This window comes from Triticum urartu, chromosome 4A, assembly GCF_056163025.1.
Source record: "Triticum urartu cultivar PI428250 chromosome 4A, HENAU_Tu73, whole genome shotgun sequence".
NCBI classification, from domain to species: Eukaryota; Viridiplantae; Streptophyta; class Magnoliopsida; order Poales; family Poaceae; genus Triticum; species Triticum urartu.
The window spans coordinates 105446920-105519008 of NC_141876.1; the positions used below are offsets into that span (position 1 = coordinate 105446920).

At 45.2% G+C, this 72089-nt stretch overlaps 3 protein-coding genes, 1 long non-coding RNA gene and 1 pseudogene across 5 annotated transcripts; 3 read left to right on the forward strand and 2 right to left on the reverse strand.

The window, feature by feature from the left end:
- Positions 1 to 23242: 23242 nt before the first annotated feature.
- LOC147974996 (protein FAR1-RELATED SEQUENCE 5-like) lies at positions 23243 to 24585 on the reverse strand (annotated as a pseudogene).
- Positions 24586 to 26353: 1768 nt separating this feature from the next.
- On the forward strand, positions 26354 to 35425 carry LOC125530609 (NagB/RpiA/CoA transferase-like superfamily protein). Its single transcript, XM_087517927.1, has 9 exons — positions 26354 to 26529; positions 26632 to 26687; positions 32382 to 32537; positions 32689 to 32788; positions 33576 to 33718; positions 33798 to 33903; positions 34261 to 34399; positions 34485 to 34753; positions 34858 to 35425. Exons 1-9 carry the CDS (start codon positions 26464 to 26466, stop codon positions 34924 to 34926), a joined length of 1104 nt encoding a protein of 367 aa, XP_087374053.1. The 5' UTR covers positions 26354 to 26463; the 3' UTR covers positions 34927 to 35425.
- On the forward strand, positions 26694 to 31366 carry LOC147974997 (uncharacterized). The gene is made up of 2 exons (XM_087519382.1): positions 26694 to 29457; positions 30660 to 31366. Exons 1-2 carry the CDS (start codon positions 28107 to 28109, stop codon positions 31364 to 31366), a joined length of 2058 nt encoding a protein of 685 aa, XP_087375508.1. The 5' UTR covers positions 26694 to 28106.
- A 746-nt stretch (positions 35426 to 36171) lies between the features above and the next one.
- Positions 36172 to 42435, forward strand: LOC147974998 (uncharacterized). The gene is made up of 2 exons (XR_015600462.1): positions 36172 to 41787; positions 41918 to 42435. It is a non-coding gene; the product is annotated as an uncharacterized LOC147974998 (long non-coding RNA).
- Positions 42436 to 42462: 27 nt separating this feature from the next.
- Positions 42463 to 57870, reverse strand: LOC125530610 (uncharacterized). 2 transcript variants are annotated; one of them, XM_087517925.1, is made up of 18 exons: positions 57634 to 57870; positions 55265 to 55448; positions 54712 to 54847; positions 54394 to 54545; positions 54031 to 54114; positions 53900 to 53962; positions 53119 to 53256; positions 52836 to 53045; positions 52447 to 52560; positions 50771 to 50820; positions 49579 to 49741; positions 49372 to 49494; positions 48849 to 48977; positions 48667 to 48765; positions 44367 to 44456; positions 44188 to 44272; positions 43462 to 43592; positions 42463 to 42913 (listed from the first exon to the last, which is right to left on the reverse strand). In XM_087517925.1, exons 2-18 carry the CDS (start codon positions 55400 to 55402, stop codon positions 42749 to 42751), a joined length of 2070 nt encoding a protein of 689 aa, XP_087374051.1. In that variant the 5' UTR covers positions 55403 to 55448; positions 57634 to 57870; the 3' UTR covers positions 42463 to 42748. The 2 variants fall into 2 exon arrangements, with proteins under 2 accessions (XP_087374051.1, XP_087374052.1); XM_087517926.1 differs by having other exon boundaries at positions 52836 to 52921; positions 53103 to 53256.
- Between the last annotated feature and the right edge of the window lie 14219 nt (positions 57871 to 72089).

Below are 72089 nucleotides of genomic sequence, written 5' to 3' on the forward strand. Positions count from 1 at the left end.
TTGCTTTGACAAGATGTGTCAATGAGGACTGCGCCTCGAAATGCGAAGCGAGAGGCTAAAAAATGGTTCAAAATAATAATAAGGCTAGAACATAACATCTCGTCAAAAAAGCTGTCAGTTTTGCCCTTGTGGTTCAGGGTTGTAACTATTATATAGAGCCGGATACAGTTCTTTTGTTCAACTGCTTTGGAGTATTCGGAGGAGGAACCCGCCTTGCAATGCCGAAGACAATTTGCACGCCGGACACATCGTCATTGAGGCCTGGTTCAGGGGGTCCTGCATTAGGGGGTCCCCGGGCGTCCGGGCTATGTGACATGGGCCGGACTGATGGGCCGTGAAGATACAAGATAGAAGGCCTTCCCCCTTGTCTGCATGGGACTCTCCTTTGCATGGATGGCAAGCTTGGCGTTCGGATGAGAAGATTCTTTTCTCTGTAAACCGACTCTGTACAACCCTAGGCCCCTCCGGTGTCTATATAAACCGGAGGGTTAGTCCATGGAGGCAATCATAATCATACAAGCTAGACATCTAGGGTTTAGTCATTACGATCTCGAGGTAGATCAACTCTTGTAACCCCTATACACATCAAAGTCAATCAAGCAGGAAGTAGGGTATTACCTCCATTAAGAGGGCCTGAACCTGGGTAAACATCGTGATGCGAAGCATCCTACGATCATCCACATGTACACTCGAGCATACGCCATTGGACACAAGGTGAACTCGCTCCTTTCTGAATCTTCCCTTTCCGCATGTAAGACATGGATGCTACTTCAAGCACGGACCTTGTGCATACTCAGGTACACCCGAGGATACCAAGGGGAGCACAAGGACCAAGGCCAAGTGTGTGCGGGAGCGAAGGAAGGAGAAGGAAGAATAGTCTGCTGCTACAGCAGCTGGACATTCGGCCATGACCCGGACATCCGGCCCAATGCCTGGAAATCTGGTTCCCTTCTATCCATAGAGCACCAGAGTCGGCCAAGTCATCCCGGACATCCGGCCCCAGGCCCGGACATCCGGCCCATCATGAGCCGCCGGACATCCGGCCCAGCACCTGGAAATCCAGCGCCCCATCACAGAAGCTGGACCCTGTCAGCCCGGACATCCGGCCCTAGTGCCCGGACATCCAGCGTCTCGGGAAGGCCCGGACATCCGCCCCCTGCCTGCGTGTAGCGCATCTGGGCCGAGGCCCATGTACCCCTTTGCCCCTTAGACTATATATACTCCCCCTCCACCTACGTTTTAGGGTTAGCATTCTGATAGCTCATATTAGAGATAGAGCCTCGCTCATCCACATCGGACCTACTCCATGAGAGAGACCGCGTCCCCTCTACGAAGAAGATCCACATTGGATTCAAGACCTCCTCACAGAGAAGAACCGGTTACATGTTGTATCGTCCTTTGTTGACTTTGGATCGTGTATCTCTCTTTGTGTTTCGAGGATCTAGCACATGTGTGATCGTTCTTGTTGGTTTGAGTGATTCTCTCATGTTTCCCCTCGTGTTTCTCCTCGTGTTCTTCGTGCCCTTTGCGGGATCTGCACCTTTCATGAAAGATCGGCCATATAGGGTTCCACCCTACATCATATTGGTATCAGAGCCACGTTGATCATGATTTTGGAGCCTCCCCTCTTTGTTTTCTATCCTAATTTTGTTGATTTCGTCCTAAATTCGAAAATCCTCAGCAAAAAATAGCCCCCAAATTTTTTTGTGATTTGTTGGTGTGATGATGTTTTGTTGATTTTGATCCATGGATTCGTTGTGTCTTGAGTAGATCTATCTTTCCCCCAATTTTCCCCACTTTCCATCCACGAAATCCATCAAATTTTGCCTCTGAAATCATCAATTTACGCCCCCAATTCGAAAATTTCCGCCCCAAACGAGATCTGGAATCGTCGGGCCGGACATCCGGGCCTCAGGCCGGACATCCGGGCCCCAAGCCGGACATCCAGCTCCTGGAGCGCATTTTCGTGCAAGTTTCTTGACATCAGGTCCCGGATATCTGGCCCCGACCCCGGATGTCCGGCCCCTGGGAATTCAGCATGTCCCGTTTCACCGTTTTGTCCATAACTAATTCATCCGGAGTCCGATTTTCGCGTTCTTTAGCTTGTTGAGAAGCTATTGACATCGCCCTTCCCACAAAAATAGTACCAAAACCATTTGACTCCATCAAATTTTTGGAACTTTGGCATCTTTGCCTAGGGCTTCCACCATATCTTCCGCAAAACCACCATAGCCTTCCGCAACCTAACCAATTTTGTTCCCCTTAGCATTAGTGGTTGTTTGAGTTGTGATTTGAGTCTCCTAAGGTGTTTAGGCTACTTAGGGATGGTTGCTTCTTAATCAACCACCACCACCACCATAACTTCTGCATAGCTTGACCACCATACACTTCCGCCACCCCAACTTAACCCAATTTTGTTTGTGTTGTGAGTTGTGTCTCCTAAGGTGTTTCGGCTACTTAGGGACCGTGCTTCCAACTCTGACACCGTGTATAGTCCACCACCTTACCCTCCATTTCCACATTGCGTCACAAAACTCATCATTGCATTTTCGCAATCCCTTTGAGCTTCCGCAACCACCACCACATCCCGCTACCACCATTTGACATTTGACATTTGAGATTTTGAGTTCGCGGTTTTACCGTTTCCTAAGGTGTTTCGGCTACTTAGGGACGAGTCTCCATCATCTTGGTATCTCCATCAAGATCACCGCCACTCATCATCACCGGGACGGTAACCTCCATATCATCTTGGTATCGTGGTATCCCTCCATTGTATATTCCCTTGTCATTGCATTGATAACCCCTAGCCCATTTCGCGTCACTTGCCTATCGAGACTAACCATTTGAGTATTGCCGGCAACGTTACTTGTGCACATTAGTGATCTACACCATCCATTGCATACATACATATCATATTGGTATCATATCATCCCTTGTGCCACAAGATTGTTCCCGTATATACACAATTGCTATCTTGGTTTGTGCATTTCGCATTGTGGCCATATAAAAAGAAAAAGAAAAATCTTTTAAGCAAAAGAGAAAGAGCAAAGAAGCTTGTAAGCAAGTGCCATAGCATCATACCATGTTGCATATAAGATTTTTATATCCGATCATCTTGGATCACACCACCGGAACATACATATATAGCATACTTGGGATAGAAAGTTGATACATTTTGCATCTTATAGGTTGTGCACAAGTGTCGTATCCGCCTATTGAGCAATCGTGCTAGCGTCTCTCTTGAGTTGTGCAACACGAGCGTTTTCCGTGGATTCCACATTTTGTGCTCATCCTTGGTTGCACGACCCCATTTATCTATCTATGTGTGAGTTTTCGTGTGCCATTCATTGCTATTGGTCTACTTGTTTCACTTGCGAATTTGTGAATCTCTTTCAACATTAGTGACTCTTGCTAACATTTTGCATCAAATTTTTGTGCCACTATCCTCATCGAGCTCCACCATAAGACTTATTTGTGTAGGTGTGAGAAACCGACAAGAATTGGTACCAATTATGCTATTTCCTTGTTACATCATTGAGTGATCATTGATCCATCTTCAACATCGGTCAAGGTACATTTGGTATAGTTCTTCTCCTTTCTCCACTCATATTTGCTCGAGTATTGTGATGGATAGGCAAGGCATTTCATCTCCGGTCTTCCACAACAATGACATCGTGAACAACTACATCACCAAAGCGTCAATCTTCGATCTAAAACGACAAATGCAAGGCACACAATCAAGATTGCGAGAGCGCATCGAGAACCTCTCCATCGACATTCGTCACTCCGAAGCAAGTAAAAGGGACTACATCGACAACAAGCTTTCCGCACAAAAGGAGGAGCAAGATGCAAGGATGGAGAAGATTCGGACCTTGTTGATCAACCGTTCTTCCCCTTCGTCATCCTCAAGGCGGCGAAGTTCAAGTCACAAGTCTTCGAAGCGCAAAAATGATGCAAGCGCAAGTCGTCCACGTCCACATCTCCATGGCGACCACCATCACGTTCGTGATCCACATCGTCATGAAGGACAAGTCACCTCCAAGCATCATGTGCACGATGACGATGAACGCCATCGAGCTCAAGCACGACAACGACACCATCATCATGAAGATGCTTTCCAAGCGCAAATTAACAAGTCCCAACAAGCCCTACTTCACGCCAAGGCCAACCTTCATGAGCATAAGTGAAGACCGCAAGACGAGCACCACCAAGACGGAGCTACGACTACAAAAACCACTTCGGCATCTTCGCCAAGTGCTATCAAGGCATCTTCGCCTTTGGACGTACAGCATCTTCGCCTACTTCCCATGAGTTCGCCTACATCGACATCATCAAGTACAATGCGACCACCTGCAAGCGAGGGCGACACTTCCATCTTCGGAAGCCCCCCAAGGAAGATGGCCGAGCATGGGACATTCCCTTCGGTCATGGAGACGAGCTACGATGTGCCACATCATATGGGCCTCCAACAACAAGACGGCGACAAGAAGGTCGAGCAAGGACCATCCCCTTCGACCACGGCGACGAGCATGAACCTCTTCAACAACATGAAGACGACACCCATATTGGACTCATACTCTGAGTCAAGCTATGAGACCGCACATGAGACCTTATCTTTGGTCTTAAAGGAGAGTGGTGATGTGCCATCTTCGGCCTTCATCCACGGCTACGACTACGACATGATTGAGCATGGAGACGTTTGCACCTACATCTCTCCGGCACCCACATATGAAGAGATGCCCTAATTGCCATGTGAGGAGAGCCACCATCCCATGAGTGAGATGAGTGACTCCACCATATATGACACTGAGTGCATTTCCTATGAGAGGATGAGTGTGACCACCACTACCCCCACACATGAGAGCATGCCACACATCCTATGTGAGATTGAGAGCCATTTGAGTGACTCCACCAACCATATGAGTGAGAGCATCCAACAGGGTGTGAGTGAGCCACAACACTTAGTGAGTGAGGTAGTTGACATGGCATGTGAGACCACTATGATTTCTAACGACCTAACCTCTACTCTGAGTGTGTTTTCTTCTTTGGTGCTAGGTCTCCTACATGACGACATGCCTATCCTCGACGAGTCCATACCTCCAATGGAGACAATGATGGCCATGGTGGAAGAAGATGCACCCCCACATGGTTCCATCAAGATGAAGATGACCACGACTTGGTCTTAGATACCTCACCTACAACACATGAGCGATGCTCCAAAGGTAACATAGGTGATGGTGCTTCCCTTGTCCCACTAGTGGACTATTTTATGAATGATTGCTTGCATGATGTTGACACACCTATTCCCATGCTTCATACTAGTGCGACTTCCTCATGTCATGACTTACCAATTTATGATGAATATGATGATGAGCATGTTGAGTTGCCTAGTTGTGATGCTATGCTCCATAGGATATCATGTGAAAATTCTATTGATCACGTCATGTTTGACAATCCTTTGAACTTGTCATATGCTATGAGTGAGATCTCCCATATTGTATCATTTCAATCTCAACATAGTAGCTATGCATGCCCCATTAAAATAAATCCCATTTGCACTTATGGCATAGATGACGAGATGATTGTCATTGGCTTTTGTTTTTCTTGTGATGATATTGACATGCTTCCTTTACATGATTTGCGCAATTCATCTCCTATACCATGCCATGATCACATTGTTCCAAATATGCATTGTTTTGAATGTTGTCAATATTCTCCGTGTGATGTTTCCATTAATACTAATGGGGAGACCCCCATAGTTTCCTCATACATATTAGGAGATTTTGATGCATTCCATACTTTGCATGATTCCCATAATTGCTTGCACCATATGCATTCGATGAATAACAATGCTCTACATATTTCCCATGATGCATTACACAATTTGAGTCTCCATTATGCTACACATAACAACAAACCTCTCATGATGGATGACATGTTTCTATATCACGCGTCTCATTTATTTGAGCATTGGATATTTCGTGCTAACCAACACAAGCACGTGCGCATCATGATGGATGATGTGTACATATACCACGCACCCACAATTTTCCCTTTGTCTTTGTTTTGTGTAGGTACTTGCGTATACTCGTCAACCTCTCAATCCCAAGAGTTGACGAAACAAGCTATTGAGAGAAAAGATGACTTGGGATCCCGTGGATTGTCCTTTCCACCGTTCCATTCACGCAATGACTACGCACATATCTTTTACTTGGCTCTCACACGGCTTTGGGCTATATATCGCTTGTTACATCATGCCCATTTTATCGTGTTCACTTTGCATGTTATGCCTCCTTACATGAGTTTTCCATGCAATTGTGACCCTTGCTTGCATTTACCCATGATTCACCATTCTAGTACTACTATGTGTATTTGCATGCTTGGTGGAGATCCTTGTTGCTATTGCCATGCTTACCATGTGCCTCATGCTATTGTTGCTTGTTGTGTTGGGAGAGTCATGATGTCTCATTGCTATTTACATATGGCCTCTCACCAATACATTGATGATATTTTGCTCATATCTTGCTTTCATGCTTGTGCTATGTCATGTGAATTATTCATGCACACTATTTGCACCCATGACATGCTTGACATGATCTCTTCTAGTACGTTGCATCTTCACACTACTAGCTTACTTGAATTAATCTCTATGATTGCTTGCTTTGTTGCATCACCCATGTTCCACTATTAGTCGCTTTCTTGGGTTGATGGCATTTATGTTCATGCCTCTCACATGATATATCTTTTTCATTGTCGCTTGCCTCCAATTGTTGCATCTATGCTTATTGATCGTGGAGACGTGGACATATTACTTGTGATGCATGCTTGTTTACTTGATCATATTGTCTTTGGTTGTAGTCGCATCTTATGCTTTCATACCATGCCACATCTTGTCCTTCCTTATGATAAGAATGATGAAAACACTTGTTGGGTATCTCACCATTCGAATGATAGGTGTTGCATTTGCACTAACCTCATTTGTTTTTCCGAGTGTTTGTCATGTTCTTTCATTTTGAAGGATTCACAAGGTGGCACCATCATGAAACACATTGGTCATGTGAAGGCGTACATGATGCATAACACCAACATTTTCGATATCCTCATAAAGGTGAACTCATTCCCTTTGAGCCATTCTCAAATACGCATACTGGATGGGTCATTCTTTAATTGTTGCCTCTTTCTTGTTGTCTACATGATACATCTATTGGATGGAGGACCTACATTGGATATGGACCCTATGAACCTTCAAGTTGAGGAGTGCCACGACATCGAGCTATGGTACAACATCACCCATAACAAATTTGCACCTTATGCATGGATTGACTCACATTATGATTGCCTTGTTGCATCTATTTCCATGTCATCCATGATATATGAGCTTGTGCACTTTCTTAGCAAATTTGTTGTGATCTTTCTTGATGGCATATATATATATACATCTTGATCATATTGCCCATCATCAATTGCATGATCACATACTCATATTGAGCATCCATTGCCATATTCATGCTATTGATAAATCGTCTCTCTATGACATCATTTTGCACCGTGCTTGCATTGATCACATTCACAATACATTTGTGTACACAATTAATGCTTTTGCTCCCATGAATGCTTTGCATACCATTCCATATCTTTTGGATAAGCTTCATGCACCTTATCATGATCAATCTTGTCGCACGGACTCTTTCTTATTTGATGGACACTTTGTGTGCACTAACCATTGTATTTCTGAGTGTCATTTGTGTTTGCTCCTGTTGCATGTATACCACCCCGGCGACACCTTGGAGTCCTTGGATTGCGCAATGTCTTCAACTCCGTCCAACTACAACTCCGTCCACAACAACCAATTCCATGGTGATGAGGATCACGATCCGAGGTCGGATCTTTCCCAAGGGAGGGGAGATGATGCGGAGCATCCTACGATCATCCCCATGTACACTCGAGCATACACCATTGGACACAAGGTGAATCGCTCCTTTCCGAATCTTCCCTTTCCGCATGTAAGACATGGATGCTACTTCAAGGGTGGACTTTGTGCATACTCAGGTACACCCGAGGAGACCAAGGAGAGCCCAAGGACCAAGGCCAAGTGTGCGCGGGAGCGAAGGGAGGAGAATGAAGAAGAGTCTGCTGCTACAGCAGCCGGACATCTGGCCATGACCCGGACATCCGGCCCAACGCCCGGAAATTCGGCTCCCTTCTATCCAGAGAGCACCAGAGTCGGCCAAGTCATCCCGGACATCCGGCCCATCACGAGCCGCCGGACATCTGGCCCAACGCCCGGAAATCCGGCGCCCCATCACAGAAGCTGGATCCTGCCAGCCCGGACATCCGGCCCCAGCGCTTGGACATCCGGCGTCTCGGGAAGGCCCGGACATCCGGCCCCCCTGCCTGCGTGCAGCGCATCTGGGCCGAGGCCCATGTACCCCTTCGCCCCTTAAACTATATATACTCCCCCTCCACCTACATTTTAGGGTTAGCGTTGTGATAGCTCATGTTAGAGATAGAGCCTCGCTCATCCACATTGGATCTACTCCACGAGAGAGACTCCGGCCCCTCTACGGAGAAGATCCACGTTGGATTTAAGACCTCCTCACGGAGAAGACCATCAAGACCTCCTCACGGAGAAGAACCGGTTACCTCTTGTATCGTCCTTTGTTGAATTTGGATCGTTTATCTCTCTTTGTGCTTCGAGGATCTAGCACATGTGTGATCGTTCTTGTTGGTTTGAGTGATTCTCTCGTGTTTCTCCTCGTGTTCTTCATGTTCTTCGCGGGATCCGCTCCTTGCGTGAAAGATCGGCCATATAGGGTTCCACCCTACATCACATCGTGTCCCTTGTCTCATGTTACCTTCGATCCTCAGACGCACAGTTCGGAACCCCCTACCCGAGATCGGCTGGTTTTGACACCGACACCTACCTCTCAGCAGTTTGCGAATATCATGACGAAGGGGTTGCCGATGTCGGTTTTCGAGAAGTTTCAGTCCAGTCTATGCGTCAGCGCCAATGCTTCGACTGCGAGGGTGTTGAGCGGCCTATATACATGTACTCTAATCTCCGTACGTCCATCTCAGTAGGGTTTAGTCTTGTATGTTTCATCTTATTGTCTTGTGATAGCCATGGTTAGATGGGATCAGGTAGGTGAGGAGGGGAAAAGGGGAAGAAGCCTTGGGGAAGAAGAAGATAAAAAAGGGGACAGGGAAATTAGAGTTCAATACATTTCTGTCGATGCCCAGATACAGAAAGTGATTGCGGTTTATAACCCACCGCACACCCACGACTCACACACACCAGCTACCCTCCAGCAATACCCCGAGCCCACTGGCCAGCTGCTACGCTTTGCCTCTCTTCAGCCACTTTCGCTGTCTGTTTCTGAATCCTTGCCCAGGCAGTCGCTCGTTGCTGTCAACGCTTGCACCATAGTGCTGACAGGTTCCCCCTGAAGATGCAGCTTGTCCCCAAGCCGCTGCATTCGGATATCGCATTCGGAGAGATTCGTAGTCCTCCCAGGTAGCTGATGTTGGCGGCAAGCCGGACCACTGTATCAGAACCTGCACATGTGCATGCTGCCCTTTCTTGACCATCCTTCTGTCCAGAATGAGCTCCGGTGATGTGTCTTTGGCTGAAATATCCCAGTCTGTTGGCAGGGTTGTGAAGACAGGGGTATGGTCTGGCACATGTTCCTTGAGCTGGGAGGCATGAAACACCAAATGAATTTGAGCCTATACTAGCAGTTCCAACTTGTAATCAACCAGACCAATCTGCTCTAGAATTTTGAAAGGCCCAAAGTACTTCATGGCCAGCTTGTGCCAAGGTCTGTTGGCCACAGAGTGTTGGGCATATGTCTACAGCTTCAGGTAGACTGAATCTCCCATCGTGAAAGTTAGTTCAGACCTATTTTGATTGGCATACTGTTTGATCCTTGTTTGCGCTCTTTGCAACTGTTCTTTCAACACCTCACAATGCCCCTGGTGCTCTTGCATCCATTGATTGACATCCAAGTTGCCTGAATGCAGACTTGTAGGAAAAGCTCCATATGAAGTGTCATGACCATAGAGAGCTTTATAGGGAGAACAACCTAGAGAAGTATGGTGATTTTTGTTGTACCAGAACTCGGCCATGGGCAACCAGGAGTGCCATGTAGTGGGTTTGTCATGAATAGCACACGTAAGTACATTTCCAAACACTGATTGACCCGTTCACTCTGGTCGTCCGTTTGAGGATGATAAGCTGTGGACATGAGCGGTGTATTGTTCCATCACTTGAATAATTCCTTCCAAAATGAACTTGTGAAGATCTTATCTCTGTCAGAGATAATCAATTGAGGAGGCCCATGGAGCCTGACCACATTTGTGAGAAAAGCTCTGGCCATAGATGAAGCAGTGAAAGGATGATTCAGAGCTATGAAGTGTGCATATTTCGTAAACATGTCCACCACTACCAAAATTGCATTATAGCCTTCTGACTTGGGCAAACCTTCGATAAAATCCATTTTTATGTCCACCCAGGGCTTGGATGGAACTGGCAAAGGCTGAATAAGCCCCGGGTACTTGCAATGCTCATGCTCTGCTTGCTGACAAGTTGCACATTGTTGAATAAAGCTAGCCATATCATGTTTCCAACCTTGCCAATAGAAAAGTTTCTTAACTCTTTGATAGGTTTCTTGTATGCCTGAGTGGCCTCCCACAGCACTTGCATGAAAAGAGGATATGATCCTGGTTTTCAAAGCAGCACTAACTCCTATCCAAATTTTTCCCTCCTTGGTGATAATGCCCTCTTTGAGGCAGTAATCATCCACATGTTCAAGCGAGATAGCTAGTTTCTGAAGTAATTGATGTGCTTCACAGTCCACAGTATAAGAATTATGTACTTATTGCAGCCACAGAGGGTGGGATTTTGCTACAATATGGTTAGATAGTAGATGCCCTACTCTGGTGAGAGCATCAGCTGCCCCATTGTCTACTCCCTTCTTATACCGGATTTTAAACTCTAATCCCAATAGCTTGTTCATTGCCTTTCTCTGTAAATCAGTAGTTAATACTTGATCATTGAGATGAGCCAAGCTTTGATGGTCTGTTTTGATGATAAACAAGGCCCTGCTCAAGTAGGTCCTCCACCTTTCCACTGCCATAATGACCGCCAAGAATTCCTTCTCATAGATAGACAAACTATTGATTTACCACACTCAGGGCCTTCTATAAAATGCTACAGGGTGACCCTCCTGACTGAGCACTGCCCCAATGCATGTAGCACAAGCATCAGTTTAGACAGTGAATTTCTTAGTGAATTCAGATAAGGCCAACACAGGTGTTTGCACCATTGCCTGCTTCAACATGTCAAAGTCACTTGTGCTCCAGCAGCCCAATGAAATACCTTTTGTTGTAGTAAATGAGTCAGGGGCCAAGCTAGAATTCCATGGCCTTCCACAAACTTTCTATAGTAACCTGTCAGCCCCAAGAAGCCCCTTAATTCAGTAAAATTTGTAGGAACTGGCCAGTCCACCATGGCATGTGTCTTAGCAGGGTCTGTGGCCACACCTTGGTCAGAAATAATATATGGCCTAGGTATTCCAATTATTTCTTAGCAAAAGAACACTTGGACATGTTGACAAACAGTTGATGTTGCCTCAAGGTGCTTAGAACAGTTCTCAGGTGCTAAAGGTGATCTTTAAATGTTTTGCTAAACACCAAAATATCATCCATGAAGACAAGAACATAGTGTCTATTCTAGGTAGAAAATATAAAATTCATGACACACTGGAAACTACGAGGTGCAGTAGCTAATCCCATTGGCACCACCTTGAACTAGTACTGCCCACAGTGTGTTTTAAATGTTGTTTTGTGATCATCTTCTTCCACCATCCTGATCTGATGATAGCCAGCTTTCAGATCCAACTTAGAAAAATAAGTAGTGCCTGCTAGCTCATCCACAATGGGCATAGGGAACTTTCTCTTTACAGTGATATCATTGAGCTTCCTATAGTCCACACAAAAACCCCAGGAACCATCCTTCTTTTTGACCAACAAAATTGGGGAAGCAAATGGACTTATGCTCGGTGTGATAATGCCAGCTTCTAACATTTTGTTCACCTGTCTCTCTATTTCATCTTTCTACAAAGGAGAGTATCTGTAAGTTCTAGAATTGATAGGTGTGGAACCTGGAATGAGGTGAATGGCATGATCAAAATCTCTTTTGGGAGGCAGGGCTGAAGGTTCCCGAAACACATCACTAAATTCTTCTAGTATATCTTGTATCTCTTGAGGATTATCAGTTTTCATAGTCTTCCCTTGAGGTATCAGGATAGCAGTGGCCCAAATGTCATTGCCCTTATAGCTTCTCATGACTTGACCCACTGTCGGCTCTTGCAGCATAGTTTGGTCAGTAATTAGCACCCCCTGCAGTTTGGTGATCTTGTCCTTATATTGGAACTTTATCCATTTTTCCTTCCAATGACAAGTCATGGCCCCCCATTGCTCTAAGGAATCCATCCCCAGAATCAAGTCATGCCCACCCAAATCAATCACTTTGGTTGAATAAGAGAAAGTATGGCCCTGGAGCCACCAAGTCAAGGTAGGTACTTCCGAGGTACAAGGCAGTGTTTCTCCATTGGCCACCTTCACAGTTAAAGGTTGTAGTAGTTTCCTTGTTTTAGCACCGATTCGGGGTAGCAGTGACGTGTCAATGAAACCGTGAGTGCTCCCTGAGTCCAGAAAGATTAGCACCACCTGATTGCCCACCAGTGCTCTGAATCTGATTGTTTTGGGGTGATCTGCCCCTGAAATTGCATTAACAGATAGCAACAACTCTTCTTCCACTGCTTCTTGTACTGCTATGGCATCTAGTACTGCATTTGGAATTCTGTCGGGATCTTCCTGGCCAGAAGTCATAGCATGGGCCTGAGCAGCAACTGGAGTTTGGCACACACATGCCCTGGTGCAAACTTTTCTCCACAACTGAAACAGAGCCCATGTGTGCGTCTGTAATCCTTCAGTTGTCTTGCTTTCCAAAGGTCACCTATCACCGTCGGCTGTTGTTTGACATCCCCCTTTGTGAAGCTGTTCCTGGACTGAAACTTGCCAGATTTCTGTCTTGTTAAAGTAGCTTCATGAACTATTGCAAACGTTGCTGCTGCTATAGTTACAGGAAACTGAATTTCCACGCCCCCTTCAATTCCTCCTTGAGACCCAAAACGAACCGTGTCACCGGAAACGTGTCACTCACTGCTGGTTCATACAGTTTGATCTGATACACCAACTAAGGCGCACATGGTCTCAATGTGTATATTGACATCAAACTCAGCCATGACTGCATCCCTGAACTGATCCCAGTCCACCCACCTAGCTGATAACTTGAAAGCATGGTACCAATGCACCGCATCGCCCTCAAGATGTAAAGTGGCTGATGTAACCTTGAAATTCTTTGGAATATCATACAAGGAAAAAATGCCTCACACCTGTCAATCCAGATGCGCACATCAGACCCATCAAAATTGGGGAAATTCATGTTTGGTAGCCACGGTCGGCGCGCTGACGACAACACGTCGCTGCCACGCGTGGTGTCAGGTTGGTGTTGCGAGAAGCTGGGCTTGGGAATTTGTAAGGGTGGTGGAGGGGGATGTGGTGGTGGCGAAGGAATGATCCCCTCCTGTTGCCTTGCTGCTGGCGAGCTTGGAATCGTAGTGGCCTTTGCCCCTTTCGCCGCTGCCACTTGCTCCTGCTTGACATCAGCGATCGAATTCATCGTCAGGTTTGCCTTCACCTGCACCGTGTCGATCTGCGTCGTTTGCTCCTCCATCCGCTTGTCCAGAGCATCCAGCCGCGGGGAAATCACATCGATCCCCTCCACCTTGTCCCTAACGAACTTGAGGGCTTCCAGTTCCTTCATGATGCGCTCCTCGAATGCCTCCATTGCGGAGAGCACCTGCCTCGCCTGCGCGCTAGGCTTGGACGGCGCCGTCGCTGCTCCCGCTCCGAATTGGCGAACCCGGTTCTGGAATTACGCAGATCAAGCCCGAGAGCGATCCACAACCTTCTCAGGATCTTACCGCACAATCAAGAGGGTAAGGAAGCGCGCACAGATCGAACCCAGCTCTAAATACCGACTGTGATAGCCATGATTAGATGGGATCGGGTATGTGAGGAGGGGGGAAGGGGAAGAAGCCTTGGGGAAGAAGAAGATAGAAAAGGGGACAGAGAAATCAGAGTTCAATACATTTATTTTGACACTTATGCTTCGGTACACCCTCCTTAAACACATCAAGAGCTGAGATCTGTCGATACCCTTCGCTGTCAGGGGCATGATCATCTTATGTAAAAAATTCCCCCCCCCCGCCCCACCGCGCGTCCACGCCGATACCCCCCGCGCGCCTGTGTATACGGGGCTGCCGCACGAGCCGAGCCGCATGGCAGCCGTGAGGACGCGAGCCGAGCCGAGCCGTTAGCATCCATGGGCCCACAAAGTCAAATGCAGTCGGTGGGGGCGTACGTGTGGTCGTGGCGCGGTCGTGCAGTTAGCGGCGCACTAATTGCGGTGCTGACTGCTCGCGGCCGATCTCCTGCCGCCAGCCTTCTGGCGTGGTAGTCCGTGCCCTCCATTGCCGCGCGTGCGGCGACCGGGCGCCTTCCGCCTCGGGCCGGCAGTTGACGCGACCGGTCGGCTGCCGCCGCCGCGGAGACCGCCCGCCCGCCTTCAGACGCCACCAGCGCTTCGATTGCCGCGCGTGCCGTCCCCGCGCCTTCCCACGCCACCGATGCCTCGCCTGCCGCGTCGCACCGCCTTCCCACGCCAGCAATGCCTCGGCTGCCGCGTCGCGCCTTCACACGCCGCCGCTGCCTCGCTTTCACACGCCACCGCTGCCGCGCGTGCCGCCAACCGCCCGCCTCTCCCTCGGGGCGCGCGCCACCGACGGCTCGGCCGCCCACCACCCCTCCCCATGCCGTCTATAAAAGGCAGCGCCAGCCCTGAGCAGGCCGTGCCATCTTCCTCGCCCCGCCCATCTCTCTTCCTCTCCTCGCCCGCCCATCTCCCTCTCCTCACCGGCGATGTCTTCTAGTGACTCCGACGAGGGCGCGTGGCCGACCGGCATTTGGCCGCTGAGCCTCGCCGTCGGCGACACGGAGGATCTGGCCCGGTACGGCCTGATGGTGCCGCCGGCAGCCAAAGTGCCGCGGCCGTGGCGGATCGGGGCGGACGGCATCCCCACCATGGGCCCGCCGACGACGAGGCAGCAGCTCCACGCGTTCCCTGGCGGCCGCTACAACCGCAGGGCCCGGCGCAGGTTCTGGCGGGGGAAGAACTTCGATGTCGTCCTCGGCGCGTTCAGGGACGCGGCGGCCAGCGGCGCCGTCGGAGACATTACCAGCGAGGCCGGCTCTTCCCGTGGTCGACGTCGCCACGGCCCACCTCCAGCCGCCCCCACTACCCCGGCACAGCAGGCGCCCCCTGACCGGCGCTGGTCGAGATCCCGCCGGCGCAGGCCGCCCTCGCTCAAGACGGAGACCCCGACGACACGCCGGGGCTACTTGCGGTGCTGGACCAGTCGGCAGAGGAGGCGGCGGCGGCGGCCACTCGTGAGGAACGAGAGCGGCAGGCGGCCATAGCGGCGGTGCAGGAGCAGCAGGCGCGGGAAGACAACTGGTGGGATTTCAGCGACGACGACGACAGTGGCAACAATGGTGGCGAAGGAGAGGCCGGCGGTATGGCGCCGGTCGTCGACCTCACCGGCGCCAGCGACGACGAGTAGTCTAGTTTTAGGGTTTTTATTTAAATTTCGGTCTAAGTTATGTAAGAGCAGTGCTCGGTTATGTTTAGTGTTATGTAAGGTAGTTTGAATTATGAATGAACTCGGAATGGCTTATCTGAAGAAAAAAATTGTATGTTTAATTTGATGTTAGTCGTGCAACTTCAAAAAATAAACGGAAACATGCATTTCAACGTTACGAGAAAAATCAATCACAAAACGCATGCATGGGGCCTTCACTCATACTCGAACGGTCTCTGGAGAACTTATCATGCATGCACACCAAAAACATATTGCGTCACGTCCGGGGTGTGGTATGTGGTGTTATCACCAAAAAATTAGAAATAAATTCTTAAAGCAAAAAAATGCCCGGCATGTGCTCGCAGGCCACAACTGCGCTTAATCGGTCCGGCCCGATCAAGCCGGGCGGCGAAAGGGCCGGCCTTTCGGCCCAGCTACGACCGACAGCACAGGCAAACGGGGCAGTGGCGGGACGAGGCGGGAATCAGAGGAGTTCGAAAGTGCTATGGGAGGCAGGTATTTAAGGCGGTCGCGGCGTCGCTCGGCGGGCGAGGTGGGACTAAACTTTAGTCCTCACCCTCGCCGACCCTGCCCCCCCCCCCCCGCACCGCGCCCACAGTGTCATGCACAGCCCACGCGCGGTGTCGCGCACAGTCACTGGTCCGTCGCGCACAGTCAACACTTTTGTTTTTTGAAATAGTATTAAGTTTTTTTAGTTATTTATGTCATTCGTTAACTAGATTTATTATAATAATAATGAGTTCTTTATTATACTTTATAGGAAAAAACAATAACTTCTTTATAATTAATTACTAAAACAATACTGAGTTTTTTGATAATTAATTGATAATGAGTACTTTTATAATGAATATTATGTTCAGTTATTTGTGTAAATTAGTAATTACATTTTTAATATTTATGTAATGTCAATTAATGTCTAAAAATACTTAAAATATGTGCAAAGTTTAGTACTGTAATGTGTATTGCATTAATGACTAATTGTTTTTTCATAATAATAATGAGTTTTTTGTTATAATTTATAAGTAAGAATAATGAGTTTTTTATTACAATTTATAGGTAAAAATTACTAGTTGTGTTTCAATTTTTTATGAGTTCATATCCGATCAGTGCCGGTTGCATTGCTGGTACGAGGTGGCATGCATGAAACATGACCCAATTTTGAGAGGCACTGTGCATGCCCATCTTAGGGCCCCACGCAAGAGTTGAACGAATTCGGACACCATACGCACGTTGCGTCACGCCCGGTCAGTGTTTTCGGTGCGTTTCACGAAGAAAACCATAGGAAATTCATACGGTGCCGGAAAATTATGAAAACTTGCACGCATGATGGACCTGGCGATGGGTGCGTGGCCAAAAAGTTTGGGGTCCACCGGCTGAGTCAGAAAAGAGAACGCAGTACGGGGCTGACATCGGCCATATCAGATCAGTGATGGTTGTGTTGGTGGTACGAGGTGGCATGCACGAAACGTGACCCAATTTTGGGAGGTAGTGGGCATGCCCATCTTAGGGCCCCGCGCAAGAGTTGAACGAATTCCGACACCATACGCACGTTGCGTCACGCCCGGTCAGTGTTTTCGGTGCGTTTCATGAAAAAAACCATAGAAAATTCATACGGTGCCAGAAAATTATGAAAACTTGCACGCATGATGGACCTGGCGATGGGTGCATGGCCAAAAAGTTTGGGGTCCACCGGCTGAGTCAGAAAAGAGAACGCAGTACGGGGCTGACATCGGCCATATCAGATCAGTGTCGGTTGTGTTGGTGGTACGAGGTGGCATGCACGACTTAGCGATGTGGTATTAAACTACAATGCATGTTTTTAATAAATGCACCGTGGGCCAGCCGGCGGTAGTTTTACGGGACGGGCCAAGTGGCCCACTATGGCGTGACCACGTCTATGACGCCGTACGTGCGTGCATGGCATGGAAACCAAGCCGCCATTACCTCGCCCCAGGACCGCCTAGCCCCGCCGCCTCCACGCACGTCCTCACCCGTCCCTGATCCGACGGTCGCAACGCCGTGGCCGTCCAAACTCCCTTCCCCGCCGGCCTGACGGCGGCCATACAATCCGTCATCTGCGCGCGCGACTTGGATCTCAGGCCCGGCCGTGCCATCTCGGCAAATTCGCCGCACCCTAAACCCTAGGACGGGCCGTCGGCCAGCGCGCTCGTGTGGGCAGAGGGCGCGCGGCTGCCACGACTAACCCACACCGGGTGGGGTTTGGCAACGGTGGCTGCCGGTGCTCGTCGAGACGCCGGAAGGTATGGTATTGAACCGTACGTAATCCTTTTTGAATCTCGTAACTAGTTAGCTAACTGGCATCTTATTTAGAATGCAAGAATTAGGAGATGCGTACTGCTCGGTTGAGAAGTGGTGTGAATTGGTGGGAAAATTCACAGCCAGACAGCGCATGATGCTACGTGGCACAAAATTGGACTGTATGTTGAGAATTCCTTCCGTGAAAATGAGGAAAACTTATTGGAATTTATGATTACAACGTATGACAGTACTAGAAAGCGATTTATTATTCGGCCAAATACTGACGGCCTCAGTGTGCTTAATGAAGATGTTTACGACATATTTGGGCTATGTAACGAGGGTGATGATGTCAGTAGCATGATAGCAACAGTACAACTAGATGCCAAAAAAATTGTTCCGAATCGGTTTCTAGACAAAAGAACAGGCCTAATCCTCATCGATGAGTTGATAAAAAATATTGTTGATACTCAGTCATATCATGATGATTTTGTGAGAAGGGCCGTACTGGTTCTTATGGGTACAGTCTTAGCACCACAATCCACCAAGTTTGTTCCTTATCGTTATTACAAAATGGTGGAGGACGTGAACGCTATCAAGTCATACAATTGGAACAATTTCACGTTGGAGGTGTGCATGGATGCTATTAAAAAATCGGTCGAAGATCTTGAAAAATTCAAGTGGCCTATCAGGAACTTGGCTCTTCTTCAGGTACAAGTCATTTCGTAATAGTTGTATGTATATATAATTTTATATGATATATGTGTCTGACTAGTTGTGTTTACTGTCATGCAGTATATATACTGGGAAAAAGTTGAGCCAATTGGTGTGGATACATTTGATTCTTTGTCTCGTGAATACCCACTAATGGTTAACTGGCCAGAAACGGGAGGGAAAAAGAGAGACGACTATGACAACATGCACGGGCGTGGCACCGGCAATGTAAGTCAATGAGTATAGTCCTTATTGGTTGCACATAGTAATTAACTATAGTTGTTTTTTTTATATTTTTTTGTTGTACAGCTTGAAAACTGCGTTAGTGAAGAGTAAGATAGCACGTGAAGGGACTGTCCCAGATGAAAAAACGAAGAAACCTAAACGGAAAGGTGGTGGCAAGAGTAGAAAGCCAAGCACGTCAGGGGTTTCATCGAACACGACTAACAGTATGAACCGTGTGATGACATACATAAAGCTGCTTCACAAGGAGGTTCTCAATATACCCGAAAGATGTGCACAGGTAATTTAAAATTTATATTAAACATGTTTTAGTTGTTCAAGTACTTATCGTGTTTCATTTGTGTTTGTAGATGATAATGGAAAAGTTGAACACGGAAGGTGTGCTCTACAAACCCAATAAGAGGGATACCAATGACGAATTTGATAATGTAGGTGAAGAAGTTGGGATGGAGAATGGCAAGTACAAGTCATCAAAATATTGGCCAGATATTGATTCACGTACCGACGTGGAGCTAGTAACATCTTTCACGGGTTTCAATGATACCTACGTGCCCGTTGATGACACAGGTGCTCCGGCGACGACACCGGGTAAAGGTGACGCTACTGATCCTTTCATTATAGAGGATAATGGAAAGTCTCCATGTTCGTCATCAACTGTACGTACAAAAGACTTTTCGTGTATGTCCCGAACCCCGCAGAATGCTGATATTTCTGGTGAGTCTATGGGTGGTTTGTCACCAACAAAGTCTGAAGACATGTCTGAGAGTTTCCCGGCAAAGAGCAACATAGGTAATGGTGAAGGCAGCGAGGACAATGAAGGTAAACGCAAACGAAATCCGTCAAAATATTGTCTATCCCCGTACGACCTTCTCATTACCCGGAACAAACGTGTTAAAAAAAGTAAGTCAAGTACTACTTTATAATTCGTTCATGCGTTATGTAAATTTTTTATTATTTTTAACGAATGTAGCTGCATTGTTTTAGATCTGTTTGTATCGTCACCACATTCAATTCTGGCAAGTTGCCTTAATATGACTCCGGATCACATAGAGGCAGCCAGAGTTTTTGTTGAGACTCTCGCATCGACAAAGAAGCATGCACATCGAACCGTGGTCGATATGCCGCCACCAGATGGGGACATATGCACGCCAGCTATGCTTCACGATGTCCTGACTTTTAAATGGTTGAATGGCGCTGTAAGTATGAGTTTGGTTTTAATAAAACTCTAATTTATACTTCACAAGTTGACCTCATTTTTTGTTTATGTATGCAGATAATCAATGCATATTGTAAACACTTACAACACCGTGATTTCTCTGATCGTTTCATATCAACAACGTGGTTCCCCAAATTTATGTTGGGTAGGGCTAGGGGAAAGACCAAGTCAATTAATGATTTGGATTCTGAACATGTTACAAAGAAAGCAAAAGTCCTCGCAAGAGTAACGGATGAGTATTTCAGACGTGACAAGGTATTCCTTTCATATTTATTTGTTTTTGTTAGTCATTATTATTTAATTGCACTAACATCATTTGCTTACTATATAGGCGTATTTTCCTATGCACGTTAATGATAATCATTGGATAACTATAGTGATGCACACCGTCAAGGAGGAGTTTCAAGTTCTTGACTCAAATTCTAAAGGCGCAATAAGCAAAACAATTCGCAATATGATTGCCACCCTGGTACGCTATAATTGTCACACTCCCATTCAGAACATTATTGAGTCATACATTAAATTCTGGTTTGTTAATTTGTTTCAGAAAGCTGAAATTTCTAAGGATATTATGGAGGCCAACTCTACTCTTGAATCAAAAAAAATTCCAGATGTCTCATCGTGGCCAATTAATGAGTATAAAATGCCGAGACAACATGATGGGTAAGTTAAATGAATACAAGAAAGTGCATGCTATATCCTAAGCTGATCACACACATGTTTATTGCAGAATGTCTTGTGGACTTTTTGTGATGTGGTGCATAAAATACTGGGACGGAGATCGCTGGACACATGAATTTGACCAGCAAGAGATTAATGAGTCAAGGCCGCGTATTGTCGCGGAAATCATTTTTTTCTGAGGTCAACAGATTAGAGAAAGTGAAGATGAAAATTGTTAAAATCATGGAGAAGGAGTAGGTATTAGCATCGGTAGGGTTTTAGTCCCGTAGAAGGTTTCCCTACCGTTGTTGGATACCGTGATCGATTGTAATGCGACATGGCACTGGGATAGTTTTCGACAATTTTTCACGTTTTATTTATTGCTTTCGTGAGACACTAAAAATTTAAATGCGTGTGGGCAAGTAATATTTTTTCTGTCCTAAAATGTATCAGTTTGCCTCTGCGATATTACATGTACTGTTGTTGTTGTTCCTACTCGAGGCGGTCATTTTTTAATTAAAAAATATGCCCGCTGTCCTGAGTTGGTGCGATGTGGATAAAAGCTGCACAATTTCTCACGTCGATTCTAGTGGCAGCAGCGGCGATCGGTCCGACGAATATTCCAGCCCGTGCGGTGGCCGACAGCCGAGCCAGTGGCGGGCCCGCGCAGTGCAGGTAGTGCGGGCTGGCCCCATTCGTCCTGCGCCACGGGGCGGGTCTGCTGGCCCAGCAGCCGGCCAACCGACCAGCCGCGCGCCGGATGACACACGTCTCGTCCCGCCCCAGCCAGCGGCACACATGCAACGATCCCAAGGGGGAATATGGCGATCTGTCGGCCCATAAACGACGCACGTCGGGCGCGTGGGCCGATCCTCTTCGTGTGCGGATACGGACGCTGGCGCTTTGTGCCGAGTAGGTTTAGTCCCACCTCGGCCGCGGAGAGACGCGCCGACCGGTTTACATACCCGCGTCTTCGCCTTCTCACAAGCTTGCTACAGAACATGATGCCCTGCTGTGCGCCGTGGCCTCCCCGCTCGGCGGCCGAAAGGCCTCGCCACAATGCGTAGTAGTTTACTGTCCGCGCGCGCCCGGCCACGGCTGGGGCTTTTTTTTACAAAACAATTGTCACATACATTACATTTTAAAGATCTTCATAAGTTTACTATGTCATTACAGCAGTAACACATTCATACAAATATAATATGTTTCACACATAATAATATAAATCGCATGTCTCATAACATTGAACAAGGTGACATAAACATTAACTCAAAGTGCCATGTCTATTATTCTTAAACAAATAAACTGAAAGTGCTAATGACTTTCATCAAACAAGGTGGTTTAAAGAATAAACTCAAAGTGCCATGTCTCTTATTCTTAAACAAATAAATTAAAATTGCCAGTGCCTTCAACTGATTATGAGTACTTCATCTTTATGCCCGGTTCCTACATAACAAATTGTAAACAACTCATCAGACAATTGTGAAGACAAAACCAAAAAATAGTTGAAAAAATGAAAAACTTACTTTTCATTCTCAGAGCACGTTTGTCGTCTATGGCCCTCTTTCTTACAAATGCCACAAAGAGGACCGGGTTTTTCTCAGAAAATGATTTTGGTCTTCCATTCTTTGTAACATTTGGATCTTTCTTTGCCCGCCCTGTCCTGCTCTGTTTAGGGGCGCCCTTCGTGGAAACTTTCACGGGATCACCTATGACATCAACATGTTGTTCCGGCTGACGTGGATCCTCATGCACATTTCTTGTACTACCAACAACATCATCATCAGGGACCTTTTTCTTCGCTATTATATTCTGTAGACACTGCATCAACTCATCATAGACGAATGGATCATTTGAAGCAACATGAAAAGCTTCAGCTCCTGTTATACTAAGTTGACTATAGCGAGCACGCTGCTCTACCCCTGTCCAACCCCAGCCAAACAGGTCACTCTTTCGCTGTGCAGGCAGCCCACCTCTCGCAACTTTCGACATCCTCTTAAGAATGCAACACTTAGGTATTTTAGATTTTTTTAAGATGAACCAACACATACATAATGTGTTTGCAAGGCAATCCTTTCCGAAGCATTCGTCCACAACTGCAGTCTATCGTATTCTCAGAGTTTTCAGCTCGATAATTCACGCTGAACTGAAATTTCCGGTTATTTCTCCATGTCACGATAAAGGTGTGGCAGTCAACTCCCACTAGCGTCTCAAAAATCTCAAGTTCTCCCATCTTCTTCAGATCTTGTTGAAGAATATAAAAATTGGAATGAGTGAATACTTCGGCGGCATGCTTCTCAATATCCTTATATTCTGTGACTGATGGTGGCAATAACTGATTTGAAACACAGTCATCATGCGCCTCGTTCTCACGTAGTCGGACTATGCAATTCTCATAATGCACAACTAGGTCAACAATAGTCATACCGCCGTCCAAGTGCAGGTGAAGACAAGAGTTAAGACTTTCACTCCTTTGATTACTGCGCATACCCAGAAAAAAACCATATGACAGATATGATGCTACCCACAGACTCCTCTTCCTGTACATCCTACTCAGCCACTCTTCTGTTTTATCAGTCTTCCATTTACGGACGAAAGCCTGCCATCTCGCCTCAAAGTTGGCTGGAGAGGTGGAGTAGTACAAGAGTGCCCTGAACTCACTTAGCGATTTGTAATTAAGGTGCTTCTGCATGTTTTTTCCACGTGCCATGAGCAGAGACGGTGCAACACATCAACCAAAACCAACCGAATAGCTCGTATCATTGCAGCGTCTCCATCTGTGATGATTGACCTTGGCTTTTTCTGACAATTGGCCTTCAGGAATGTCTGAAGCAGCCACACGTACGTCGCTTCGGTCTCGTCGGACACAATGGCACAACCAAAAACTGTGGTGCAACGGTGATTGTTTACACCAACAAAGGGGATGAACGGCATACCATATCTGTTCATCTTATACGTGCTGTCGAACACCGTCACATCTCCATACAATTGATAGTCCCGCCGCGACTGTGCATCGCACCAGAACATGCTCTTCAAACGGCCCTCCTTATCGAGCACGTACTCAAAGAAAAACTCTGGATCCTTCTCTTTTCTGCTCCTCATAATCCCGATTGCTGTGTTAGCATCACCCTTCGCAATCAACTTCATTTTTTCTCGGCAACATAGATTGTACACGTCTCGTCTCAGAAACCCACACTTATCATACGAGCCATACCTGTTAATGAAGTTGTCAATGATGATATGCTTTCTGATCCCAACTCCTTCCATCGCCAAGATCTCAGCTATTTGGTGATCTCCCATCACTCGATGTGACCGCAGAAATACCACCTCATCTGGTCTAGCCAACAAATGGTTGTGATCATCCATAAAAGCTGCCACGAACCAAACTCCACGTCCTTTGTCCAACTTCACGACTAAATGTGCGCCACACTCGCAACGAGTCTCTGGTCTTAGCCTGCGTGTACGGCCCTCCGGGTTTAAAAATTTACTGAGACGTTTTCCTGCCCTCGAGCAAACGTATCTCCTATACCGAACAGTGGTTGAAAGTCCTTTTCCTCATTTCACCTTATCTTTTCTGATACTGAATCCACGGTCTTTGGCGTAGTTATTATAGAACATGTGAGCCTCCCATTGTGATGCAAATGTCATACCCATAACCTTCAACTGTGTCTCCAACGCACGTTGCTGGATTTCAGCTTCCTCAATGTCCATATTAGCTCCATCCTCATGCTCATATCCATCTTCATCACTCCAATCATCAAAGTTAGCCTACAATATTCCACATAAGCAAGTGTAAGTTGTCATAACCAATTTTTTATTATTCAATGACATCTTAAATTTTGGACCGAACCTGGCTTATGTTATCCCCGAAAGATTCAACACCATGATTTTCCTCGTTCTGAATGTCAATATCCTCCTGCACATAAAAAAATCATATGCACGTGTAAGTACCATATGGTTCTTCATCCGACGAAAAGAATGTACATGACACTTACGTTTTCACTACAAGCACCCTCCTCCTTCTTTTCAAAATCCTCTTCAGGTAAATTATCGTACGACGACCAGGATTCATTGTCGCTGCCATCATCATCATCTTTACTATCATTACCATTTGTACGATCAACATTACCGCTACCATCCCAACTCGTGTCCAAAAACAGATCCGTAAATCCAGTTTCTTTATCCATTAAATGAACTCTCAACCAACACTGCAATATTATAATAAAAAATTGATCTATCAATTTTAAATCAAATTAAATGTACTACGATCATACAGATGAGAAATTCTTATCTAACAAGTGATTGCACATAATTATTTACAGATTCAATTTTTTGACGAACTAGACGGCTTACATGGCATGCACGTGCACTTCGGCCGGCCTGGCGTGGCTGCGGACGGCGAGGACGTTCCCGGAGAGGTTGATCACGGAGTTGCGGGCGGCGACGGCGTCCACGTAGGCCACGTCACCGTGACGACCTGCACGGAGGCGACATCACGTACGGTGGGCGACTCCAAGATCTGTCCGCGCCGGCCAGATCCCGGGTGAAGACGGGGAGAAGGCGGCAATCGGCCGAACGGGAAGACGTTGGAATTGGTAGCGTGATCACGTCTAGATCGGCGGGGAAAGGCGGCTATCGGCGGGTAAGGGCGGCGTGATCAGCGCAGGTCGTGTTTTTTTTTTTACGCGAAGGAGAGAGGGTAGTTGCGAGCCGGCCGTATCGGCTCGAGCCGTGCGCTCGGCTCTATCTGTATGGCCACGCCGCATACGGCGCGGGATACGTTAAGCACCGTATGCCCAAAATGCTCTTATACGTTAAGGGGGTACCGAAGCAGACCTCTTCTTTTGATGCCAAGGCGACTGCGGTTTATAACCCATCGCACACCCACGACCCACATACACCCGCTACTACGCTTCAGCAGTACCCCAGGCACACTGGCCAGCTGCTACGCTTCGCCCCTCTTCAGCCACTGTTGTTGTCTGTTTCTGAATCCTTGCCCAGACACTCACTCGTTGCTGTCAGCGCTTGCACCGTGACGCTGACATGTCTCTCTGCAAAATCAAACAACGAAATGGTGTGAGAAAGATTCGTCATGTCCTGCACTCCGTGTAGTTGTATCTCTTGCGGAACTGCCATTCAACTCCCGCGATATTGCCAAGCCTGCAGGCCTTGGTGGGTGGTTGGCTGGGCGGCGTGCGTGACTCTTGCCACCGCCCGAGTGCCTGACGCTGACGGTGGCCGATGGTGAAGGCTACGCCGCATGATTTCGCACGTTTCAGTCTTAGCCCAGCTCACATGATTTTGTTTCCTTGTTAGCGGGAGCGTCGTCAAAGCCAGGTCAAACGCCGATGACGATGCACGCCCAGCCCAGAGTCCAGCATATTTCCAGAGGACAAAATATGGAGAATACGAGGAACCCAAGGGGCTCGAGCGCAAAGTAGCAAAGGGGTCCCGTTTGGGAATCGGGACTTTGCTACGGCGCGGTGTACGCGACAACATAAAGGGCAAGATTGCGCAGTGCGGCCTGCATCCTCTGTTCTTCACTTTTTCCATCTGAGCCGTCCGAGCCCTCCGAATTTCCCGGCCAGAATGGGGGAGTCCAGCGCGCTTCAGTCCATCCTCTACGACCGCGGCGCGCTTCGCCTCCTCGATCAGGTCCCGCCCTCTGCTTCCCATGCGCCTTCTCTTGATTCGAAGTGGTGTCGAGTTCTTCCGTTGCTGATTGGGGTCTTGGTTTCTGGTTTCGATGTGATGCAGAGGAAGCTGCCCCTCGAGGAGGTCTACATCGATGTCAAGGACTCCGCGGATGGATGGTGAGCTCCCTTTTCTTCTTCTTCTTCTTGAACCTCTAGTTGGCAGTATTTCTTTAGTTTATATGCGGATGTTGTCAGCGGCGGACACAGGTCAATTCAGGGTTTAATATTACCTATATAGTTTGATTTGCCAAAAGAAAGGACCGTGGTGACTACCTTTGCGTTCAAGGTTTTACCATGTGCGCTGTTGGGGAATTGATTCGGCACTCGGGATTATTTTAATAAAGAAGATATAGGAGGCGAATCCTGGCGGCGGCGGCGTCAATAATGCTGCTTCTGCTCTAGGGCTCTGCGGTCTTTTCGGGCCTGCTTACAAGTGGGAGAGGAGTGTTCCTTATTATTGGGCTCCGGAGATGGACAGGTATGTGGTCCGGCTTGCTTGAAACGGGCCAGATCAAGGGAAACGAAAAAAGCGGACAAGGAATTTGCTGACAGTAGAACAAAATATTGCAAAACCAGAACTGACAAAGTGAGACTTGGTCTAGAGCACAAATCCGGTAGTTAAATCCGTCTGTTACTGGAATAGTTGCTGACAACTCGAAACGCTTTGGGGAAATACAATTTGAACCTGTAAATTTCATATAAATATTTTCATAAGTTGAACAATTCTTTTTGAAACTTCCAAGTACCTCGAGATCCTGTGCCTGCGGAAGGATATTGTTGAACTCAAGATATTGTTAGGCTCAGTTTATTATCTTTAAAGACGTAACTATTTTAATTTGACACTGATGAAATGATAAAACAGAATATGTAAATATAATAATAGTAAAAGAGAGTAAATACTAAATACAAAAATTATAACAAGTTTTGTTGTATGCTCACATAGCAAAAGTATATTTGTGCTTATTGTTAAGTATATATGTTGTGTTTGTCTTGTACAGGCCCAGGCCCATAGTCTAGAGTGAGGCCCAGGCCCATGTAACCTTGTATATATCTCTCTCCTCCTCAATACAGAACACTGTTCGGTCATTCTCTCTTCCTCACGTTTTCTAACATGGTATCAGACCAGGACCAAACCCTAGTCCCTCTTCCAGCCGCCACCCATGAAATCGCCGCCGGTGAGGTGATTCAGGCGGATCTGTCTGGTGAGGAGACATCCACATAGCTGCCCCATCCCATCTTCGTCATCAACCTGTAGGAGCTGCTCTCCAGCAGCTCCTCTATGTGTCCTCGCAGCTACTCTGTGAGAATACTTCCCCTGCTCTCCAGCAGCCATCTCCAGCAAGCTCTTGGTGCCTTCCCTGCTCTACAGCAAGCTCCAGACGTTCCCCTTCTATCCAGCAAGATCCAGCAAGCTCCACCTTCTATCCAGTGAGATCCAATTCCAGCTCCTGTTTGTGGCTGTCTGCTGCTCTTCTCTTGTTGCTGCCTGCAGCTGCTATCAGATTGGGTGTTTCCAGCTGCTGACCGCTCACCACTATGGCAAGAAATGATTTCGGATTTGGTTCTTTGATCATAGATATCAAGCTTGATGGTTCAAACTACAGGGAATGGGCATTTTCTGCCCGGACTGTCTTGAGGACGGCTGGTTTTGTTTCTCATCTGACAGATGATCCACCTAGTCCAAATGATGATGCAGCAAGGAAGTCTTGGCAAAAGATCGATGATCGTGTGATGGGAGTTTTAATTCTGGGTGTTGAACCCTCACTCCGAATGAGTCTTGAGCATCACACTTCAGCTAAAGAGATATGGAAGTACTTTGAGCAGCGCTACCTTCAGCCCAGCAGTGCACTTCATTTCTCCTTGTTGCAGAATTTACACAACACTCGGCAGCCAGGAGACATGTCCATAGAAGAGTACTATGGAGCTTTCACTCGCATCACTGGGCAGCTAGGTTCCATGGTTCCAAAGGGTAATTCTGGTTGTGAGTCATGTGCAGCAAAGGAAAAGTATGACCATCAGACTCTCATGTTTCAGTTTGTGATGGGTCTCAAGCCAGACTTTGAGAACATTCGCACTCAATTGCTTGGTCGTACGACTCCTCCCACCTTGACAGAGGCACTTGCTAGCTTGATCGCTGAGGAGACTCGTCTCCGTTCTCTTGGGGCTACTTCTGCGCAGACTCTACACACTAGTGTTCTGGCTTTTCCTCAGCGGCCAGGTGCCTCCAAGGCCACACCTTCAACTGTCGTCTGCTCGTTCTGCAAGAAGGCAGGACACCACAGAGATGGTTGTTTCAAGCTTCATCCAGAGCTGTTAGCTGAGTTTCAGGCTAGACGGGCCCTCAATCAGCAGCGTCGTGCACCCCAGGCTCCTTATCAGCAGCAAGCGAGGGGTGCTTCTACATCTGTTCTCTCTCAGCCCGCTGTTGCTGCAACCCAGCCTTGGGTTCTGGACTCTGGAGCTTCTTTCCATGTGACCTCTGATCACTCTCAGCTTGTGTCTTGCCAGCCAGTGCGGGATGGTGCCTCTGTTCAGACTGCTGATGGTACACCTTGTTCTATTACTCATCAGGGTTCTCTTTGCACATCCAAGTTTTCTGTTCCTGCCATCTCCTTTGCTCCAGAGCTGTCCATGAATCTTATGTCTGTTGGCCAGCTTGCTGATATGAACTACTTTGTTGGTTTTGATGACTCATTTTGTTATGTGCAGGACCGTCAGAGCAAGAGGGTCATTGGAACTGGCCATCGCCGTAGAGGATCCACATCCCTCTACATCCTTGACACCTTACACCTTCCTTCAGCTTCCACCACATCCGCGTTCCGGATGGCTGCATCAACATCAAGATCCACTTCGTCGTTTTCTTTTGCCCAGTGGCACCATCGCTTAGGTCACTTGTGTGGTTCTTGTTTATCTACCCTTGTTCGACAAGGTGTTTTGGGTCATGTTTCCATAGATGCTGGTTTTCACTGTAAGGGTTGTAAGCTAGGGAAACAAATACAGCTTCCATACTCTTCCAGCACTACTCATTCTAGTCATCCTTTTGATTTAGTGCACTCTCATGTATGGGGTCCTTCCCCCTTAGTTTCGAAAGGTGGCCACAAACATTATGTCATATTTGTTGATGATCACTCTCGACATACTTGGGTCTATTTTATGAAGCATCGTTCTGAGTTGTTTTCTATATATAAGGCTTTTGTACATATGGTCCATACTCAGTTTTCCAGTGTTGTTCGTGTTTTTCGTTCTGACTCCAGGGGGGAGTATCTATCTATTGCTTTTCGCGAGTTTCTCTCATCTAAGGGTATGCTCAGAATGGCGTTGCTGAGCGTAAGCATCGCCATATTGTTGAGACAGCTCGTACCCTTCTGATTTCTTCCTTTGTCCCCACTCATTTTTGGGGTGAAGCTATCTCAACTGTTGTTTATCTTATCAATCTCCAACCTTCTACTTGCCTTGAAGGCAAGTGTCCTGGTGATGTTTTGTTTGGTTCTCCTCCCACGTATGACCACCTCCGTGTCTTTGGTTGTACTTGTTATGTTCTTTTAGCACCTCGTGAGCGTACCAAGTTGACTGCTCAGTCTGCTCAGTGTGTCTTCCTTGGATATAGTCTTGAACATAAGGGCTACCGTTGCTATGATTCTTCTGCTCGCCGCATTCGCTTTTCTCGCGATGTCACTTTTGTTGAGGATCAACCCTTCTTCTATTCCCCTTCCACTAAACCATCATCCTCAATTTCTTTAGAGTCTACCTCGTTTCTTTCACTTCCACCTATCTTTTTAGATGAGTCCATAGCTGAACAACCTTCCTCTGTCCTAACATCAGAACCATCTCCACCACATGTTTCATCTCCTTCCTCACCAGCTCCTTTCTCTCTTCCACTAGCTCCACCTCTAGATAGTCTTCCTTTCCATTACACTCGTCGTTATTCTACTCCTCCAGTCAATACTTTCCATTACACTCGTCGTTCTAAAGTTCCATGTGACACGCAGTCATCTATGCCTTTGTCTTCTACTCCTCCAGCCAGTACTACTGATCCTTGCACTGACGGCTCTTCTCTAGCAACGCGATACAAAAAGGACTTATATGCAGGGGCTGTTTCTGAGCCTAGTACCTATCAGGAGGCAGTTGTGTCACCTGAGTGGCAACTGGCTATGTCTGAGGAGCTTGCAGCCTTAGAGCTTACTGGTACATGGGATTTGGTACCATTACCTCCTCGTTCAGTCCCTATCACTTGCAAATGGGTGTATAAGGTTAAAACCAAGTCAAATGGTTCTGTGGAACGCTACAAGGCTCGCCTTGTTGCAAGAGGTTTTCAGCAGTCTCATGGGAAAGATTATGATGAGACGTTTGCTCCTGTTGCTCACATGACTTCAGTTCGAACTCTAATTGCTGTGGCTGCTACTCGGTCATGGAAAATTTCCCACATGGATGTGAAGAATGCCTTCCTTCATGGTGATTTACATGAGGAAGTATATATGCAGCCACCTCCAGGTATCAAGGTTCCATCAGGTCATGTTTGTCGTCTTCGAAAGGCTCTTTATGGGCTTAAGCAAGCCCCTCGTGCCTGGTTTGAGCGGTTCAGTTCTGTGATTCAAGCTGCCGGTTTTTCTCCTTGTGAACATGACCCTGCACTCTTCATTCATACATCTGAGCATGGCCGTACATTGCTTCTACTTTATGTAGATGACATGTTGATCACTGGAGATGATGTTGGGTATATTGATTTTGTTAAGAAAAAATTGAGTGAACAATTCCAGATGTCAGATTTGGGGTCTCAGCTATTTTCTCGGGATTGAGGTCGAGCATACTGATGATGGTTACTATATCTCCCAGCAAAAGTACACTCAGGATTTGATTCTTCGCTCAGGTCTCACTGACACGCGCATTGCTGCTACACCTATGGAGCTTCATCTGCAGTTGCGTCCTACTGATGGCACTCCTCTTGAGGATCCCTCTCGCTACCGTCACATTGTCGGCAGTCTAGTGTACCTCACAGTGACCAGACCTGACATCGCACATGCAGTCCATATTCTCAGTCAATTTGTCTGTGCTCCCACCTCAGTTCATCATGGTCACCTATTCCGAGTCCTTAGGTATTTAAGGGGAACTACATCTCGCCGCTTGTTCTATGCTAATTCCAGTCAGCTCCAGCTTCATGCTTACTCTGATTCCACTTGGGCGAGTGATCCTATTGATCGTCGCTCGGTCATTGGCTATTGCATATTTCTTGGTACATCTCTCATTGCATGGAAATCAAAGAAGCAAACTGCTGTGTCTCGCTCCAGCACCGAGGCAGAGCTTAGGGCTCTCTCTACTACTACAGCAGAGATTGTATGGCTTCGCTGGCTATTGGATGATCTTGGTGTCTTATGTCATACACCAACACCTCTTTGTGACAACACTGCTGCTATTCAGATTGCTAATGATCCAGTCAAGCATGAGTTGACCAAACACATTGGTGTGGATGCCTTTTTCACTCGATCTCATTGTCAACAATCCACTGTCAAGCTACAATATGTCCCATCAGAGCTTCAAGTCGCAGATTTCTTCACCAAGGCACAAACTAGAGATCAGCATAGGTTTCACACTCTCAAACTTGGTGTATCAGATGCTCCTGACCCACCTTAAGTTTGAAGGGGGGTGTTAAGTATATATGTTGTGTTTGTCTTGTACAGGCCCAGGCCCATAGTCTAGAGTGAGGCCCAGGCCCATGTAACCTTGTATATATCTCTCTCCTCCTCAATACAGAACACTGTTCGGTCATTCTCTCTTCCTCACGTTTTCTAACACTTATGTCGTTACACTATTCAGGAATGCGATCAGAGACATGGTTGTTCGTGGTGCTCCTGCCATAGCCATAGCGGCAGCACTATCATTGGCTGTGGAAGTTAATGATCACGATTTCACTGGTACACCTGTGGAAGCAGCCTCATTCGTTTCCAAGAAGTTGGAATACCTTGTATCCAGGTAAAAATTATTTAGCTGTTGCATGTTTGAACTTCAGGACCTTATGCGCGATAATTTTGATCCTGATATTCATGTTTTACGTTGAAATGAATTTCTACTTCTGCCCATGCATATTATTCTAATCAATGATTTACTTCAATTTCTTTGTCAGCCGGCCCACAGCAGTGAACCTGTCTGATGCTGCTACAAAGCTTCAGAACTTAGTGTCAAGAACAGCTGAAACAGCAAAAGATGCCAAATCTATCTTTCAGGTGCCAATCGGATTAATAGTTTCGATCCATCATCCCGCTCACTAGTAGTTCTTCAATACCTGAACAAACTCAGTCATCGTGACCATTGTGTATGCGTTTAATTGCCAGGACCATAGAGTTAATATGTCCTGAAACTTTATGTTTCTTTTGAAACTAAACAGGAAACTAACAAACCTGATGATAGTAGGTCACATGAGGCTAAATTCCCAAACTTCTAGCATCGAGCCTACTATCAGAACATTACCAATTGGTAGCATTTGTATGCAAACTCTTTCAGGCTGAATCGTGATGCCCTTGCTTGCATATTCACTACTTTGTCCAGTTCCTTGAAAAAATGGTGAATTCTTAGCTCTTGATGTGACTAATTGGTTGTGGCTTTTGGTTGGTTTTCAGCAGGGTAGTTTTGGCCCACCATTTTTGCACAAGTGTCTCAGACTACTGTCAGGCTGGTTGCAATATGTGACCAGCAAGAAACCAGCAATGACTGCCTTTTGTGCGCAACTGTCTTGAATACTTGCATAATGGACTACTGATTAAACTGATAAATAGCATAATTCCATAAATAGTGACCGTTAGATGTTATGAGGTGATGACGAGTTGAAAAACCCTGGTTTTCCCTCTTGTTCATTTGAAAAACTATTGTGCCTTCTAAAAAAAATTCCCATGTTGCCTTACCGGATTTTACGCCCTCATAAATTTTCAAATGGTATATATTTGTGAAATTTGATTATCTCTCTGGTTGATGAAATTGTTGGTGCACCTGCTTAATTATCTTCTCTATATCCAGGTCTTTATTGAAGCTGCAGAGGCTATGCTAGTTGATGATGTGGCCGATAATAAGGCAATTGGCTTGCATGGAGCTGAATTCCTTCAACGGCAGCTTGGAAGTTCGAGAAACATCTCTGTTCTAACCCATTGTAATACTGGCAGGTAAAGTCATCAATTTTTTCTTGTATGTCTGATGCTCAATATCCTCATCCAATTATAGTATATTTCTTTTTTAATCTAGCCTTGCAACTGCTGGTTACGGAACTGCCCTAGGGGTCATTCGTGCTCTTCACTCTGGAGGAGTTTTGGAGAAGGCCTTCTGCACTGAAACTCGTCCATTTAACCAGGTAGAAATTCATTACACATTTGCATGTCATAGTAATTTATGAATAATTTATCATGTTATATTTTGTACAAGACATATTAAGTAGAATTAGCCACACCCCATATTCTTTCATAGCATGTTGACGTCTTTGACATACCACGATCCTATGTGCTATACCACAGAAAAATTAGTTTAGTGAATCATCTTTCAAATAATTTCACCAACTGTCTAGGTCGTCCATCTTGCTCAGTCATTTCAGGTCAAATATAATCTTAGATAAGAACTGTTTGCTACCTATTCGTTCCACTTAGTCGAAGGATAGGTTTGCAGTGTGTTCACAGAAATACAAAGCTCTCAACAATTTGTTTGTAATCTCCAGGGTTCCAGGCTTACAGCCTTCGAGTTAGTTCATGACAAAATACCTGCGACGCTGATAGCAGACTCTGCTGCAGCTGCACTTATGAATAATGGACAAGTTCAAGCTGTAATTGTGGGTGCTGATCGTATAGCTGCAAATGGTAAACACCCACAAGAATAATTCTTAAATCAACTGAACACCAAATATGCCTATTGCTGACTGTATTTTTGGTATCGAATTGAAAGGTGACACAGCCAACAAGATTGGCACATACAACCTCTCGATTTCTGCAAAGCATCACGGCGTGCAGTTTTACGTGGCCGCACCAGTAACTTCGATTGATCTCTCCCTCCCGTCTGGGAAGCAAATCGTCATAGAAGAAAGATCTCCAAAGGAATTGTTGAACTCTGAAGGTGGTCTAGGAAAGCAAGTTGCCGCGTCAGGTATATCAGTCTGGAACCCCGCCTTCGATGTTACTCCAGCAAATCTAATTACTGCAATCATTACAGAAAAGGTATGTTACTTACGGAGTACATGTTCCATTTTTCTTATGCTCTTTTGGTGTTGGTCTGTACCGCATTATTAGTCGGTAAACTTCTTGTGCGTGTTTCCCCACAGGGTGTGATCACAAAGTCTGATCCTAATGGAAGTTTCGACATCAAAGGTTTCATCGAGCGTGCCAAGTGATGCCCTCCAGTGAGCATAGGTTGGCATGAATGCAGTGGAACATCCTTCTCACACAATTGATGATAGGATGCCCATGTTGTACTCCCAGCAATAAGATCTTTCGAAGTGAGGGAAACATAAAGTCGCGTACGAGATGTATTGTGAGGATGAGTGTTTGTTATCCAAAAAGATGCGTCTTTTGCTAGTGAACTTAATGTGTTTTCTAGCAATGAACCAAAACTCGGTTTGAGATGGAAGACGAGTAGTCGCTATCTGAAGAACAGAAGTGGGAATACTGAAATTTACGTGCAGCAGTGGTCTTTACCTTCTGCTAGTTGAGGTTGCTCCAATTTTCATATGCTGTTTATATGGAAGAATGCATATGTTTCACTCAGCATTGTGATTATTTAGTGCACAACTACTGGAGCATAAACACTTCCTCCTCTGTTCCTCGTTATGCAGTCTATGGAAGTTTGTAAGTTTGACTTTGAATCAAAAGCATCGGCTATCTTCTGGAGTACTTAACTTTTTGGCTATATTCTTTACCCATTTCATTTCAATTCAGCCTATTCCAACTGTGCCTGGGCCACCTCCATTCCGCCTGGCGTAGATAACGTGTGCCTGGGCCACGGAATGCCTCGAGTCTTTACCCTCCATCTGATGCCAGGTGGGGGTACCTTTTGTTGTGAAATTGGGTTTAAAACCAGGTAGCTCGAAGCAAACAAGACGACCAACACTGAAAACAAAAGGCTAACCAAGAACAACTATCCCAACGACAAATTTTAGAAACCACCAGCCAAACGACACTGCCTACGCCCTAGGGCGTCTGCATGATTAAATTAACAGATTTAGAGGACGGTTTGGATACAATACAAGACAGCCACATAAAACAAGCACCTGCAAATAAGACCGGCATCCACCTAGGTATGTAATGGGAATGGAATAAATGGATGGAGAGATGCCACATGCAACACTTATTCTAGGATGTTAGAGTAGAACGAGAGAAGTAATGAAAGCGGTGTCCTCTTTATTAGATGAGATCTGCTATTTATACAAAGGGAAGAGACATCACTAGGAAGGCATTTGTTCAGGGAGGTGCCTATTCGGCAGGGAACCGACGCGGCAGATGCAACTGTCTGCGGTTAGTAAAAGCAGGGATTGTCCCTTAATTAACAATCATTAATTAATCCTAACACTCCCCCTAATCAATGCTTGATTATGAGCAGACTTCATCTTGATAAAGATTCTCCTTGAAAACCCTGTGGGAAAAATGTAAGGAGATACGTGTTTGATATGTTGCTAAAACTCCTTCAAACCCGGTGGAAAAAATAAGGAGAAAATGGTACAACATATATTGGTCATTGTCTCTTTTAACTCAATACGAGAAAACTCATAGAGTTTAGAGGACAATAAATATGTCATATATACTTTCCCAAAAACCCCGGTGGGGAAAACAGAAAGTATGACATATGATCTCATGTTGATATTATCTCATTAAAAACCTTTATGAGAACCTGTATAGTAAACTCATGAAGGGAAAAAGAGTATAATATGATGCATTGAACAGGAATAACTTAGGAAGATACTCCCCCTGATTCTTGCAAATTCCAAAGCCGTCACCTACCAATTCCATGAACATGTTTCTGGAATGTAAAAGTTGGTAGAGACTTGGTGAACAAATCAGTTGAATGATTTGACTTGCAAGATATGCAATATAAAGATATTGCTTATTAGTAACCTGTTTGCATCCGGACAACACAAGCAACACTATCATTGAGATAATGGTTGGTGGATGTAGCCATGAGGTCTTTTTTTTGAAGACTCTTCATGAGAGGGCTACCACACCTAGTATGAACACTAAGATTGTCTACGATCTGACATATTGGGGATCTGATCGAAGTATCCAATGATATCGGTGTTCACATTTCTGTGAAACTGAAAAACCAGGACAAGATGTTTGATGCATTTGGAGATATCAAAGATATTCTTGAGTACCAACCAATTGTGTTTGGTGGATCCAATGGCATTATGGAACGTTGAGTCCCAATGTCTCATTTCCAACAACTCTTGGTCTAAATAGATCATTCTTTACGTCTAGAGAATGAACTACCATGAGAGTTAATGATGGATAAGATTTGTCCACAATGAATTTCTCCAATATATTATGGATATAGACAATATAGTATACCATAACATATGAATGAAGGTGCTCAAGTTGTAGTAACGAGCGGTGTTTTGGTTTACCCAAATCCTTCATTTTAAAGTCCGTCATTTAGATGATTACATGTGTTGTCGTTGCAGACACACAAACATGGATAATCATCATTGTAGGAGTAATCCTTGTGTATAAGGATCTCACTACGTCAGTTGTACCATATGTACTGACAATAATAAGTCGTATGATGACTTACTGAATTTACACAATGTATGTTGCATTTTGTATTTCGATTCAGAATTGAGATCCCACGGGAATCAATCATATATGTCTGAATCTAGTGATCCACATGGATATGTAATCACTACATCTATCAACTGCAGAGATAGATGATTTTGTACTGCCAATGATATAAGTTATCGGAATGGGATTCCACCTCTGGAGAATAGTTGGGTATCTACGTGAACCCTTGTGCTACAATACTTGCTCCCTGTTCACCACCTTGTTGTTCTCAATTCCGTTTCCAGAATAAAATTGGTGTAGGTATTGCTTATGAACACCTTGCCATTACTGAGCAAGATCATTTCTACCTAGATTATACCATTTGCTTGAGTTCAGTCCGAGTGTTGTTCACACTTTGCCATGGCCATGGTCTTTGGATCTGAGTCATTTGAAAGGTTTTTGCAATCTAGTTGAGAAATGTACGTCGACAATTGTAGACTTCCGGTTATATGTTTCTCCAGAATCTATATATCAATATATAGTTGATGGAAATATCGTTACCCATGGTGACTGCTCGCGATTTCCCAATGCGATTGAGTTGGGTATTCCGATGTCCCGGTCATTGTGTGCACTATGACCTGGGTTGGTGGAGGTTTCACGTCCACTGGGTGTATACTACCCATCAGGTGTCAGTCAATGTGAAGTTGACTTGCATTTACTGATTCACAGGCCTTGATATACTTGCTTGCGAGAAGCTGAATCCTGATGTACTATTGCCGTACTTCTCCCCCTGTTGCTTTGAACGGGGAGTTGAGTGGTTTTAGTTGGTACCTCCACTCTTTTCGACATATTCAGGATTGTAGGATTGTCTGACACCTTTATAGTCAGTAAATGAATCTGGCAGGTTATTTGCAATGTGTTGCAAATATTCTGAACGCATGGTTCCGATCTTTGAGTACGTGGATTTGAGGCAGAAATGTGTTGAACATTCCACTAATTTCCTGGCATTCTTTATGGTACTTGAAATCTCCCCCTAATGCCTGGAAATGTTCCTCATTGAATCAGCATACAGGCCTTGAATAACTCCCCATGCGAGGAGCTTGAGGTATTGACAGAACTACAGTTATTCCTCACATAGATCCCAACTATATGTTGAGGGGTCAATGATGTATGCCGGGTGGTGATATCGGTATGCAACCGAATTACCGGAGATAGAAAATACTTGATAGATATCCACATATCAAAGATAGAGGGGAATAATATTATGCAGTTCTGTCATGAGCGTGTAAAACTGCATGACTCCAACGTAAAGTTGGTAAGTTGCAATTCCAAAGTAAAGATAATGCAATGAGCCTAACTTCTTTGGATAAAGGATTCTACCAAACAATTTTGAGTCTAGACATTAGGACAAATTGCTAAACTTCAATCCGAGGGCCATAGAGAAAGGCACTCAAGGAGAATTCTGCAATGCTATCCATACGATTTTCTTGAAATCGATGTCAGGAAAATGAGCCAATGGTTTTGTGTGAATAAAGCACACACTTAAGACCATCATGTAGATATGTCTTTTAGAACCATGGAATACCTGAATAGTCTAGTCAATGGAGGGAAGAGCCACTTACCTCAACTTGATGCATTCAAGGAGTCTGAGTGGTTCAGCGTAAACTTTAAGGTGTGCGAGCCTTAAAATTAGCTTCCCTGTGTCACTTGTAGTGCACATAAAATCCAAATGTTGTTAGAATTTAGCATCATAATAATCGTAAACTATTGGAATTGCTGATAGTTTCGGTTTCAACCCAATGTCTCGATGACCAAGGCCAGTATGCCAAGTATGTCATGTACAAGACACTCTGGAAAACTATCACGTACACAGCATGTGGTACGGGTTGTGTCGTATGTGTAGTACAATCCAGATGATACACAGAGAATGTATTTGCCATATCCGTTGCATATGGTAAAGAGAAGTTATTTCTCTTTGTTGTCATCATAAATTTCGCTATGGAAACTATTTTGACGGATACCTTCATAGTTTAGCAGGGTACAAGTTAAACCTGGGAAGCAATAAAGCATCTCGATGTTACTCGGGTACCCACAGGGATAGTAAATATGACTCGAGTTGAGCCAACAAATACCTCATCGCGTCTAGCGATTTTAAAATATCTCCTTTCTCTCAATGAGAGTGGAAACATTGGACTCCCCTGAGTATAGAGTTTGTGGTGCATATATCCACAAGGCACATATCATTTTTCATCGGATTGACTCCCGTAGAAATCTATATATAGACATGAAGATTCTCACTATGAAAATCACTGTCAAATATATAGAATACATACAAATGTATTTGTACCAAAGTGCTGATACAATATATTGTGATGTACAATATATGATGACAACAATACTTATGTTCTTATTAGAACATCATAAATGGACATAAATTATGTTGACCACTCAGGAGATTGAGAGACTAGACGAAGTCTTCAAACATGTTAGTTGAGTCATATTCAACCATCATATTCTCCGTGCTCATAGGGTCCCGTCACTGTTGGTGATGTCGGGTTGAAGGTTGAAGTGAGCTCCAAACCTTTGCCCTTGAGGTCTGTTGTGTCCTAGGAATTGCTGATACAGAATAACCAGATGCAGAGATCTGAATCGATATAATGCCTTATGATGTATAAGACAATATTTTTCTGTTAGCGGTGTGATTCCGACCAGAGGTTAATCATGTGGTCTTGGATTGCACACACTATTCCACAAGACACAAGAGTGATCATGATGTCCATACCCAGGTAGGGTAGTGGTGGCGATTGAGGGCGAATGCCTCAAATTCTCTAGCCATCGGTTACCAGAGATAGTTAATTTACGATTAGTAAATTGAAGACCATCATGGTAATGTTGTAAAATTAATGGATATTTCAAGAAGTTATCTTGAAACCATTAATGTGAATCTCAAATTGCTAAGCATGACACCTTAAAAATAATCTCCAAAATGAAGTAGATCTCGCAGCACTAGGGAGTATAATCTGATGAAATCAGTAGATACTCACTCCTAATGCCTTATGTCATGACTTAGTAAAATGCATGGGAGTGCACAATGTTGTGCAATCATAATGTCAAATTTGAAAAAATGTAGGCTTAAACAGTAGTGGTGATAATCTGCAAAGCAGTAAATCTACACACTACCTTAGGATCCCAATACATCAATTTCAAGAAATCATTAAGAATTTTGCATATGTATTTGCAAGAAATTGAAAATCTCAATAGCAAATAGATGTATTAATCTCGACATGTAGCAAACATGGAGATACATACATTCCGGAATACATCGTACTCAACAGAAATACACCACTATAATGAATAGTAATGATGTTGCAAACTTGATGTTCAAGTGAAACTTGAATTGTATAGACCTCAAATCAAATGTGATGATCTTGTATCAAGTTTCAAGATAATTCAACAGGGTGAATTAATATTTTGCGAGAGAAAATTAATCTCAATCGCTATGAGATTGTTTTGCGAGAGAAGAAAATCTCGATCGCAAATTAATATTGTTGTGCGAGAAAACTTAATCTCAATCACAAAACAATGTTGTTGTACTAATAAGACATGTTATAGGGATTGCTAAAAAGCAAACACATCGAACATGCCACATATAATAACCACATATTTTCTGGAATTTTAAACTCAACAAAAAAGGGCTAAATGATGATCTGCACATGGCCTAACGTTACTGGTGCTAATCAACAGCAACTAGTTAGACCAAGCTGCAATATCCCGAAACTTCCAGGAATTAGCCGTAAAACAATGACAGAGGCAAGTTTTGACCTATTTCGGAAATAGGTGAAGCCAAAAGGCTGAAATGCAAAACTTGCGAAGAGATAAGGTTCCTATCTCTTTACTCCCGAGCGCTTTCGACCAGGAGAAATCCTGTAACCGCCCGCCGCTGTTTTGGCACACCGGCCAGGGCCGCGACCGTGGGAGCGCCGTCGTCTCCGCTATGGGAGCCACGCCGAAGGGCGCCGCTGCCTCCGGGGCCGGAGGGCCAGCCGAGTGCCGTTGCCTCGGGCGCCGCTGGACGGATGCAAGCCGAGGGCGCGGCGTCGCCTCAGTCTTCCGCGCCGCGCCGCGGTTGGGTGCCGCCTTCGCGGGCGCCGAGGCTGTCGTCCGCGGCGTGCGTAGTGGGAGAGCGTCTCGCCATGCGCGTGTGCGCCGGGCATCGGCGCGGTCACGCTTTAGGCGGCCTCGCACCGAGGCCGCGCCGCCACATCATGGCTGGTGCGCCGGAGGGCGTTGCCGTTTCGTCAAGGTCCGCGCAGCGCCTCCGCGTTGAGAGGTCAAGGCCACGCAGTCGTGCCCCGCGTTAGAGGCTGGCAGACACCTCGACGCATCGCTGGACAGCCGTGTGTGTGCAAGGTGCATGGACGCGGGCGCCGCTGGCGATGCTGATGAAAAGCAACGGCAGTTGTCGCTTGATCCAGTGCAGTGCAGGAAGAATTGAAGAACGCATGGTACCTTTTTCCATTTTCATCAATGAATCGATGGAAATCCATTGGCGTTTGTTGTTGAGGCCTTCAATTCTTGAATCGATGGAGATCCACAACCTCTGTTCTTTCTCATTCTGCCCTGACTGCCGCGCAGGACAGAGCCGCCGGTCCAAGCGTTGGCTGTTGGTCGCTCCTGTGAGCCGCCGGTCCAAACGTCGCGCATGGGTGCCGCCTTCCGCCGGGAACACCGCGTTGCCGCGGAATAGCCATTGAGGTGTGCGCGGCGCCATGCGCTGCCTTTGCTAGTGCTGGAGCGTTGGCTTCCTTTGCCACGCAGGGCCAGAGGGCATCGCGACGCTGCGCACTCGCTGCCGGCAGTTTGGCCGTGAAATCGCTCCGCCAGAGGGCGTGCTGATAACGTGTTAGAGTAGAACGAGAGAAGTAATGAAAACGGTGTCCTCTTTATTAGATGAGATCTGCTATTTATACAAAGGGGACATCACTAGGAAGGCATCTGTTCAGGGAGGTGCCTATTCGGCAGGGAACCGACGCGGCAGATGCAACTGTCTGCGGTTAGTAAAAGCAGGGATTGTCCCTTAATTAACAATCATTAATTAATCCTAACATAGGATAATAAGAGGCATTCCCGAGCTCAATGCACCCTCGGCATTAGGACACTTTTGGCAATACTACAAGACAAGACTTGAACACGCTCCCTCTCTTGTTAAAAGACTAACTATACTACACCCATGAAACTAAACCATAGGAGAGAATCCAGAAACATGATACAAGATTTACAGGACTATGCTGCGACAACTATATACAGGCGGTAGGCACACAACAAGTGCAAAGAATTAGTCGGCTGGCCGGCCATCAACATACGGCCCTAAACCTCTACTAATTACACAAGCTAATGGAACCAGCCGATGCCCAGCCCAGAGAGACGGGGCAGCGGCGCTCTAGCACTACTCCAACAAGGCTAACACTACTGTGGTGGCATCTGCCCTCTCCGCCGATGTTGTGCCATCTTTGCATGGGCCATCCTTTCATCAGCCTTCTTCCTATCAGCATACATCGGGAGGGAAATTATCTCAGTGATCTCTTCTAGAAGCTTGTCTTCGGTTATATTGTCTGTGATGCTCCTCATTACCTGCAGATAACACAATATGATACTGTCAGAGGATTATAGTAATTCAAAATCTAGCAAGGTGATGATTTCTTTTTCATGGAAAAAGGAAACAGTTATAGCAAACAAAAGAGGAAATGAAAATTTGCCTAATTAAAAAATTAAATCACAATAAAGCTAACAAAGCTGAGGAGATAAATCTGAAAGTGCATCTATTGCAGGCACAAAAATAACAAATTATTTCAGGGGCCAGATTTTATTTAGCCTCTATGTATAAATAAATATTGTAATTCTAGCACACATCAATGATTTCAAATGAAAAAGATATATCTTTTCGTATTAAAAGAACCATGATTATATCCAGATGCACAGTATGTACTCCCTCCGTTTCTAAATATAAGCCATTTTGGAGATTTCAATACGGACTACATATGGATGTATATAAAAAATATCTTAGAGTGTAGATTCACTCATTTTGCTCCGTTTGTAGTCCGTATTGGAATCTCTAAAATGTCTTATATTTAGGAAAGGAGGGAGTAAATTCCAACACAGATAAGGGCTAGAGAATCAACCTTGCGATATGTGTTGATATCATTAGGAGTCGATTTATCGAATCTAACGCGCATGCAGACCCAACACTGTTGTTCCTTATTCCAAGAGCACTCAACAATCCTCCCAGAGATAGATGATGGATCTTCTCCATCTGCACAAGTTTCAGAAAACAAGCATAAATATGCAACCAATACACCTCATCAGCTAGACCATGAATAGGGGAAACTACTCAAATTCCAGCATAACAGTAAGCAAGAAGAGCAAATATGCTCCTAGAATACAATGATTTAAGTCTGCAGGTCATTCAACTATAGATGTAGTGCTATACATAGCTGAAGGATAATATCCTCGGCAATTTTTAAATGTGTGGGAAAAAATATTAGAGATTGCAGGCTCCCTACAAATTGGCTCCAAACCCATTAATGTGCAAATAAAGTGTTCTGGTAGATGAAGGTATAGTATAGATGCATAAACCTGGTCATGTTTAAGCTAGTCAGTCATTCCAAAAGAGCAGATGTAAGTCTTGGATATATATTTTGTGTTTGGGACTTACACGAAGTGAATAAGAGTACAATGATGTCCTAATAAGATAAATAAGTTATCTTATTCACAATTGCATGAGAAAATATACAAACTTGTCTATGAGAGACGTGCTTTCATTGCATGAGAAAATATACAAACTTGTTTATGAGAAACACGCTGTCAAGTGTGCAAAAATAAAATGCCCATAAAAATTGCAGCATTACTTGGAAATACCATCCGAGAACCATCCATGAGTTTCTTTTTGCCTCTCTCGTAAAGAAAAACGAGCTGGCGATTATCATTGCCAACCTGCACAATTAGGTATGACGAAATAAACCCCACCACATAAAAAAACAAATAAACCATTTAAAGCAACAATACTGGAAACAATGGCCACACAAACCTCAAACAAAAAGTCAACTGAATTCATTTCAGGGTATTTCCACTTAAGAAGACCTTCATGGGTGCGAGTTACATAAGGATCATCCCAGCCCTAATGAACAAGCACAAATAAAGGTGTGTTAGCCAAGACAAACAGACTGCACTTCTTGAAGCCTGAAATAAACTACTCCTAACCATGATAAGAATCGCCAATGATAGAAGTGTAGACACATTATTCATGTACGGTCAGAGGAAGCTCAAGAACACACATAAGTAGGAGCGTCATTACAAATATTCAAGTCTATAACTGTATCAATAAATACAGATAGTCAACATGCATTCCCCTAAAAAGGCCGGTGTTGTTTGTTCATCATGTGGATAAATTATTACTAAAATGGACTACTCGAGCATGTGAAGAGCGTGTGTACTACAGCAACGGACCCACAGGAGAAAGCGACAATGGGCTCCAAGGGAGAAAGCTATGGCCCTCTTCCTCTTCCCCTCCCTCTCCATCTCTCTCTCACATCTAAGGTCTTCCTGAAGCTATCTTCCCCTGCCTCTCCATCTGTCCCTCTTCCTCCACTCCCTCACTTAAGATCTTGTAAGTCAATGCATGATCTCATACTGCTCTCAAGCACAAAGAGACACTAAACACGGTGGTTACCCAGTGGTGCTAGCACACATCATGGCAGACTAAGCACAAAACAGGAAACGTCTCTAGGGAACTTTTTGGAAGAATAGCATATCTTGGGCAGAAGCGTAACAAGAGTAACACCAAAAACATGAACTCTTGGTGCAAGGTGAACTAAATGGCCAATGGAAACAAACAGAAGAAATTTGCACGTAGGGTCTCTGACAGGGAAGCTTCGGGAGCTAGTTGATGCAGCGGTGAGGAGAGGTGTTGATATCCTTTGCGTCCAAGAAACCAAATGGAGGACAGAAGGCAAAGGAGGTGGAGGATACCGGCTTCAAGCTGTGGTACACAGGGACGGCTGCAAACAGAAATGGCGTAGGCATCTTGATCAACAAGAGCCTCAAGTATGGAGTGGTAGACGTCAAGAGACGTGGGGACCGGATTATCCTGGTCAAGCTGGTAGTTGAGGACTTGGTTCTCAATGTTATCAGCGCATATGCCCCGCAAGTAGGCCACAATGAGAACACCAAGAGGGAGTTCTGGGAAGGCCTGGAAGACATGGTTAGGAGTGTACCGATTGGTGAGAAGCTCTTCATAGGAGGAGACCTCAATGGCCACGTGGGTACATCTAACACAGGTTTTGAAGGGGCGCACGGGGGCTTTGGCTATGGCATCAGGAATCAAGAAGGAGAAGATGTCTTAAGCTTTGCTCTAGCCTACAACATGATTGTAGCTAACACCCTCTTTAGAAAGAGAGAATCACATCTGGTGACTTTTAGTAGTGGCCAACACTCTAGCCAGATTGATTTCATCCTCTCGAGAAGAGAAGATAGGCGTGCGTGCCTAGACTGTAAGGTGATACCTGGAGAGAGTGTTGTACCCCAGCATAAGCTGGTGGTTGCTGACTTCCACTTTCGGATTCGTGTCTAGCGGGATAAGCGTGCCAAAGTCGCTAGAACGAAGTGGTGGAAGCTCAAGGGGGAGGTAGCTCTAGCGTTCAAGGAGAGGGTCATTAAGGAGGGCCCTTGGGAGGAAGGAGGAGATGTGAACAATGTGTGGACGAAGATGGCGACTTGCATTCGTAAGGTGGCCTCGGAGGAGCTTGGAGTGTCCAGGGGAAGGAGAAGCGAAGATAAGGATACCTGGTGGTGGAATGATGATGTCCAGAAGGCGATTAAAGAGAAGAAAGATTGCTTCAAACGCCTATAGCTGGATAGGAGTGCAGACAACATAGAGAAGTACAAGATGGCGAAGAAGGCCGCAAAGCGAGCTGTTGGTGAAGCAAGGGGTCGGGCATATGAGGACCTCTACCAACGGTTAGGCACGAAGGAAGGTGAAAGGGACATCTATAAGATGGCCAAGATCCAAGAGAGGAAGACGAGGGATATTGGCCAAGTCAAATGCATCAAGGACGGAGCAGGCCAACTCTTGGTGAAGGACGAGGAGATTAAGCATAGATGGCGGGAGTACTTCGACAAGCTCTTCAATGGGGAGAATGAGAGTTCTACCATTGAACTGGACGACTCCTTTGATGAGACCAGCATGCGTTTTGTGCGGCGAATCCAGGAGTCTGAGGTCAAGGAGGCTTTAAAAAGGATGAAAGGAGGCAAGGCGATGGGCCCTGATTGTATCCCCATTGAGGTGTGGAAAGGTCTCGGGGACATAGCGATAGTATGGCTAACCAAGCTTTTCAACCTCATTTTTCAAGCAAACAAGATGCCAGAAGAATGGAGACGGAGTATATTAGTACCAATCTTCAAGAACAAGGGGGATGTTCAGAGTTGTACTAATTACCGTGGAATTAAGCTGATGAGCCATACGATGAAGCTATGGGAGAGAGTCATTGAGCACCGCTTAAGAAGAATGACAAGCGTGACCAAAAATCAGTTTGGTTTCATGCCTGGGAGGTCGACCATGGAAGCCATTTTCTTGGTACGACAACTTATGGAGAGATATAGGGAGCAAAAGAAGGACTTGCATATGGTGTTCATTGACTTGGAGAAGGCCTATGATAAGATACCGCGGAATGTCATGTGGTGGGCCTTGGAGAAACACAAAGTCCTAGCAAAGTACATTACCCTCATCAAGGACATGTACGATAATGTTGTGACAAGTGTTCGAACAAGTGATGTCGACACTGATGACTTCCTGATTAAGATAGGACTGCATCAGGGGTCAGCTTTGAGCCCTTATCTTTTTGCATTGGTGATGGATGAGGTCACAAGGGATATACAAGGAGATATCCCATGGTGTATGCTCTTTGCGGATGATGTGGTGCTAGTTGACGATAGTCGGACGGGGGTAAATAGGAAGTTAGAGTTATGGAGACAAACCTTGGAATCGAAAGGGTTTAGGCTTAGTAGAACTAAAACCGAGTACATGATGTGCGGTTTCAGTACTACTAGGTGTGAGGAGGAGGTTAGCCTTGATGGCCAGGTGGTACCTCAGAAGGACACCTTTCGGTATTTGGGGTCAATGCTGCAGGAGGATGGGGGTATTGATGAAGATGTGAACCATCGAATCAAAGCCGGATGGATGAAGTGGCGCCAAGCTTTTGGCATTCTCTGTGACAAGAGAGTGCCACAAAAGCTAAAATGCAAGTTCTACAGGACGGCGGTTCGACCCGCAATGTTGTATGGCGCTGAGTGTTGGCCGAATAAAAGGCGACATGTTCAACAGTTAGGTGTGGCGGAGATGCATATGTTGAGATGGATGTGTGGCCACACGAGGAAGGATCGAGTCCGGAATGATGATATACGAGATAGAGTTGGGGTAGCACCAATTGAAGAGAAGCTTGTCCAACATCGTCTGAGATGGTTTGGGCATATTCAGCGCAGGCCTCCAGAAGCTCCGGTGCATAGTGGACGGCTAAAGCGTGCGGATAATGTCAAGAGAGGGCGGGGTAGACCGAATTTGACATGGGAGGAGTCCGTTAACGTTAAGAGAGACCTGAAGGATTGGAGTATCACCAAAGAGCTAGCTATGGACAGGGGTGCGTGGAAGCTTGCTATCCATGTGCCAGAGCCATGAGTTGGTTGCGAGATCTTATGGGTTTCACCTCTAGCCTACCCCAACTTGTTTGGGACTAAAGGCTTTGTTGTTGTTGTTGTTGTTGCTACCACAAAGCTTTTACTCTGTAGATTGATTAGCACATTTTCTGCCTTCCAAGTATCTCACAAGACTATTTGTGTTCCTGATGATTAATATAGTCAGCTGCAAACTGAAATAAACAGCTCAATAGACAGGTTTGCATCATAATGCTACGAGTCTATATTGTTCTCAAGAAGGCCACATGACTCCTATGTATATAACCAGGATCCACTTCATGCTTGCAACTCAAACTGACATGTAAATTCAGGCAGTGCCACAACCAAATAATGTTAAGGCGGAAAATAAAATGGGAGATTAAAATTGAAGTAATAGACTACAGTTCAAATACTTAGAAGTCCCGGTAGTTTCCAAAAATCAGGGAGACTAAAATGTTAACATTTTTCTCTTCTGCTTGTAGTAGAAAATCCAAGATTATGTTACATATGTAGTTTCATGAGGTTTTATCAAAACAAATATAATCATGTAGTTCACCATTATAGCTTGTTTTCTTCCTTATGCATCTATGCATTGCATCAACTTGCACTGGAATTTCAGCTTTCAAGTTTCCAGTACAGTCACCGAAAGAAGACAAACATACCTGAAATATCAGGCCATCAGCATCATGGCAAAGTGATGGGATAAACTCCTTCAGTACCCTTTTTGCTGTATGCAGAAGCCAGAAATCCTTTCTCCGGGCCTGGTAGAGCACCCAAACATAAGAAATGTACTTCAACTCATCAAAATGGAACATTAAAATGTAGCAGGTCCGAATCCAATTACCGAAAATAGCTCCATATCATATTTGTACATTGGATTGCTCTTAGCACCACTCTCAAACATTTTTCTCTCGTTATGGCGTGGCCGGATTATTTCATCTTCAATTAATCTCCACCTCTCAGAGAAAGGCAACTGCATACAAAAATACTATGAAATTAAAACTATACTAAGGCCAAGAACTAATTGCACCGATAAGGTCTAACTGTAACAAAACCTACCACAAAAGTACTCATATTGGTAAGATGATATGATAGACATAGTAAATACAAACTTCGATATTTACTTTGACAAAGTATACATCAATTAAATATGATGGCAAGTTGTAACACAAAGGAATACTGTGATTACTATTTCCATAAATATGTGCAGCAACAAGAAATTTTGTAGTCGCTCAAAATGACAGAGGATGGACCACAGCAGTTATCTAAGTAAGGCATTAATAATAGACGAAGAGGCTGACTTCCAGGTAATAATTCAACGAAGGGTGCTCAATGTTCCTTCAATGGAAGGAAACTATAATAGATACCTTTGTCTTGGACACTGAATCAAGTGCCATCAGATCATACGCTAAGTACCTCCTCTTCAATCCTGAATCAGGTACTGTATCTATAATCATTTCCCCGTCAATCAATGTCATATCATGTGGACCCTTCAATTGGCGAAGAAATAAGGTTAGATATGTAAACAGAAATGTACTACGATGGATTCTCCTGCATCAGGAGGAGGACATTACTTCATTCAGGTTCCTATGGGGAAAGCGCATCTGAACTCTCCTAAAGCAAAAATTCCGATCAATCAAGAAACAACCATCCCTCATTATAAGCATCATATATCGGGTTCCGTCAGCTTTCCAAGTAGCATAATAGTATCGCTGTCTAAGTAGCTGCAGATTATCACTGCAATCAGCAAAAGAGAATGCATTAGAGAAAAGGCCACATAAGGGAGAAGGAGATAAACCAAAATCGATAATGGTCCATTCAGAACAATAGAATTTTGCAGAACCTTGCCTGTTCACCTACCATCTAAGTAACTATTGTTTTCTTAAAGCTAGCTGTTGCCACCACCCACTAAGTATTAGCTTGTAGGATCAGAACAAACCAACATCTTTTAATGTTAACACTAGGACAAGCTTCACGAACATTTACAGTGCCTTGCTTCATGAACACCTTAAGGTTAGCTGTTAAAACTAATCACTAATCTTAGTATTACTAGCAAAGATACACACCCAATGCACTTTTTGTCTTACGCAAAAAAATGCACTTTTTGTCAACCATACGAGTCATAAAAATATAACACCTCCTGATTTAGAACTCCTTTTTTTAATTTCTTGAAACTTGGTGCGGTTTTAATGATATAAAACGGTATGGCAACCATTACACTTTATGACAAATATTTCATGTGGAGCAGCAAACAAGGTCAGTGCTCAGTAGTCATAGCGTCATGACTAAGGAATAAGGAATGGATTGCGGTGAGATTCATCATAATTTCAAAAGAGAGGTTGCAAAGTTTAATTAGTATGGTGTAATTAAGGGATTAACTGTACAATTACGACATAATTTTCAGATATATCAACTTTTTTTTGAGACATCAGATTAGAGTGGGTCGCTAAGATGGTATGCATCGACCCTAACTGCGAACGAATCATCACTCTTTAATATATGAAAAGGGGGATAAGCTATATGAATTGATACATAGAAGAAAGTACTCCAATTTCAGAATGAGGACAGCATGCGTGTATCAGAGATTCTTAAAAAGGTAGGGTGCATAGTTTCACAAAACGAACGGGTGTATTTACTCAACAGGTGCTGATTTGCAATTTATGATAATGCCTTACAAGAGAAATTTAAGAGAGAAAAACATAAGATGGTAGAATAATTTATTTAATATTATAAACAATATATGCAGTAGGGTTTACCGTTGGTTACCTGTCAAGAGAGACTGGGTGTGATCCTGGAAATTGTGCATGCCCTCTCGCCTATAACCAAAGAAAGGATGTAAGAAAGAAACTTCTTTTGAAGCTACATATACATAAAAATTGCAGAAACAAAATAATTTACAAAGATTGCAACATGGAAGTGTCAAATGGAAGTATCGCATAAAATAATTAGTTATGAACAGGCAAAAGACACAGAAAACGCACTATAATAGCATGTTCCACCCATGCCATAATACAATATATACAGACATGCTAAACTGAGCCTGCGCGCATTATTTCTTAGCATACGCTCTGTCCAGTTCGACCCAACCGGCCAGTACGCGTTAACTAGCCGGAGGGGGCGCGCGTCGGGAAAATTCCATCGTAACGATTTACGACCAATACTGGTCCACGCGCTTCGCTAGTCCCCTTCCTTCGTGAAAAAACAATCACTACATACTGATCCAAGCATTACTACACAGCAGTAATACGGTTACCATGCGTCATGATGAAAGCATCTCTAATTCCTTCGTTGGTAGTTTCATTACCATCCAGCATCCACTCCATTCTTTTTACTGCTAACAATTACTTAGAATGGAGTAATGCGTTAACCAAGCAAGGGTGTGTATTTTTCAACGAAAAGGCACATGCAGTAATGCGTTACTACATAGCAACCTGATTTTACTACATTCCAGGATTGAAGCATCTTTCGCTGGTCAAATAATTTGTTTCATTACCATCCACTCCATCCCTTTTACTGCTAACAATTAGAGAGCATGTAGTAATTGGTTACTACATATTAGAATGAATTTACTAGGTTTACGAGGCCGAGGGATCGAACCATCTCATTGCTTGGTAAAGAATTCTCGTCCATTACCATCTCTTCTATCTATATTACTGCCAAAAACTAATGACCTTCGGATCGGGACGTCGTATACGATGCATGGTAACCAAATTAAATCCATTACTTTTTCTTAGAAACAGTTTTACCCTCAAATATTTTAGCGGGGGAGAAGCCTACTCCCGGTGTGACCTGCCCACCTAATTAGACCGGAGCGCACGCTAAGACGTTATGCGCGCTCGCTCACAATAGCGCAGCCCACACGCGCACGTGCGCACACACACACACACACTTTGAATGTTCATATTGAAAACGCCACACACACACACACACACTTTGAATGTTCATATTGAAAACGCCATAACCCATTTCAGGAGTTCAGTTTGATGACAGAAAAGCACATTATTTGCATATTATTTCACACAGCTTAGTAAAATAGTTAATATGTAGGTGCACACCATGTCGAACCATCACATCATGTGAAATGAGCAAATGCTTGCATAAATACTTCCCGTTAGATTTCATTCACAAGCTCTGCAGTACTTGACATACAGCAACACTGCATGCATGTACTCTCTGCTCACTTGAAAATTCGTAACATTTGAGCTATTCCCCCCCATCCCGAAATATAAGGTGCGAGCATTTTCCCAGCAATTAGATGTCAACTTCGCATCATGTATTAATCCACGTGTGGTTGGAATAATCATTGGTTAAAGTTAAATTTGCATAACATGTGCACCTTCTATTCTGGGATGGGGAGAGTATTCTACAAACAGCAATACTGGTGTTTGATGTTATCCACACAAAAATGCTAGTTGAGCACGAATAAGAAAATGTGTACTTACAGGGGGAAGTTCAAGCAAACGATAGCATACGATCCGCAGAGCCTCTTGCTGATCAAAAGGTACAGCGTCTCCCAGCACATCATCATTGGTGATGACTTTCTCCTCTACATCATTCTGCAAGATACAAGAGGATGTCTCAAGAACAAAACAATAAATCAGTTATCAGACAAATAATGTTGCTTGAAAATGAACAAACATGATCCATGATATGGTTGACTCCATCTGTAATGTTCAAAAGTAAAATTCAAATACTCAAGTAGAAGGTGCGAAGAAATAGAAGTTACATAGCAGTTTGTATTCCAACAATTGAAAAAGGATCAACGGGTACAAGGAAGCAGCCTACAATTACTTGGAATAATTTTACCTAAATAAAAGGGGAAAATACATACATGTACTGGTGAAACATCACCGTTGTCATCATCGTCATCTGGCTTAGCTTCACCATTTAGATCAAGATCAGAAGGCCTCTTCCATTCTGGTGTTGAAGGGCATGTTACAATTATATTCTCAGGAACCTCGTGATAAAATGAATACAATGCTTCAATGTAGTCCCTCTTATATATACCAGGAGGTCGCCTTTGAGCAAAAATACGTATTGCCTAGGGGGAAAATTGATGTCAAGACAAATAGTAGAACTACATTGAAAAAACACTCACTGTCTAGTTGCCCTACCTCAGCAACACAAGAGATGCGTGTACGCATGAGGTAATGAATAATCATGAAACCTGTACGATTATGACCATGGGTACAGTGAACTAGAATATACTTGGGAGTCTTGGTATGCTTTTGTCGTTCAAGATACATCATCACCTGAAAATAGCAAAATAATTTCATAAATAGCTTCTGATGAGCTTTTTATATAGATATATGGTCGTTAATTAATGACCTACAAGCACATCAATTAACTCTACAGTAGAAAAAACTAACCACATGGAATGAAGAGTGTCTAATAAGAAAAGAAGAAAGTCACCACAGCCACAAAAAAAGGTGAAGATCCATATGCATGTTTATATCATCAAACTCGTGTGCCCCGGCGTATTGTTTTACAAAAAAAAAAAAAGAGGTGAGCTTGCAAGTACTATGCACCATACCAATGAACTGAAAAAACAAATCAATAAATATGATAAATGAAAAAGGGCTAGATCGAATGAGCAACGTGGTGTAAATTAGCACACAAAAAAACTGCTGAACACATAGCACACATCATGATAATTATCGACCAATCCACAAATAAGTGGCTTGTCACTCAAGCTAAGGTGCCATTGATAACTACATCGTGGTTTAAAGCATCATGTGAAAGATAGTAAGATACAAAGTGGGAAATAATTGGGGTGAAAAGGAGATGCCAAATAAGATATCAAGAATTAAGCATCAGACTGAATAAATACACACCATCCAGAATAATATATACTGATAATGTAAATATCTGTATCAAAAATATTGTTGTTGTTACCTCATAGACAAATGCGTTAACAGATTCATTATCTGGTACAGCATCTCTTCCCTTGCAAGGAATCTAAAAATGGAAATGTTTAGGAAGGAGTACTTCAAAATAAAAGATGTGTTTAAGCTAAGCTCTCTCACCTTGAGATGCTTAGTACCTTGCTTTGTCCACTCTGCTGGTGAGTAATATCGAGAAGTATTAGTCAGATCAATCACCAGCCCTATCTGAAAAAAAAAAAAAATTAATACAGAAGTAAAATTATCTTTCGGTAACAAGTAGCTAACTAGGAACACATTCATACAGAAGGAAGGGGTGCCAATGGTATCAAGTATACACCCTTGATATAAATAAGAGATAGTTAAGTAAACTAAACATGTTGTAAGAGCACTTCAAATTGGCATTTTTTCTGTGTGAATAACCCATTTTGCATATAAATAGGTACAACATGCCCAGACATAACACATATGGTAAACACTAGAAATTATCAACCAAACAATACTTACTTCACGGCCAGCTTTTCTTTGCTTGTTTACTACTTGTTTGGAAGAATATCTTTTGCCAGGAGGAACTGATTCATTGAATGTTTCATCAAGAGGAACTTTGGAGGGTATGATTTTATCTATTGGCTCACCAAATGCAGGACAATCCAACCAACCTGAAATCAAACCATGAAAATACAAATACTAAAAATCCATTTATTTAAAAAAATACCATAAATAGAAATTGCCAAAGTGAAAGAGAGAATATAAGGTATAAAATATATATTTTATATTATCAACAATTAGAAGAGCTCGTTAGAAAACAATTTGACTTATTCATACCCTCAGGTGCCTCTTTAATCCGGCCTCTACCAACTTTGATTGGAGGTGCATAATCATTCCTTATCTGCTGAGGGTGTTGCATTGAGCCTTCATCCTGGTGCTCTCTCTTCAATTTCCTCCGCCTCTCTTCACGCTCCTAGTAACAAGAGCAGAATTTGCATAAAAATGATAGAGCTAGCAACACCAAATAAAACCAGTTTGCATGCTTTCTGGTAAGAAAACAAGCGGTTATTGTTTTTGCATGGTGCAAATTTAAGTGGAAAATGAAGTTACACATATGAACCAACTTTGCTGTAAAAACACAATCCCCACAAAAATGGATATTTCATTATGATCCTGATGCAGAGTACATCTACAATTTTTATCTTGAAAGCCGCGATGATACATACCAAATTATCAATGATAACCATCTCTCTGTCAGTAATTTTCTTCAGCTAACAATGTTAACCTAGCACACATGTCTAATAAGACATAGTTTATATTTCAATTATAACTTACACAATGAGCAATTCACAGCAAATGGAAAACTATAACCAGAATGAGTACTACATACCCTTCGCAATGTTGCAACAGCAGACTCAACATGTTCCTCCTCATGCGCATAATCAGCCTCACCAGGTGGTTCTTCATAAGGCTGCTCATCCTCTTCTTCAGGCAATGGTGATGCGTTCAAATCCATAGAGAATGTCATTCAACATCCACTACATATATCCTTCAGATCGAGTTGAGACATGCACCTAATAACAAACACAATACAGATTTTCGGAAGTCATTAGTTAATTAGGAATAGATACAGTAAAAGGCATTCAAATCACTAGTGGAAAGATAATCAACTTTGAGATATGACAGCCACAGCAAGCTAAAATAAGATAACAAGAAAATAAAACGGGTAGTTCGGAACTACGTGCAAGCTGAAAGACTAAGGGAGAAGAAACAGTTTACTAGAGCTTCATTCACAGATAATGCATTCTTAGAAACACAATGAATCCTACGGAAGGGTTCCATTCTTAATTTCTTATAAAAACCACAGATATGAATACGCATCACATGGCTATTACCATAACGACTGCCTGGTCCCAGTAAATTTTAAGCTACTATATCTCAGACAGGTGATGTTTCTGTTTATAGATTAACATGATGCACAAACAAAAACGGAAACCACAGATACAGGAATAAGTGCAGGATATGGAACATAATAAAATATTTGTTGCAATGCAAAACCACTTAGAACATGCATAAAGCCACAAACATAGTTCATAAATTCTTCTTTTAGGAAAAAAAGATAAGGAGATAATTCTCGTTCGAGCATTAAACATTTTTCCTGCCACAACAACAATTAACCTAGTTGTAACATAAATATAGGATTCAATTATTACAATATGAAACGTTGATCTTCTTTCTGGATTATTAGTTCATTTGGTATTTTCCCTTGCTTATTTGAATGCTTAATGTTTTCCGAATTTGAATATCATTTTTTTTCTTAAAATTTGAATGGTGACAAATATTTCATGGCCCATTCATCGCTCTCACCTACCCTTAGACAGCCTGGGCCAAAGCCCATCTCCCGTACTTCTCTCCCTCCTCCCCTTATCCTCTTCCCATTGGCTGATGGGCCAAATGTCTCCCTTAAGTCTAACCTCTCTCATAAGAGAATTCTGATTTACGGAGCTCAGAAATGCTGACAATCTTAAAGTCAGTCAAAAATCCTAACCAGAACTCCACCATCTCATTTTGTAAGGCATGAAAAAATTTCTAATCTTTCCCATATTGTTTGACAGGATTTGCCTCTGGTACTCAGTGTGGGTGTTTTCTTTCCTTTTTACCCCTGACGTACCAAGTGACTTATTGCTAATGTTCTAATTTCCAATCGCTAATCATATGAGCGCTAGAGGAGCCTGCATGCTGAAGGGCCAGATCCCAGAGGGCAACAAACCACATGCAAGAGGCGTGCAGTGAGGCTAGCGATTCAGTTATTAGCAGAGGATGTGATCACCCAATTATTAGGGAAATTAGTGATGGCACATTGGTTCAGCGAGCGAGGGGTTGGTAGGTTTTTATATGGCGTTACTTACCGTGCAGAAGGGGATAACGGCTAATAAAAAGATATAGGAGTACCATTGAATGAATGGCATTGACTACTTATTAGCTCAGAGTCTCCGCAGAAAATAAAGGAAACAAACTATTAAAGGCTACTAGTCGTTAGGAGTGAAGATGAATTAATCATTTCTGCCAGAAAAAAAACCGAAATAACTATCAGGTTAGCATTGCATCACACATTTAAGAAGCAGAATGAATCCAACACCATGTTTTCGGATGTGAAAACCCACAATACTAAGAAAATATCCATCAGGATATGTATAGAAGGGGCTTGTAATGCATGCACGAACAAGCAATATGCATAGACAAGAAAAGAAGACGATCCAAGTCAAATCAGAGCATGCTGATACTCGCAGCAGTATAACGGCAAGAGTGCATATCAGCGAATTACTCCGACCCCTCTCTCACATCTTCTACCACGCAATCCATCAAATCGAAAAAAGCATCAAATCAAACACCCAAAAGATTGCCACAATCGAGTGTTTTTCGACGCCATTGCTTCTTCCAGGCAATATAATGTTCTCGAATTGGGAAGCTAACTGGGGTTCATGGCTACAGGTGGCGAACACGCATGGAAAAACGCAAGAACAAAACCACACCGTTCCGAAGTCCGAACCCACCATCCAGGCCCCACACCCTCCCCGTGCGAGGCGGCAGCGAGTGCACGCCCGGCCTGTAGGGTTCGCGACTCGGGAGGCCTCGCCGAATCAGCAAATTGCCCGCGCCCCGAACATCGAACCGCACCAGCACCACAAGCTAAGCATGGAGGCGCACCGCGCCGAGCGCACGCTGACCCAGGAGAGGAGAGAAATGGGCAAAGCGTACCTCACGCGCGACGGCTGAGGCGGGGGTCGAGACGCCGAGCGTCCCGCCGGGCAGAGCAGCGGAGGGCGGTGCCCGCACCAGCGAGCACCGCGGGGCGGAGGAGAAGGAGGATTGGGGGAAGGGTTTAGGGGAGCAAAGGATCTGCGGGTTAGGGTTTGGAAGCGGCCATGCGAAGAGGGCCCCAAACCGGTTCGAACCGAGTCGAGAGGAAGGGGAACGCGGAAGTGAGTTGCGGCCGAGGTGGGGCGTGGGGGTGACCTTTATGAGCGTGAGCTCGGCGTACCACGTGCTCGCGTGCACGGGGCCATCCGGACGCTGCCACCCGGGCGCTTTGCACTGGTAGAGCCGTGTGGCGCACGGCGGGCTTTTGCTCACGAGCGGTGTACAGCCAAGCCGCTGAACTCAAGCACTCACACCATCTACCCGGCCGCCTTATTAGGACATCTTCAACGGTTTGTATGTTACCTTATTGATAAAATATGTCATGTCATCAACCAACACCTTAACATACAACAATTTTAATGGGTTGTATGTAGTTTGCCCAATACGATGTGAGATAATAAATAATATGCTCTCTCATTCTACATTGGAGCTTGTGCAATGGGTGTTGGTTCATGTACATACAACCTTTCTCTCTTCCCTCATTTATTATATGACACATCATCAAAAATCCTATGTGGCAAAATCTACCAACAACTATCTTACAACCATTGGAGATGCCCTTAGAGCATCTCCGACCGTTCGGCCCCAGGACCTTGAAAAAGAGCCGCATGAAGACAAGCCGGCGCATGCTTGGTGCGTGGGGCGATTGCGTTCCCAGTCGACGCCTCCAAAATCGCCGTCAAAATCACGCGAACTCGACGATATTTCATAGTACAAAATTGTACAAACTCGGCGATCTAGCACAAACTCGGCAAAACTTTATTGAAATTTGTACAAAAACAGATAAACATATAAACCACGCCTACTACTATGCCAAACTATGCCTAGCCCTGCTCGCCGCGGCCACCGCCCGCCATCTACATGCCGAGAAGCCTGTAGAAACGGGTGTAGTCGTCGTCGTCGTCGCGCGCCCCACCGGAGCCGCCGACGTCCCGACTGCACCCCTGGCCAGGGTCGCCAACGCGCGGTGGGGGGTTGGACGGCCCGGCCTCATCCTCCTCATCACTGTCGAGGACTATGACGCCACCCTCCTCGCGTCCACGACGACGGGCCTGGAGCTCCGCGTATGCCCAGCGCTGGCGGAGCACCTGCTCGCGGACGTAGTCATCCCTCACCCACTTGAGGGCGTCGCGTCGTCGAGTGCGACCATGTCCACGTGCTCTGACTTCACGGGGAGCAGCCCCGGCTTAGGCTTCGGCCGGACCAGGCGGAGGGAGCGCGGGGAGGGGCGGGCACCCTCGTTGATGACGAGGGCGCCGCTGCGGGTGCGGTGCCTCCGGCTCCGGCTTGACGGGGCGGAACGCCGGTGAGCCAAAGGAGAGCGAGCCGGAGCCCAACGACGAGGACGTCCCCGGCTCCATTCGCCGCGGCATCCAGGAGTTGTCACGACGGCGAGAGAAGGACGGCCGCGGTGGGTACTTGAGGTGCGGCGTGTTGCCGGTCTCGATGTGGTCGAGGACGGGCTCGAGGATGCGGCTGGGCACGCCCCACCAGTCGCACCGACCGTCGGCGTGGAGGCGTCCGCGGGGGATTATGTCGTTAGTGGAGGCGATTTGGTCTTCACGGCGGCATTCGAAATACATCGTCCACAGCGTGTGGCCGTCGACGGTGTACCTCGGCTTGTTCCGCTGCTCCTCCGTCAGCGGCGAGCGGATGCGGGCGATCTCGGCCCGCTGTGCCGCCCCTTCGGGCACCGGCGGCATCGGGACGCCGGCGGCGCTCAGCTTCCATGCCCCCGGCACACGCATGTCCGGGGGCGCCGGATACTCGGCCTCGTAGAGGAGGCGCGCCTCCGGCTCTTGGAGATGGCGGTGGCCGAAGCCGTTCGTTGTCGCGCTGTCGCCTGGGAACCTCTCAGCCATTTGCTCGTTGACGGGAAGGGGGAGTGTGCTGCTTTGTGTGGCGATGTGAGGCGAAGTGTGCAGCTGTGGCGTTCACCGGCGGGGGGGTCGGCTTTTATAGCCGTGGCCGGGCGACGAGAGCGTGCATGCCGGGCGACGCGTGGCGGGAGCTGGCGGAACACGCGTCGGTGGCGCCTTCACTGCGCCGCCCATGAGGCATCAATGGAGGTTGGCCGGTGCGGCAGTCTTGGCATTGATTCCCGCAGGAACCGAGGCGGTGAGGACGACGAAGCGGCGTCTCACTGACACGGCGGGCCTATTACCGTTTGCGCCAAAAAAACGCGTTCCCCGGCGTCCCCAGGCGCCCCCCCCCCAGCGCGCCGGGTTCGTCCTGGATCCGTTGGCGCCAGTTTCGGCCCAAACCGGCGAAAAACGAGCTCCTGGAACGCGACTGGGCCGATTTTCGGCCGCCGGCGCCCGAAAACGCATGGGGGCTGTTGGGGGCGCGGCTGTAGATGCTCTTAAAATCGGGTCTCAAATGCCGGGACGGTCGACCCGACCACTCACTTGTCAAAAATATAATCTATCCATATGCCTCAAACTAGCCTTAAATGTCAGGGCATACCGGCACCCCTCATATCCATCTCAAATGTAGGGCGGATATGAGGCGGCCTGAGCGTGACCGATCATGTCATGCTGATAGTCGGGTCCCACAAGTAAACGCTCGGAAACCCAATAGTTCGTCCGGCGGGCGTCTCATCCGATGGGGTGTGAATGTCCCGCCGCCGCTCCGGCTCGCCCCTAGAGGGCCAGGGCCCGGCAATTTAATCTGGACGACGTCTCCGAGCCCTAGCCACATCTGCTCACTCCCTCTCCGTGTCGTCAGCCCGATCTCATCCATCAACTTCTCCCCACCCTCCACATTCGCTCCCGCTCTCCTTCTCGCCGCCCATCTCCACTATGGCCCGGCAGAAGAATACGGGCTATGCTATGCTTACGCCTGAGCGGCGTGTCCAACTGCTCGAGGAGATCTGGGCTAGGTGCATCGCCCTGTCGGCAGCGGGCATGACTCCAGATTCTTCGGAGATGGAGGAGGAGGAGCAGCAGCAGGAGGAGCTGAAGCTGGAGCCCATGGAGGAGGAGGAAGCAACGCGGAGCCGGTGCCGGTTGCTGGCTTCGCCATGGTGAAGTACGAGGTCGCTCAGGCGACAAAAAATGGTATAGCAGACTACCGTCTTGGAGTCCAACCAGAATGAGGCCTATGCCGAGGCGAACCAATGGTTCATCCGGCAAGAACGGGCGGTGACCAACACGCCTTTTGCCGAATTGGAGGTGGAGGAGGAGGCGGGGCCGACGCCGAGGAGCTGGAGGAGCCGGAGTTGCCGCTGTTGTCTATGTACAAGTTGATCTACATAGTACGTAGATGTTTCTTTTGCATTCTTTGTATGGTTTAAAGTATTGAAGTATGATGTGTAAATTTGAGGGTTGCTCGGACGCTGCTCGCGGACGCGCCCGGGTGATGGTGTTCTGAATAGAGGGTGCTAACCATGTTGGTGAAGGAAATATGCCCTAGAGACAATAATAAAGTTATTATTTATTTTCTTATATCATGATAAATGTTTATTATTCATGCTAGAATTGTATTAACCAGAAACATAATACTTGTGTGAATACATAAACAAACAGAGTGTCACTAGTATGCCTCTACTTGACTAGCTCGTTAATCAAAGATGGTTATATTTCCTAGCCATTGACATGAGTTGTCATTTGATTAACGGGATCACATCATTAGGAGAATGATGTGATTGACTCGACCCATTCCATTAGCTTAGCACACGATCGTTTAGTATTCTGATATTGCTTTCTTCATGACTTATACATGTTCCTATGACTATGAGATTATGCAACTCCCGTTTACCGGAGAAACACTTTATGTGCTACCAAACGTCACAATGTAACTGGGTGATTATAAAGGTGCTCTACAGGTGTCTCCGAAGGTACTTGTTGGGTTGGCGTATTTCGATATTAGGATTTGTCACTCCAATTGTCGGAGAGGTATCTCTGGGCCCACTCGGTAATGAACATCACTATAAGCCTTGCAAGCATTGCAACTATTGAGTTAGTTGCGGGATGATGTATTACAGAACGAGTAAAGAGACTTGCCGGTAACTAGATTGAACTAGGTATTAAGATACCGATGATCGAATCTCGGGCAAGTAACATACCGATGACAAAGGGAACAACATATGTTGTTATGCGGTTTGACCGATAAAGATCTTCGTAGAATATGTAGGAGCCAATATGAGCATCCAGGTTCCGCTATTGGTTATTGACCGGAGACATGTCTCGGTCATGTCTAGATAGTTCTCGAACCTGTAGGGTCCGCACGCTTAAAGTTCGATGACGGTTATATTATGAGTTTATGTCTTTTGATGTACAGAAGGTAGTTCGGAGTCCCGGATATGATCACGGACATGACGAGGAGTCTCGAACTGGTTGAGACATAAAGATTGATATATTGAAAGCCTATATTTGGATATCGGAAGTGTTCCAGGTGAAATCGGGATTTTACCGGAGTACCGGGGGTTACCGGAACCCCCCCCCCCCCCCGGGGGGGGGGGGGTTAATGGGCCTAGATGGGCCTTAGTGGAGAAGAGGAGGGGCGGCCAGGGCAGGCCGCGCGCCCCCTCTCCCTCTAGTCCGAATTGGACAAGGAGGGGGCGGCGCCCCCCTTTCCTTCCCCTCTCCCTCCTCCTTCCCCCTTCTCCTACTCCAACTAGGAAAGGAGGGAGTCCTACTCCCGGTGGGAGTAGGACTCCTCCCTGGCGCGCCTCCTCCTGGCCGGCTGCCTCTCCCCCTTGCTCCTTTATATACGGGGGCAGGGGGCACCTCTAGACACAACAATTGATCTCTTGGATCTCTTAGCCGTGTGCGGTGCCCCTCTCCACCATAGTCCACCTCGATAATATCGTAGCGGTGCTTAGGCGAAGCCCTGCGTCGGTAGAACATCATCATCGTCACCACGCCGTCGTGCTGATGGAACTCTCTCTCAAAGCTCAGCTGGATCGGAGTTCGAGGGACGTCATCGAGCTGAACATGTGCTGAACTCGGAGGTGTCGTACGTTCGGTACTTGATCGGTCGGATCGTGAAGACGTACGACTACATCAACCGCGTTGTGATAACGCTTCCGCTTTCGGTCTACGAGGGTACGTGGACAACACTCTCCCCTCTCGTTGCTATGCATCACCATGATCCTGTGTGTGCGTGGGAATTTTTTTGAAATTACTACGTTCCCCAACAGTGGCATCCGAGCCAGGTTTTATGCATAGATGTTATATGCACGAGTAGAACACAAGTGAGTTGTGAGCGATATAAGTGTGACGCCCGGATAATCAAGCTACAGTAACCTCTGCTAATAATGCCATGTCACCTCGATTAGTGTTGCTAATCTCGCGTTAGTTCAAAACCGATTCAAATTCAAAATTTAATTAAAGGCAAACAACAAAAAATTTCAAACATTAAAACTAAAATGTTCGAGTTGTGTCAAATAATGCAAAGGTAATTGTGGTGAAGAAACCCCACTTTTTTAAAAATGTTTATAGGCTCTAAAATCTCCCCTAATAATAAAGCAGATATTGCTTCTGGTGGTACGTCACATAATTTGCTCCTAAAGTTGCTAAATATTACCCACCAATGCCACCTATAAGTAGGAAAAACGATTCAGTTTTCTTTCACAAGTTGTGGCAGTGGTCTCTGGTTTATTTAGCGGCTAAATGTGTCAATGACGAACGGGGCCCACCTGTCAGGTTGACCAGGTTAACTGCTGACGTCATGCTGACATCATGATGACGGCAGCAAACACTATTCTGGATAATGTTGATTTAATTAATTAAATAAATTCTAAAAATGATTTAAATCTTTTAAAATTAATATAAAATAAACCGTAGCTCGGATGAAAAAACTTTGTACATGAAAGTTGCTCAGAACAACGAGACGGATCCGGATACGCAGCCCGTTCGTCCACCACGCATCCCTAGCATAGCAAACACGCAACTTTCCCCCTCCGGTCCATCTGTCCGAAAACGCGAAACACCGGGGATATTTTCCCGGATGATTCCCCCCTTCATCGGTACCACCTCATACCGCGTTAGGGCACCCCTAGCACCGCTACTTGTCATGTCATGCATCGCTATGCATCTGTTTGCTTAATATTTATTGTTTCTCTCTTCTCTCGCTAGACAGCGAGACCGACGCCGCTGCTACCCAGTACGACTACGGTGTTGACGCCCCCTCTTTCTTGCCAGGGCAACCAGGCAAGCCCTCCCTTGATCACCAGATATCGCCTATTTTCTCTACTGCTTGCATTAGAGTAGTGTAGCATGTTACTGCTTTCCGTTAATCCTATTCTGATGCATAGCCTGTCCTTGCTACTACTGTTGTTACCTTTACCTACTATCCTAATGCTTAGTATAGGATGCTAGATTAACATCAGTGGCCTTACACTCTTGTCTGTCTACCATGCTATACTACTGGGCCGTGATCACTTCAGGAGGTGATCACGGGCATATATTATACACTTTATACTGTTACATTACTTATGATACTGTTCGATGATGGGGGCTGAAGGGGCAGGTGGCTCCATCCCGGTAGAGGTGGGCCTGGGTTCCCGACGGCCCCGACTGTTACTTTGAGGCGGAGCGACAGGGCAGGTTGAGACCACCCAGGAGAGGGGTGGGCCTGGCCTTGGTCAGCGTTCGCAGATACATAACACGCTTAACGAGATCTTGATATTTGATCTGAGTCTGGCTACTGGCCTATATGCACTATCCATCTACGCGGGGAGAGTTATGGGCACTCGACGTCGTGGTATCAGCCGAAGCCTTCGTGATGTCAGCGACTGAGCGGCGCGCGCCGGGTTGGACTGGAACGCCTACTCTTGTATAAGGGAGGCTAGGTCTGCTCACCGGCCGCGTACGCAACGTGCAGGTGTGCAATGGGCGATGGGCCCAGACCCCTGCGCCATAGGATTTAGACCGGCGTGTGACCTCTCTGTTGTGCCTAGGTAGGGCTGCGACGTGTGTGTCCGGCCAAATGGGATCGAGCGTGTTGGGAAATGTGGTGCACCCCTGTAACAGGACGACTTGGAGTTGTACCTTGACCTTATGAAAACTAGAACCGGATACTTAATAAAACACACCCTTCTAAGTGCCAGATACAACCGGTGTTCGCTCCCTCACAGGGCGACGAGGGGAGGATCTTCGGTTAGGATTATTCTACACGATGCTACTTGGTGGACTTACCTTCTGCTCTCTTCTACATGCTGCAAGATGTAGGTGGCCAGAAGCATAGTCTTCGATAGGACTAGCTATCCCCCTCTTATTCCGGCATTCTGCAGTTCAGTCCACATATGATACCCTTATTCCATTTGATACCAATGCATACATATGTAGTGTAGCTCCTTGTTTGCGAGTACTTTGGATGAGTACTCACGGTTGCTTTGCTCCCTCTTTTTCCCCTTCCTATACCCGATTGTTGCGACCAGACGATGGAGTCCAGGAGCCAGACGCCACCATTGACAACGACTCCTACTACACTGGAGGTGTCTACTACTACGTGCAGCCTGTTGACGACGACCAGGAGTAGTTTAGGAGGATCCCAGGCAGGAGGCCGGCGCCTCTTTCGATTTGTATCCCAGTTTGTGCTAGCCTTCTTAAGGCAAACTTGTTTAACTTATGTCTGTACTCAGATATTGTTGCTTACGCTGACTCGTCTATGATCGAGCTCTTGTATTCGAGCCTACGAGGCCCCTGGCTTGTAATATGATGCTTGTATGACTTATTTTATTTGTAAAGTTGTGTTGTGATATCTTCCCGTGAGTCCCTGATCTTGATCGTACACGTTTGCGTGTATGATTAGTGTACGGTCAAATCGGGGGCTTCACAATAAGTCATACTGCTTACCAGCATGCCATACTTTGGTTCGACGGTATTGTTGGATGAAGCGGCCCAGACCGACATTACGCGTACGCTTACGCGAGACTGGTTCTACCGACATGCTTTGCACACATGTTGCTGGCGGGTGTCAGTTTCTCCAACTTTAGTTGAACCAAGTGTTGCTATGCCCAGTCCTTGAGAAGGTTAAAACAACAATAACTTGACAAACTATCGTTGTGGTTTTGATGCATAGGTAAGAACGGTTATTGCTCAGCCCATAGCAGCCACGTAAAACTTGCAACAACAAAGTAGAGGACGTCTAACTTGTTTTTGCAGGGCATGTTGTGATATGATATGGTCAAGGCATGATGCTATATATTGTATGAGATGATCATGTTTTGTAACTAAGTTATCGGCAACTGGCAGGAGCTATATGGTTGTCGCTTTATTGTATGCAATGCAATCGCCCTGTAATGCTTTACTTTATCACTAAGCGGTAGCGATAGTCGTAGAAGCATAAATTGGCGAGACGACAATGATGCTACGATGGAGATCAAAGTGTCGCGCCGGTTGTAGGATCTAGAAGTAGATGTGTCTAGAGGGGGGTGCTAAGACACTTCATGCTTAAGTTGCAATTTTTTAAGCTTTTTCGGTTTAAGTGGAGTTTAGGCACAATTTCAACATACACAATACATATCAAGCAAGCATGCAAAGAGTATATGAGCAGCGGAATGTAAAGCATGCAACTTGCAAGAATGTAAAGGGAAGGGTTTGGAGAATTCAAACGCAATTGGAGACACGGATGTTTTTCCCGTGGTTCGGATAGGTGGTGCTATCCTACATCCACGTTGATGGAGACTTCAACCCACAAAGGGTAACGGTTGCGCGAGTCCACATAGGGCTCCACCCACAAAGGGTAACGGTTGCGCGAGTCCACAAAGGGCTCCACCCACGAAGGGTCCACGAAGAAGCAACCACCCACAAAGGGTCCACGAAGAAGCAACCTTGTCTATCCCACCATGGCCATCGCCCACACAGGACTTGCCTCACTAGCGGTAGATCTTCACGAAGTAGGCGATCTCCTTGCCCTTACAAACTCCTTGGTTCAACTCCACAATCTTGTCGGAGGCTCCCAAGTGACACCTAGCCAATCTAGGAGACACCACTCTCCAAGAAGTAACAAATGATGTGTAGGTAATGAACTCCTTGCTCTTGTGCTTCAAATGATAGTCTCCCCAACACTCAACTCTCTCTCATAGGATTTGGATTTTGTGGAAAGAAGATTTGAGTGGAAAGCAACTTGGGAAGGCTAGAGATCAAGATTCATATGGTAGGAATGGAATGTCTTGGTCTCAACACATGAGTAGGTGGTTTTCTCTCAGAACATATGAGTTGGAATGGTGTATGTGTTCTGATGGCTCTCTCCTCAAATGAAGAGGAGGTGGAGGGGTATATATAGCCTCCACACAAAATCCAACCGTTACACACAGTTTTCCAATCTCGGTGGGACCGAATCAACAAACTCGGTCGGACCGAAATGGTAAACCTAGTGACCGTTAGAGATTTCGGTGGGACCGACTGTATCAACTCGGTGGGACCGATGTGCTAGGGTTAGGGTAAATCCAAAACTCGGTTTGACCGATTACTTAAACTCGGTGGGACCGATTTGGGTAATAAGTGAAACTGAGATTTGGCCAAGCAAACTCGGTGGGACCGATTGCATATCTCGGTGGGACCGAGAATATTGCAATGGGTAACAGAGAGTTTGCAAGCCCATCTCGGTGAGACCGAGATCCCATCGGTGAGACCGAACTGATTAGGGTTTGGCAGTGGCTTAAGACAAGTGAAACTCGGTGGCGCCGGATAGGAAGAATCGGTAGGACCGAGTTTGGCTTAGGGTTTAGGTCATATGTGGAAGTGGGAAAGTAGCTGAGGATTTTTGGAGCATATCATTAAGCACATGAAGCAAGAGGCTCATTAAGCAACACCTCATCCCTCCTTGATAGTATTGGCTTTTCCTATGGACTCAATGTGATCTTGGATCACTAAAATGTAAAATGAAGAGTCTTGAGCTTTAAGCTTTAGCCAATCCTTTGTCCTTAGCATCTTGAAGGAGTTCCCACAACCTTTAGTCCATGCTACTCCATTGTTGAACTTATATGAAACATGCTAGATAGAAATGTTAGTCCAACAAGAGATATGTTGTCATCAATTATCAAAACCGCCTAGGGAGCACTTATGCTTTCAATCTCCCCCTTTTTGGTAATTGATGGCAGCATACATCAAAGCTTTAGATAAAGATATAAAGAACAGCAAGTAAAGCTTTGGAAGGACATGTAACAAGCATAGGCTCCCCCTACATGTATGCACTCATGTAAGTATGAAATATAGAGGCATGTGAGAGCATAACCATGACAGAGTAGGCAATGTGTTACATGCATCTTGGCCATATGCATCAGAGCAAAAGATTATCAAGGAAAATACCTTCATGCTCATGAGTCCTTCTTGCAAACAGTATGTACATAAGCAAGAACTTCTCATACTCATAATTTTGATGCATATACTTACCTTGTGGTCTTGAGTTGGCTTAGGATGGAATTAACCTGCACAAACAAAGTTAGATAACACAGGTACATCCACTAGCCAGAGCAAACAAAAGAAATCGCAAGAATACCAAGACTGGGATGACATGTAGAGAGTGAGTACAAAGTACCACATTGAATTCAACATGTCCCCAAGAGTAAAGATATGCAATGAATTTGACTGATTTCTTTCCCTTAGGTGTCTTGCTCCCCCTGAATCTTACATGAGATATTGGGAGAAGATAGGGAACAGAAAATCAGAGCTGAAAGATACAAATGGATAGAACTTAATGCAAATACATGTCTTTCCCCCAAAAAGACATGTGACATCTCTCCTCTTTGAACATCAAGCATCTGGGATCCTTGAGTATTTTCCCTCCCCCTGGAAATCTCTTTCTCCCCCTTAATACTTTCTCTTGTAGGTTTGGTCCTTGAGACTTTTTCTCTCCCTCTCCTACAAGCTTTGATGTGATTTCTCTCTCCCCCTTTGACATCAATTTCCAAGAAGGGCTTTCTGGAATCCGTCTTATAGGTTTGGTCCTTGAGACTCAGCATAAAGCAATGGATAAAACTGTGATGCTTGTAGAGGACAAGATTCATTGAGTGAAGCTGGATCAGAAGAAATGTAGAACAAGTGGCAAACTGTTTTTCTGATTGCAAAGTCGGTGGCACCGAGTGGCACATTTCGGTGGTACCGAAAAGATTCGGTTGGACCGAAAATTGCAAGTCGGTGAAACCGAGTTTACACAGAAAAAAAAACACTTGTCACCTCAGCTCAGTAGACATGTAGGATCTTACAAAGATTTGCAATGAATTTCCTGAAGGATTTGCAAGGAATTAAGTGCAGAAAATGCAGAACAAAAACAAAGAGAAAAAAGAAGAAACTGAAAGATCTAGATGAAGTTTTTTTTGTTTTAAAAAAAGGAGGAGAGAGAAAATAAACATGCATGAGACAAATGCAATAACACAAAGAAAGAACACAAGAGAGCTTCATCTAGAGTTGGGCGGTGACATAGTCACCTATGTTAGAGTATATTGACTTAGGAGTCAAGTGAGAACACTTGATCATAGGTCATACTCATCGTTTAAGCTCAAAATGGGGTTACCATTTTTCATTTAAGCATCTTGATGTATTCACATCTTGTTGAGTTGCTTTGACTCATGTCTTGGAGTAAAGCTTCTCTAAGATGGAATAACATACCTTGGGTGGTGGTGTGGTTCTTGCCCATGTAGTTGAACTTGTGTGGGTGCTCAAGGTTGATGTAGCTCATCAAGAGTTGGGAGCACCACTTGGAGTTTGAGTTCATCTACCTACATGGGTTAGTTCTTGCAAGGAAGAGCACTTGTGTATCCAAAAGTGACAGTCATGAAGCTTAACATAGAATTTGTCAAAGGATATGTTTGAATTGTTTTGTGCTTCCTTGTCTTCAACCACTATTGTGTAGAGTCTTGGTGATGTAGAGATTGCTCAAGATGTGACTGAGTCGCAATCTCATGGAATTAGATTCAACCAAGCACCTATATGGGTTAGACAACATGCAAGGTGCAAATATATCCAAGACATAAGATAGTTATCATAAGAGATATATCATGGATTAGTCATAAGCTCATGTCTTGCATGTATCCAATGGAGTTTCTACTCCAAGTTTGAAGCATCAATGATGTTCAATTCTCCTCTCAACCTGCAAAACACTTTCTCATCAAGTGGTTTAGTGAATATATCCGCTAATTGCTTATCGGTGCGAACATGCTTAAGATTGATGTCACCCTTAGCAACATGATCTCGAATGAAATGATGACGAACTTCAATATGCTTAGTTCGAGAATGTTGTACAGGATTATGACCAATTTTGATAGCACTTTCATTGTCACAAAGCAGTGGAACATGTTTCACATAAATCCCATAATCTTTAAGAGTTTGGGTCATCCAAAGTAATTGAGCACAACATGAACCAGCGGCAATGTATTCCGCTTCGGCGGTGGATAAGGATACCGAGTTTTGTTTCTTGGAAGACCAAGACACAAGAGATCTACCAAGAAATTGACAAGTACCCGAAGTGGACTTTCTATCAACCTTGTCTCCGTCATAGTTCGAGTCGGAATAGCCAACAAGATCAAGAGAAGACCTCTTAGGATACCAAATGCCAAAATTTGGTCTATGGATTAAATATCCCACTATCCTTTTCACAGCCTTAAGATGACAATCTTTAGGAGCAGCTTGATATCGTGCACACATGCACACACTTAGCATAATATCGGGACGTGAAGCAAATAGGTATAACAATGAACCAATCATAGAGCGATAAACCTTTTGATCAACCGGTTCACCATCTTTGGTCAAATCATTATGTCCACTAGTAGGCATGGGTGTAGACATACCTTTGCATTCTTGCATATTGAACTTCTTGAATAAGTCCTTGGTGTACTTTGTTTGAGAGACAAATGTACCTTCCTTAGTTTGCTTGATTTGCAAACCGAGAAAGAATTTGAGTTCACTCATCATAGACATCTCAAACTTCTCTGACATTAGCTTTCCAAACTTTTCACTAAAGAGAGGGTTAGTTGAACCAAATATGATATCATCAACATAAATTTGGCATACAAATAGTTCTCCATTAACCCTTTTAGTAAAAAGAGTAGAATCAATTTTACCAATTTCAAAACCACTTGTAGTAAGGAACTTGGTCAAGCATTTATACCATGCTCTAGGAGCTTGTTTAAGACCATAAAGAGCTTTGTGAAGTTTGTAAACATGATTTGGTTTCTTAGGATTGACAAAGCCGGGAGGTTGCTTGACATAAACTTCCTCCTCTATTTCACCATTTAGAAAAGCACTTTTAATGTCCATTTGGTACAAGGTGATATTATGGTGATTAGCATAGGCAAGTAAGATGCGAATGGACTCAAGTCTAGCAACGGGAGCATATGTCTCACCATAGTCCATACCTTCGACTTGTGTGTATCCTTGGGCAACGAGACGTGCTTTGTTGCGAACCACTTGTCCATCTTCGTCTTGCTTGTTGCGAAACACCCATTTGGTACCAATGATGTTGTGGTTGTTGTCGGGCTTCTCAACCAATGTCCAAACTTGGTTTCTCTCAAAATTGTGTAGCTCTTCATGCATAGCGTTTATCCAATCCGGATCTTCCAATGCTTCTTCAACCTTCATAGGTTCAATGCTAGAGATGAATGAATAGTTCTCACAAAAGTTAGCTAAACGAGTTTTTGAGCGAGTGATTCTCCCGGTTTATATATCATTGAGGATTTGCTCGACGGGGTGATCTTTGGCAATTCTTGCTCGAACTCGTGAGAGATTTTGCTTGGGTCTTCGTTGAACGTCTTCTTCATCTTATTCTTCTTCTTGGCCTTCTTCATTGTTGATGTTGTCGTTCTCTTGTCGTGGTGGAGAAGGAGGTTGTTGATGTTCGTCTTGATGTATTTCCTCGTTTTCTTCATCTTGGTGTGTCCCACTTGTGGATGCTTCCGTGTCGATTCTTGGTTCACCTTGTCGTGAAGTAGAAGCTTCCACTTGGACGGATGAAGTACTCTCCTTCACCTCCGTTGGACGAATTTTGCCAATGGACAAGTCTTGAATTGCTTCTGAAGGGTCTTTGTCTCCTACATCAATTGGCAATTGCTCTACTTGCGAGCCATTAGATTCATCAAACTTCACATCTACCGTCTCTTCAACCTTTTGGGTGAAATTGTTGTAGACACGGTAAGTGTGAGAGTTTGAGCCATAACCAAGTAGAAAACCTTCATGAGATTTAGGAGCAAACTTTGAACGACGATGCTTATCAAGAATGTAGCACTTTGAGCCGAATACTCGAAAGTATCCAACTTGGGGTTTGTTACCGGTGAGAAGCTCGTATGCCGTCTTGCCGAGTAGCTTGTGAAGATATAAGCGATTTGTTGCGTGACAGGCTGTCTCAACCGC

Excerpts from the sequence above, each read along its gene's own strand:
- LOC147974997 (XM_087519382.1), top strand. The coding sequence starts at position 28,107 with ATGGCAAGAAATGATTTCGGATTTGGTTCTTTGATCATAGATATCAAG. Across the intron at positions 29,458-30,659 it reads CCAGTGGCACCATCGCTTAG|GGGCTGTTTCTGAGCCTAGT; the intron begins GTCACTTGTGTG and ends ACTTATATGCAG.
- LOC125530609 (XM_087517927.1), top strand. The coding sequence starts at position 26,464 with ATGGGGGAGTCCAGCGCGCTTCAGTCCATCCTCTACGACCGCGGCGCG. Across the intron at positions 26,530-26,631 it reads CGCTTCGCCTCCTCGATCAG|AGGAAGCTGCCCCTCGAGGA; the intron begins GTCCCGCCCTCT and ends GATGTGATGCAG. Across the intron at positions 32,789-33,575 it reads ATGCCAAATCTATCTTTCAG|GTCTTTATTGAAGCTGCAGA; the intron begins GTGCCAATCGGA and ends CTCTATATCCAG.
- LOC125530610 (XM_087517925.1), bottom strand. The coding sequence starts at position 55,402 with ATGACATTCTCTATGGATTTGAACGCATCACCATTGCCTGAAGAAGAG. Across the intron at positions 53,963-54,030 it reads AAGGTACTAAGCATCTCAAG|ATTCCTTGCAAGGGAAGAGA; the intron begins GTGAGAGAGCTT and ends TTCCATTTTTAG. Across the intron at positions 48,978-49,371 it reads ATTCAGTGTCCAAGACAAAG|TTGCCTTTCTCTGAGAGGTG; the intron begins GTATCTATTATA and ends TTTTGTATGCAG.